At 41.0% G+C, this 72,089-nt stretch overlaps 1 protein-coding gene across 1 annotated transcript; it reads left to right on the forward strand.

Moving 5' to 3' along the window:
• The first annotated feature begins 7,693 nt into the window (after positions 1–7,693).
• Positions 7,694–49,721, forward strand: LOC124803265. The gene is made up of 3 exons (XM_047264449.1): positions 7,694–7,780; positions 45,878–45,938; positions 49,399–49,721. The coding sequence occupies exons 1-3, from the start codon at positions 7,694–7,696 to the stop codon at positions 49,719–49,721; spliced, it is 471 nt and encodes a 156-aa protein (XP_047120405.1).
• Positions 49,722–72,089: the final 22,368 nt, after the last annotated feature.

A 72,089-nucleotide genomic window follows, 5' to 3' on the forward strand; every position in this document is an offset into this window, starting at 1 on the left:
GATGTCTCACTGTTAAAGTCAAAGACACAGTGCAGGGTGACGGACTCGCAGCATGAATGAGAATTACGTTTCTGGGACTGTGGAAGCGTATTTGGGCGACCTGATATCTTGTTGCGAGCTGTAAAGGTACTCAAAGACTGCATGTAGCAGAGCCCGTTGTACGCAATTACAAGGGAAGACAATAGCAGGCCGAAAATTCATGGGCAATACAGCGGAACACAGCGAGTAATATTACACAGCGACATGGTAAACATAGGTTACTGGCATGTTACATAGTAAGACAATACACCGGCTCGTACAAAATGCAGAGAACAGAATTACTGGTGATAATGGTTCCTTGATACAACTGTATTAAAATATATTCACAATGACAGATCGAAGGATGTGTTCTTGGACTTGTAAAATTAATAACGCAAGAAGTACTAATTCCATTTTGATAATCAAGAGATTTCGTAAGATAGATGCTGGTGGAAGCTATCGAATATTCTACTCATAATTTCAATGTGAAACACCAGACTAGAACGAAAGCATTAATAAAATTGCCAGATTTATTACTTTGTAATCAGGTGGTTCGAATAATTTTGTCTAGTGCTTCTGTACGCACGGTTGGACGCTGAGGACTTCTTCTTCTTCTTCTTCGGTTATCAACCCACAGGTTGGTTGGCAGCAGCACGCCATTCCGTTCTTTTGTCAACTTTCTTCTTCATATCTGCATAGGTCTGGCACCCGATGTCATTTATTACTTGTTGAATGTAGCTTAATCTAGGTCGTCCTCGGCGAGTTCTTCCTTCAATGATTCCTTCTAATATTCTCTTAATGAAATTGTTATGCCGTAAAATGTGACCTATGAAGGTTATTCTTCTTTTCTGTATATTTCGCCAAAGAGATCTGTTTTCTTTCACTCTTCTGAGGACATCTTCGTTTGTAGCCTTGTCTCGCCAGCTGATTTTTTCCATTCTCCGGTAGCACCACATTTCGAATGCCTCTAATCTTCTCTTTTCTTCTTTTCCACTAGTCCAAGTTTCACATCCGTAAAGGGCTGTACTCCACACATAGGTTTTCATGACTCTCTTTCTTACGTCTAAACTAACATTTCTACTCGTCAGTAAGTTTCTTTTTCCATTGAATGCTATTTTGGCAAGTTGTATTCTGTTTTTAATGTCACTTTTGCTCCTTCCATCTGCTGTTATTTTGCTACCTAAGTAGTTAAATTCTGTAACCTGCCCTAGTTTCTCTCCCTTTATTGTTATTCGTATGGGTTCATTGTAGTTCAGGGCGCCACTCACCATCACTTTAGTCTTTTTCTTATTTATTTTCATTCCATACTGTTCTTTTAAGGTGTTTTCCATTTCATTGAGTGCGGCTTCTAAATCTTCTTTCCTTTCTGTAATTATGGCGATATCATCTGCATATCGCAACATATCTATTTTCATTCCGTTAAGTTTTATTCCTACTTCAATATTCTCTCTTATTTTGTCTATTGCTTCTTGGATATATGCGTTGAAAATTACTGGAGATAGTGGGCATCCCTGTCTCACTCCTTTCCTTATTTTTGCTGTTTCTTCTTTGTTTTCCTTCTTAACTAAGGCTGTTTCATTTTGGTATATTTTAAAGATTATCCTTCTATCATTATATTTCAGACCAGCCTTCTTCAGAATTCTAAACATTTCTGGCCATACAACATTGTCAAATGCCTTTTCGAGGTCTACGAAGGCTATAAATACTTGTTTGTTTTTGGAAATTTGTTTCTCAATTATTAGTCTTAAAGATAAGATTGCTTCCCTCGTCCCTACACCGCTTCTAAAACCGAATTGGTCTTCACTTAGAGTGCTATTCAATTGGTTTTCAACTCTTTTCAAAATTATTCTTATTAGAATTTTTGATGCGTGTGAAAGAAGACTGAGTGTTCGATGGTTTTCACAGTCCATAGTAGATGCTTTCTTAGGTATGGGGACTATGATGCATTTCTGATAGTCTTCAGGAACTTCACCTGTTTTGTATATTTTCTGTATGAGTTGCAGTAATGTAGCTTTCATTTTGTCTCCTGATTTCTTAATTAGTTCAGAAGGTATATCATCAACACCTGCCGCTTTCTTATCTGGTAGTTCTTTTAGTGCTTTTTCAAATTCATCTTTCAGAATTGTGTCCCCTAGTTCTTCTTTCTCTACTTCTTCGCTTAATTCTATCATATTATCTGTTAGAGGGTCTCCTTGATATAGCTCTTCAATGTATTCTTGCCATCTCTTCAGCGTGTCATATCCAAATAGTACCTTGCCCTCTTTGTTCTTTATAGTTCCTGAAGATTTTACTTTCCGTTTAGCAAAGTTTTGTTTTATTGTTCTGTAGGCCAAGTCAGTTTTTCCTTTAACCATGTTTTCCTCCACCTCTTTACAAATGCTGTTGAGGTAATTTTCTTTTGCTTTCCTAGATTCTCTGTTTATTTGGTTTCTAAGCTTTCTATATTTGTTTTCGCTTTGCTCGTCAGAGGCATTTTTGTATAGTCTTCTTTCTTCCATTAGACAAATTATTTCAGGTGTTATCCACTCTTTCCTGTTTACAGGTTTGGCTTTCCCAATAAATTCTTCTGCTGCTTTATGTATGCCTTCTTTGATTTGTTTCCACTCCTCGTTAGTACTCCCGGGAATAATGTTTGATGCCATCTCATCAGTTTTCCGTGCATAAGGGATCACTAGTTCTTCAGACTTTAGGTTATCTCTGTTCCATACTTTGTTCGTTTTTCTCTCTAATCGCTTGAGTTTGAGTAAGCATTTCATCATTACAAGGTTGTGATCACTATTAATATCCGCAGACGGGTAGCTTCTGCAATCCTTGATTTGGTTTTTAAAACGCGATTTTACTAATATATAGTCGATTTGGTGTCTTCTAGTATCTCCTGGGGCTTTCCACGTGTACCTTCTTCTTTTATGGTGGTTGAAAAGGGAGTTCGCTATGACCAACTTGTTTTTGGCACAAAATTCAATTAGCCGGCTTCCTCTTTCGTTTCTATCTCCTAGACCATATTTCCCTACAATTCCGTCAACTTTCTCTTCTCCAACACTAGCATTCCAATCTCCCATTATAATTAAGTTCTCTTCACCTTTAACATAATTTATAACTTTGTTGATGTCTTCATACACTGTTTCTATTACATCGTCTTCTTCTGCCGATGTCGGCATATAGACTTGTACTATTACCGTGTTCTTTGGTTTGGTTCCAATTTTGACTAGTATTATCCTAGAGTTAAATTGCACATATCCTGTTGACTGAGGACAGTCAACTGATTATCAAACACATATACACAGTTAATAAACACAACTCATTATTTAATAACCACATAGAAGACTTATCTTTCGATAGCAGCGGTGAGTGAAGTAAACAACACAAAGAAGCAGCAGGAAACTCAGGTCAGCGAAAGACAGCAAACTAGTAGTTTTCGAGCTCTGAATTTTCTATGTGCAACTGATACTAAATCTTGTCCACAGGAACCAACCCAACACTCAGTATACTCTAATTTGACACGTGCTCGGGACAGAGAAGACTCGATGACTCCGTTCATACGAGGCAGAAGTGAAGGTAGACTAAACTGCCACTCTTGTCCCATGCCGTCGTATTTCATAACCGCTGCAAGAGGGTGACGCCTCGCAGCTCCAGGGAGCGTGGTTCAAGCCTCTTTTGCATTGGCGCCGCCGGTTATAGTGCGTTGACATGCAGCATATTTGCGGTTGACGACTCCTGGCGTGGTGCTGTCGATGATCAACGACACTGTAACTAACAAACTCTCGACTGCATATAAAGCTAGAAGCACTACAGTCATAATATACTTCAAAGGTGCAATGCATTCGCATTTGTGCAAATCAATGATAGCACTCTGTCTGCAGGCCACAAGTGGCCCATCGGGACCATCCGACCGCCGTGTCATCCTCAGCTGAGGATGTGGGTGGGAGGAGTGTGTGGTCAGCACAGCGCTCTCCCAGTCGTTATGATGGTTTTCTTTGACCGGAGCAGCTACTATTCGGTCGACTAGCCACTCAATTGGTATCACGAGGCTGATTGCATCGCGAAAAATAGCAACAGTGCATGATCTGACAGGAACCGGTGTATGCGCTGCGGTATGACAGTTGTCCGAAATAATGATAAGTAATATAAAATGAAATACGTAAATTTTCCTGTGAGACAACACTGTGCTATTAAATACAGGGTTATTACAAATGATTGAAGCGATTTCACAACTCTACAATAACTTTATTATTTGAGATATTTTCACAACGCTTTGCACACACATACAAAAACTCAAAAAGTTTTTTTAGGCATTCACAAATGTTAGATATGTGCCCCTTTAGTGATTCGGCAGACATCAAGCCGATAATCAAGTTCCTCCCACACTCGGCGCAGCATGTCCCCATGAATGAGTTCGAAAACATTGTTGATACGAGCTCGCAGTTCTGGCACGTTTCTTGGTAGAGGAGGTTTAAACACTGAATCTTTCACATCACTATGCGTGAAACTTGCCCGCACGCGTTCAACCGTTTCTTTGCTCACTGCAGGCCGACCCGTTGATTTCCCCTTACAGAGGCATCCAGAAGCTTTAAACTGCGCATACCATCGCCGAATGGAGTTAGCAGTTGGTGGATGTTTGTTGAACTTCGTCCTGAAGTGTCTTTGCACTGTTATGACTGACTGATGTGAGTGCATTTCAAGCACGATATACGCTTTCTCGGCTCCTGTCGCCATTTTGTCTCACTGCGCTCTCGAGCGTTCTGGCGGCAGAAACCTGAAGTGCGGCTTCAGCCGAACAAAACTTTATGAGTTTTTCTACGTATCTGTAGTGTGTCGTGACCATATGTCAGTGAATGGAGCTACAGTGAATTTATGAAATCGCTTCAATCATTTGTAATAGCCCTGTACATACACTATCGGATCAACTGTATCCGGATACTCTGTAAATTGAAGAAATGGCCCCAACATATTACAAGAGGGGCACCCTTGGAATATGAAGAGGCGGGGGATATGGTGCTCTCAGCAGGGAAGCAATAACAGCAAATTAAGTCGGACAGGATAGCCCAGAGATTTAGAACGAGGCCTGGTAACTGGATGCCATGTGGGTTACAGACCCATCACTGACATCTCAACCATCTTACAGCGGCCTAAGTCGAATATTTGTGATGCGATGGTGAAGCGGAAACGTGAAGGAACAGGTAAAGCAAGACCAGGCAGACACTGTCAAGAACGGTCGAGCATTCCGGAGGATAGATCGTAGAAACTGCAGGAAATCAGCGCAAGGAATCATTCGTGAGTTCCCCATGTCTTACCAGCAGTCTATTTAGGTCTATGAATATGTGTAGTGATTACAAAAATAATGTAGTGCAATGGATGAACAACTGCTCATGTTGTTAATGCGAAGCGATGCTTGATGTTGTGTAAAGGGCGGCACTATTGGACAGTGGATGAGAAAGAAATGATTCTGAATGGCGAATCACGCTATATCCTCTGGACTGCGGTGGAAATTCATCGTGTGTAATGCCAACAGTGATGTGATGCTACGATAGGGGAGAGTTCTTTGAGGTTGGGGTTTGCTCACCTTATTGTGCGTCAAGAAACCGCTAAATGTGAAAAGATATGAACACATTTTAGAGCATTGTACACTGCGTACAGAAGAGGAATAGTTCGGAGGACGACAACACAGCCGCCCAGGGTGGCCGAGCGGTTCTAGGTGCAACAGTCTGGAATCGCGCGACCGCTGCGATCGCAGGTTCGAATCCTGCCTCGGGCATGGATGTGTGTGATGTCCTTAGGTTAGTTAGGTTTAAGTAGTTCTAAGTTCCAGGGGACTGATGACCTCAGATGTTAAATCCCATAGTGCTCGAGCCATTTGAACCATTTTGAATTTGACGACAACACACAGTGTCTCAGAGCAGCATCTGTGACACTCCTCAATTGGCCAGGTCTGCTCAGAGTTCCTACCTGAGCCCAGTCGAATGTCGACTTCGCTTCAGACCCTACCGTTCAATATCTCTGGCTTCTCTGATTTCGGCTCTTTACTAAGACCGGTTTTCCACGGAGCAAGTCCGCATCTCACCACTGACTTCTGATATCAGCCGCAGGCAGTTGATATCAACAACTGTATGGGCCTGAAGATGACGTTGTTACAACGTCAAAACTAGTTGCCAAAATGAAATAGACGCCTTAAATACAGCTGGAGGTATTTCTTCATTTTTTAATATAAATAGATTTGCCATTTATCCATAGGTAATGAGACAGCTTATTCGGTGTCTCCAGCAGATTTCATTGAGCCATAAAGGCAAACGGCAGACACACTCTACATCAATGTCCATTAACTGCTATGAGGAAATGTTTGAGTTGATAGTATGGTTGTCAAAGGATAAACGAATTTCACAAATTCAGTTATCGCACTTAGGAACAGTCAAGCTCATTTACCAGTTAACGTGGAATCTATTCCATGTTTTTATAGTCTTGATAGCGTGCGTGATACGGCGCTTATAACTCTAGCGGCAGATGATTTCTTAAACAGTTTGTATTGCAATGCAGTGTTAAAACACCATCTAACGCACAAAGGTTTCGACTATATTTCACGTGCGAGTTAGCACAATTCGTGAGTTACATCGAGCAGTCATTACCATTTATGAACGATTAAGTTAGTTTGATGATATGGATGAGATCAGAAAACTTGGGACAACTATAAATAAACTGTTGGTGTAATTTTGTTAGGTATCCGTGAATATGTACTTTAGTATTCAGTGGAACAGATCGTTTGTGATTTATCATACGGTTGCTTGTCTCAGCTCAGAACAACTTCTGTTTAGAGCTTACGTCGATCCAGGCGTCGTCTACATAGCTTAAGCTGGTACACATACGTACTGAAATTAATAAACCCATCAGGCAGTCGTTGCTAATTTCAGGAACATATCAATAGACCACAGTAGAATTTATCCATGCCCTCGTCTGACCAATATGAATATAGTGAAGTGATAATTTAGGGAATAATATAGTTAAATACCTACGTCTCTTGCCTCTAAATCTGGTTTTTGAGTCGCAAGCCCGCAGATTCGAACAATCACTTTGGAAGAAACACGGATTCTTGGTGAGACTCTATAATAGCGTACCATCCACAGTACAATTAACATTACTACTCATTTATGTTCACAGGTTTCGAAACCTTTAGGACAACGATGAACTTAACGCATTCATGCCCTTCTTTACCATATCGAAATCAGCCACTTGTGATAGTTGCGTATCATCAAAGAGACAACGTCAAGCCCATTTGCAATAAGAACATTACAGGTAACAGTACGTTCACACACGGCTCAATTTCCATTTAAATCACATTTGAAATTCGAGGATGTATTAATGTCAGTTATTTGTTATCGGACAGGGAATCCGAAAAGTACTTTGCCTGCCTGCGCACTGCGGAGCTAATCCACCGGCGCGAACCGCCTATCATTTCACATCACTGTCGCCCGTAATCTGAACAGAGGGTTAATTTATTCTGCATTGTAACGATGTCACCGGCAGTGATAGCGTGTAATACAAACTTCATGAATATGCGTTTGCACCGCAAACAGATTCGAACGTTTGTTATGTTAATTTATGGATTTCACTGTTGTGAACGATAGGGAGTTGGAAAGATGATAACATGGAGTTCGCGTCACCACGATTCCGTTAGCCGCCCGTAAAGATGCCAATGAGCTGCTGCAAGCTGCTGAAGCTTTACAGGGGAACTAACGAAGAGGCAGTAGCAAAAAGGTACGAGGTGGCCCAGGAAGTAAGTTGCACGTTATTACGCTAAGCGATGCAATTTTGTTGAATGCTGCGCTGCACTCCAAAGTGATAAAAGTACATGATACCGTTCTTGAAGATAGTCACCAAGTTTCTGTCAATAGCCGTCGGAACGTTTTATCAATTCCTCAATTCTTCGACGACGGAAATGCGCTACTTGGATGGGGAGCCGTAGGAGAACCTCTGTGTGGTCATCTTCATCGTTGGAAAATATCTTCCCCTCCCCGCTCACCCCTTCCACGACAGATGTTTTTTCAGGAGTTTTTTCAGGAGTCTGAAAGATAACATCGTAAATGATCTAGACTTCCCCATGGGTATTGCACAGGACTTGTAGTACGTTTCGAGAAAATGCGCCATTTCAGGCGCACATGCTGATGCATCTGATATCCGTACCACACCAGAACTGTCTCTGCAGGAGTTCCGGAACATGTGCTCTCTCCTGTGAATGCACCAGTCCTGTTCCACAATGGTCTCAGTGCGGGACGACAGAGATAACTTGTTTGCACTGAAACCTGCACGCACTAAAGCTCAAGAAACAGTCAGAAGGATCAGAGATTTCAAAGAGAATGGTTTTTCTACCTTATTTTGGTGGCGTGTCCTTTAAGATTGGCAAGTTGTTCAAAGAACATCAAGTAAAATGTGTCTTCCGCCCTCCAGCACGAGTGCAAACTGTAGTGACGTAACAAGACTGTTACGCCACTTGAAGTAGCCGAAAGAAAGGCACGCGTACACACACGCCGACGGGCGTCAAGTCTGGAACAGGATAACTATTGAATGGTAGCAAGAAAAGTACGTAGCTGCTTTATACTTAACTTTAATAATCCTTGTGTTTCTAGATCGTTTAATGTTCTTGCGACCTCATCACGCAATACGTGGGGAACATTGCGCGCTCTGAAAAATTTCGGTTGCGCGTTTACTTTCAGTTCCAAATGTGCTTCATAGTTTTTAGCGCAACCTAAGCCTTGTGCAAAAAGTCTGCAAATTCGTCACATAAGCGAGAAACACTGTCCGTAGGCACAGTTTGATTCACTGATAGCACCTGATTTACAATAGACATGTTAAACAACTGAAATAAATCTAAGCCAAACAAGTTCACTGCAGTAGAAGAACGAAGAACGTAAAATGACACAAGTTTTGTTTGTCCCTTATATGTTGCAAGAAGAGTGCACTGTCCTAACACAGGTAAAGTCTGTCCTGAATAACTATGTAACTTAACATGTGCGGCACGCAACGGAGGTGCGCCCAGTTGTTTGTACGTGTCGTGATTGAGCAATGAAACTGCAGCGCCGGTATCGAGCTGGAATGGTATCACTTTGCCTTCAAAGTCTAAGTCCACAAAAAGTTTATTGTTCTCCCGCCGGAGCCGCCCCAATCTGTAGTGACGTAACAAGACTGTTACGCCACTTGAGGTAGCCGAAAGAAAGGCACGCGTACACACACGCCGACTGGCGTCAAGTCTGGAACAGGATAACTATTGAATGGTAGCAAGAAAAGTACGTAGCTGCTTTATACTTAACTTTACTGATCCTTGTGATACATCTCTCTTGACTATACAAATGCGACTCGTAAGATACATGCACTGTTACAATTGGCGCCTTGCTAGGTCGTAGCCATGGACTTATCAGAAGGCTACTCTAACTGTCTCTCGGCAAATGAGAGGAAGGCTTCGTCCGTATTGTCGCTAGCAATGTCGTCGTACAACTGGGGCGAGTGCTTGTTCGTATCACGAGACCTGCCTTGTGGTGGCGCTTGGTCTGCGATCACACAGTGGCGACACGCGGGTCCGACATGTACTAAATGGACCGCGGCCGATTTAAGCTACCACCTAGCAAGTATGGTGTCTGGCGGTGACACCACACAAACTATGCTGGATTCTGTTAATAACGACCTAGGTCTAAGGAGACCAGGGATATATAAAATACCATGCCAGTGTGGGAAATCATACATTGGCCGGATGTGTCGATCTGTTAAGGATGACGCCGTACTCTCTGATTCGTCTACGATGACCTTTTAGCCTCAACCCTTGGGGCCTGCCCTTTTCCAGTGAGTCAGCGTATATATTGGCGAGCCATTCCAGCAAGCACCTGAAGATAACGAGCAGCTGTGTCGTCGAAATATCGTGCAGTTTCCACAATTTTATCCGACGCGACGCGCGCGAAGCTATGAAACAAGTGTAACTTACTTCCTAAAGTCTCTCCACGCTTTCATACATTTGATTCGAATAGTGACGAGAGAACAGTGTTTCGTATATACATTAAATGACTATCTATAAACTGAGTGTTACGATTTCATCCGATTTGACACGACTACACATTCCATAAGAATGAAGAGAGACTCTAATGATGAATATTAACTTTGACATCAAAAGTAGTCGCTTACGTTGCCGTCAGTTCAGAAGGCTACGAGAGGAGGTATTTTTTTGGCGAGGCCTTGTTGCAGTATGAGTGAAAACAGTAACTGTAGGCATGCTGGCAGAAGTACAGTACGAGAAAGACAGTCGTCAGCAGTGTGCCCTTTGACCAGCACAAAGATCATTTTTGAAAGGTAAACCCCAAGGTTTTAAGTTCATGGATGTAAAAGATATTCATTGTGAATTGTGATGATTCTATTAAAAATGGAAGTTTTGTAGTCCTATGCGTAAGTTAATATTAGTACTTAGTTTCTCGATTCTTCTGAAATACTAATTCGTAAAAAACTTTCTGTAGCCAAGATTGCATATTCACTTCATTACTTATGATAAACGGTTTTCATTATGATTGCGTGGCATGAGGTTTTAACTCACAATGAATAGATTTTGTAAAAGATTTTTTGAAGACCAGAAGATTACACTTAGATCTGTCGAAACACGTTGCCAAAAATAAAGAAGAATTTGTGCGATCTTGGATAAAAGAAGTTATTACCAGGTAAAACACATCGCCCCTTCTAATTTCTAAATATGAGAAAATTCAAATATTGATTCAGATGTTTTTTCGACTACATTTTATACAGGGTGTTACAAAAAGGTATGGCCAAACTTTCAGCAAACATTCCTCACACACAAATAAAGAAAAGATGTTATGTGGACATGAGTCCGGAAACGCTTAATTCCCATGTTAGAGCTCATTTTAGTTTCGTCAGTATGTACTGTACTTCCTCGATTCACCGCCATGATTTCATACGGGATACTCTACCTGTGCTGCTAGAACATGTGCCTTTGCAAGTACGACGCAACATGTGATTCATGCACGATGGAGCTACTGCACATTTCAGTCGAAGTGTTTGTACGCTTCTCAACAACAGATTCGGTGACCGATTGATAGGTAGAGGTGGACCAATTCCATGGCCTCCACGCTCTCCTGACCTCAACCCTCTTGACTTTCATTTATGTGGGCGTTTGAAAGCTCTTGTCTACGCAACCCCGGTACCAAATGTAGAGACTCTTCGTGCTCGTATTGTGGACGGCTGTGATACAATACGCCATCCTCCAGGGCTGCATCAGCGCATCAGGGATTCCATGCGACGGAGGGTGGATGCATGTATCCTCGCTAACGGAGGATATTTTGGACATTTCCTGTAACAAAGTGTTTGAATTCAAGCTGGTATGTTCTGTTGCTGTGTGTTTCCATTCAATGATTAATGTGATTTGAAGAGAAGTAATAAAATGAGCTCTAACATCGAAAGTAAGCGTTTCCGGACACATGTCCACATAACATATTTCCTTTCTTTGTGTGTGAGGAAAGTTTCCTGAAAGTTTGGCCGTACCTTTTTGTAACACCCTGTATAAATATAGATATGTGTTTATCTCAATAACGCCCAGTGCATTTTGTACGAGACAGTACACATGTACGTTAGAACCTGGAGACATTTACCATGTGGGTCAGTCACTAACAAACCATCAATTTAGCGTTGCACAGTGGTGACATGTAGGTGTGACCCCTGGATCTTTATAATGGTGCATTGATAAAATCGCATTGAGCTGGTGTGTGTGTGTGTGTGTGTGTGTGTGTGTGTGTGTGTGTGTGTGCAAAGGGGTTGCATTGTTAATAATTATAAGTGCCTAGAGTCGAATTTATATTTTAGTGACGATCACGATTTAACGTTTAGTCTCAGAGGTAGGGACGACCATAAGAAGAAGGTGACGTGTAAGCGTGGGTTGCATGGAGTAATTTTAGTGAACATTTGTACCCATATGACGCGTTATCTAGGTATGAGAAGGCAAGGCAGGGTATCGCTAAGACACTTTGGCAGCACTAGGTACCGCAAGTCATTCTGTGAAATATCTGATGATCTTCCAACCCTAGGAATGTTCATATACATTTACAGCTGCATCTATACTGCCTGAGCGACCACCAGATGCGGTATGACACATGGCACTCCTATATACCATTGTCCCTTCTCCCTCCTTCCATTCTAGTCGCTAATAGTGAGCGGGATAACTATTGTTACTAGTCCTATATTTAAGCTCACATCCCTCTAATTTTACTTTCATGATCTTTTGCGAAATGTAGGACAAAGAGTGGCCTAAGACAATAATGAAAAATAACTGAAATTAGTGTCAGTTCCACAATTATACAAGTGGGAGCATGAAATGTCAGAAATCTGAAGATGTGGGAAATGTAGAAAATCTGAAAAAAAATGAAAAACCAGATACTAGGTATGATGCGGTCAACGAAGTGGAGTGCAAAAGATGAATATTGGGCAACGTCAACAGCAGCAGAATATGGTATAACTGGAATCTATATGAATAACAAAGTAGGTCAGAGAGTGTGCTACTGTGAACGGTTATGTTGAGCATAACACAGAGCAAAAAAATGGCTCTGAGCACCATGGGACTCAACTTCTAAGGTTATTAGTCCCCTCGAACTTAAAACTAGTTAAACCTAACTAACCTAAGGACATCACAAACATCCATGCCCGAGGCAGGATTCGAACCTGCGACCGTAGCGGTCTCGCGGTTCCAGACTGCAGCGCCTAGAACCGCACGGCCATTTCGGCCGGCTAACACAGAGCACTGGAAGTAAGTTGTAATAGCGGCAGCCATAGACAGCTAAGAGTGTTATGTATTGTCAAGCAAAACACGGCTCACAGGCGTTGTGAAGCAGAGTCATCTGGATGCAGTATAGCAACAGCTGTCACTGCAATAGGCTATCAGATGGGCGGAACCCTTTCCTCACTTGCAACCACGGAAGAATTTAGCGTACACGCCTCAAGCCCTGAGCAAACATAGTCCAGAGTATATAAGCCTTTGACACCTGGAGCAGTATCCTGGAGTGCAGTATAGGGCCTGCTGATCAACCAAAGAATAGGACAGCCGTGAGCTACGAAAGAGCCTCCGCCACAACAGAGAATCACCCACTAGCTGCAGCGAGGTCACGTTGGCCTCTGCAGTATTGTCAGCTGCACTGCCACGCTGTCAGCACTGTCGCAGCCAGAGACGCCACTGACAGTGGCATTCGAGTGACACCACGAGCGACCCCACTCTTTGCACTGCCAGCAATGCTGCAGATCTATTGTTCTGTATGAGAGGCAAACTGGATGCTTCGACCAAGTTCTTTCTGGTGAACTGGATGAGGGCTGGAATAAAGAAGTTAATTAAACCAACTACTATCGACTTAATGTCGGTCTCATTTCACTCTCCTTGGGTGACAATCCGATGGTCATGTAACAATGATGTCACGTCATTGAAGTCGACTTCTTGTGCAACAATATGACCTACAGCCTGCGATATAGTGCGTCCAAAAATTTTGATTATGTTTGGTCATGGAGAAAAGGTTTTACGCTCGTCATTTTGTGAAGTAGATTTAATTGTGAGTAGAGAACCAATGAATTTGTTTAATCTTAGAGCTAATGCAAGTCGCGACTGGTTAGGGCCCGTTAGATGTGCCCAGCGTAACCTTGTGGGTCAGTCAGCGCCATATACAGAATCAGTTCCAGTGAAATGTTATACACGTAATCGTGGGGGGCGTATGGCTAATCAATGCTGGGAGTTTAGATGGACCATGATTAGACGTAAGAATTAAGTTAATCTATTTTGTTCTCTTGCCTTGTGAGTATTAGTTCTCAAAACGAGAGTTGTCAAGGACAAAGCTTCATCAGAACCAGAGACGCAAGGTGTATTTGTTGGAAAATTAAACAATTATCAGTAGATAATACTGAACTGTATGGGTTGATAGAACCGCGATCGTCACAACGGGGTGTAGATTTGTCAGAAGGAAGTTTAATTGCTCCTTTTTCTGCTAAGGCAACCGAGGATGTACGGGCCTTTGTGGGAGACCTTAATAATATCACGGAGATAGAAGGTTGGTCTGACAAGGCGTTACCGAACATTAGAAACTTGAGACTAACAGGGGAAGATAAAGCTTACGCAGTGTATAAAGAAGCTCTTAAGGGAACCACAACATTCGAAGAATTTAAAGAAGGGTTAATTCAAAGATGTACGAAATAAAACAGTGCCAGACACTGTAGGGGAACAATTATGGGTAGTAACTAACAGTAATATGGGAATTGTGGTACAATTTGTGGATAGGATAATGGAGATTAATGGATGTACCTATAAATTAGGACAGGATGCTGCAGTCAACGAAATTATTTTGCAAGAACCTGAGCAGATGGCCCTCATTGCCTTTTTAAGAGGGCTGCATGTGGAAACGTCAAGACGTGTACGCATAGTGGGTCCAACGGATTTGCACAAAGCAGTGTGATTACGTATAATGTGTGAGAAGATCGAATTGTCGACTGGAGTGCAGGATAAACGAACAGTATTTGAAGATAGAATAAAATGTTTAAGGTATGGATGAATGGAGCATGTAAGCAGGCAGCGTCGCCAGCCTTAGGGTGAGTGAATAAAGCAACAGGAATTAATAGTTTTAGAAGTGGAGAACCGGGTAGCGATAAGGTGTTAAACGCCAACGCGAAACGCAGGACCATGTATGGTCATTCTCAGCAAGACTGGATGCTACGGAATCAGAGGTGGACTGCGCGGTTAGAGGAATGGTAGGAAAAATGGTTTGCAGGGTACTACTGAACACAGTGGCGCCTGTGTCGTTCGTCAGTAGTGATCTGGTGAAGCGTAAACAATGAGACCCCATCACTGTGCAGACTGCATGGACTGGGGGAGAAAGATGTCACACCATTAGGATCTGTGGACATAGACTACTGCCTGAATACGGTTTAACTTAAACGATGTGTAAAGATTGTGCCACATCTGAGTGAGGGTTACAACTTGATTCTAGAATTAGGTATCTTATATTAGCATTGTGCCATAATCGATGTTCTGCAACATTGAGTGAAATTTGGCGGAAAAATCTTTCATTTAGGTGAAGCCATTGAAATGTTGCGACGTTACAAGGGGAGTCTGTCATGAAAGATGAACAAGTTAAAACGTGAAAGATCACATTAAGACTTGATTCCCACAATTACGTACCTAAGCATACTTGGAAATCACTGTTTTGAGTTTAGCTTGGAGGTAGGGACTTGTGTGTGGTGGAATAGTTAGAAGACAATGAAGCATTAAATCAGCAGGGTTGCTTAGTTAAAACAGATATTGTACAAGAAATAAAGGGTGAAGAGAAGGTACCTGTTTCTATAGATAATTTTAGCGCAGAGAACATAGGATTAATGAAACGGCTGTTTATCGTTAATATGGATATCCTGGAGAAAGAAGAACGGAACACGAGAGGCGTCACCCATGGACAATCGTCGGACGTAATTGAAACTGATTTACGAGTAAAAGTGAAACACTTAGAGGGCAGCAACTGGGAAAGGATAGGAAGATTACTTTTGAAATTTAAGGATTTATTTTTACCAAAACAACCATTACGAGTACCAAAAGAACCATTACGAGATACACACTGCATACCAAAGGTAAGTGAATCACCAGTCTACAGCAAAATATATAGAATATCTAAGCGTTTGCAGCCAGATTTGGAGGAATTTATCAATCATCAGCTGAAGGGTGAAATTGGTGAAGAAAGTAGTAGTGCATGGAGGGCAGGAATAGTCGTTATGACAAAAACATAAACGGATGGAACACGAAAATGTAGGTCTTGCCGTGATAACACACATCTAAATGATAAAACGACTATGAACGCCTACGCTTTGCCAAACATCATAGACATATTGGATCTTTTGAGGATAAGCAATTATTTTTCCACAATGAGTTTGAAGAATGGTTATCACCAGATAGAGGTTGAACCACAGGAAACAAAACACCCTTTTCGTGACTCTAGGGCAGCATCAATTCAGAAGAATGCCATTTGGATTTAAAAAAATACACCTGTAACGTTTCAGAGATTGTTGGACATAGTACTCAGAAGATTAAAACCACGCCAATGCTTAGTGTACCTCGATGATACAGTGGTCTGTGGCAATGATATAGAACATCATATGCAGCGATTAAGGGAAGTATTCCTAATGTTAAAAGCAGCGAATTTAACATTGAGTGCAGATAAGTGTAATTTGGTGAAGGAGGAGGTAGTATACCTAGATCATATCGCAAGTAAAGGTGGGGCTAAGAAAGACCCAGGATTAATTAGAGCTGTACGTGTATTTCCTGTACCAGTATCTGTAATGGAGCTGCAGTCATTCTTAGGAGTCGCGATCTATTTCGGACGGTTCGTGAAATGATTTGCTGATATTTCCGGAACGTTGACACTACTGTTAAAGAAGGGCACTGAGTTTGCGTTGCCAGGAGAATGCCGGCATGCTTCTGAGAAGCTAAAAGAAGTTTTAACGTCGAGTTTGATAATGGTATTTACTGATTTTAAAAGAAAATTTGGTTTATCATGCGTTTGGCTGTGTGTTGTCACAAGAGATGGAAGGCGTAGGATAGCTTATGTATCAAGAGAACTAAATTCGGCAGAAATAGATTATTCCACTGAGAGGCAAGAGATTTTAAGCCTTATTTATGTAATCATTTATAATGTATCTGTATGGCAAAAAGTATAGAGTAATAACAGATTATGCTGCATTAAAATGGTTGTTGAAATTTAAGGATCCTTTTGTGGGTGGACGCGATGGCCACTAAGATTAAGTGGATTTGATTTCCTAGTCACACATAAACCTGGGAAGAAGCATGGAAATGTGAAGGACTTACATAGGATATTAGCATCTTACATACTGGGGGTAGCGAGCATAAGGAATGGCATATTGCACAGAGAGTGGATGACGAATGTGAACAGTACTGTAATCAGTGACAGTTTTGTGTAAGGGATAGGCTGCTATGCAGGGAAACTAAGGTGGGACGGCGAGTAGTGGTACCAGCAAAGCTAAGTAACAGTGTACTACAAGATCACATATTAGTGTATCATGAAGATTGCATATCTACCAGCAGAAGAGTAGCAGAAAGGTATTGGTAGAGGAATAGGTCGACGAACGTACAGAATTGCATGCCGTACAGAGAGAGCTGATTTGTGTCGAATAAGAGCGCCATTGCAGAGTTTACCTGATGTATTACCACCATTCCAATTTCTGGGGATTGATGTTTTAGGTCCATTCAGTTAAACAGCTGCAGGGAACAAGTGCGTACTCACATTCATAGATCTTTTTTCAAGATACGTAGTAATGGTTGCGATGCCAAACGAGCAGGCACAAGCACTTGTGAAGTTCAGAGTGCCTGAAACAATAGTAACAGACCAGGGAACGAACTTCAAGTCAGATCTCTTCAAGAACTGTGCAAGTTACTGAAAGTGAAGAAGTTAAGGAACGAGTCCTCTCCATCCGCAAACCAATGGAAGATCTGAAACAGTGGATAGGACAATGGAGAAGATGCTTTGATACTACGTTGACTACTGGGATGTCTAATTGAAGTACGTAGTCTCAGCTTACAAATCGAAACAGCATGGTAACACAGGATTATCACCGTATGAAATATTATATGCTGATAAATGCCACCATCGTTCGACATATTGAAAACGAATAGAGGGAAGACTGGGGAGTCTGTTAAAGAATGCGCCAGAGTGATTAGGGAAACTTGGAATGGAGTATGGAAGGCAGATACAAGAGCACTGGAGAAACAGCAAGAAGGAATCTGACATACGGCAAGAATTCCACAGTATAAGGCTGGTCAGTGGGTGATGCTATCAACTTTGTTTACGCCGGAGAGAAGGACAAAGAAATTTTTTGCAAAGTACCAGGGGCCACACCAAGTGGTAGAGACTATGTCGCCATTAACGTCAAGATTCAGGTGCCGACGAGAACTGTGCATGTAGAAAGTTTAATACTTTACAAGGGAGTCCGGATGTTATTCCAGGGATAGGAAGTGCGGACAGGAGAGAGAGAGAGAGTGAGGAGAAAGTATCGGAAGATAAACAAGAGTTTGCGATTGAAACGGTAACGAGGAACACCCGTATGGATTAACGCCTAGGGCATAATCGATTAATATTTTTAGATTAGATATAGATTTAGTGTAATTGGTATAAGAAGCTGCGGAACAGCAATGAATTTAAGAGGGAGGAAAGTAATTGGTATCCGTGCCATAGCTGCTGTGCAGAGAAGGCCGGATGACACGCTTCGTATCGAGGCTACTGATGTTTGTTGGGGTGGAAGCGTTAAGCAACCAGCACCTACAAGGGGGAGAAGTGTTTGCCAAGCAGGAAAACGTAGTGATCACCAGTCATTGCTAGGTGATACAGCTGATATTCAACGCATGGGGCACGCGTAACGAGGTGAGAAGAATGAAAGAAACATTCGACAAATTCCGTCAAGGAACGGAAAGTCACGGTATACTAAATGGAAGTATAAGCTGAAGTGAGAGAGTACATGGATTGTACGAGAAATTAAGGAGTGAGATGATGCAGGAAATGGGGGTTTATTCACGTACGCGAAGGAAGAAGGGTTGGATCGACACTGGAGGTCGGCTTATGAAAACAGTATTTGGCAGTTCTGAGGAAGACATTCGAAGGGAGGACGACACCGTAGCAGAGGATACTGAGTTGCCAAAAGGGAGCAAAGTCATGAGAGCTGCAGAAAAGGCAGTTAACCAGAATGTCAAGGAATTACAAACCGAAATAGAAAGCTTATGTAGGAACGTGGTAATGACAAAATGGTTGCAGTCCGTAGAAGTTAGTGTTTGGGAAGCATGAGGGAAAGCGGCAGAACTACAGGAGGCTGTAAGAGGTTCGCTAGGGAGAAACTTGTCGCCGGAATAGTATTTAAGGCGTTTAAGGAAAGTAGAGAAGGATGGACCGATGGAGATGAGGCTGGTTTTAGAACCGGAGCACAAAAACTTACCTTCTCATTTCAAGGTAGGCACAGATCTGATGGAGCAAGTGTTTGTTACCGTTTATATACTATTAGCAAGGAAAGAAGCACTTTACGAGGGCTATAAAGTTCATACGTTTACTGTCAAGCGGGGGATATGAAAGAAATTTGTAAGAGCAAGAAAGCAGCGACTATTATTAATTGTAAAAGAAAACGGAAGATATGCAGAAATTGGGGGAAGCAAAGATACAAAAATGACAATATGTCCGAATATGGTAATAGGAGAGGGGCAGGAAAATTTAGAAATTTGTGGTAAGATCTTATGGGACCAAACTGCTGAGGTTATCGGTCCCTAAACATATACAATACTAAATATAACTGAAATCAACTTACGCTAAGGACAACACACACACGCATGCTCGAGGGAGGACTCGAACCTCCGACAGGAGGAGCCGAGCGAACCGTGACAGGACGTCTAAGACCACGCGGCTACCCGTCGCGGCAGAGGGGCAGGATTCCTACGGAGTGAAATTGCTGATGGGCCATAAGTAGGTAAGAAAAAGCAATGAGGAACGACAGGAATTGTACTCTCAGCAGGTCGAGGCGCGTTGGTTGCACTCTTAAGTTTGACATGACGGTGACAGTGGCTAGTGGTTTAGAGCAGGGGAAGCTTACATCGGCAAAGACGTTAGAATAAGTCTGGAGTGGTCTGTTACCGATCAGCGTCAGAGATAATGGGGCCTACTTTCCAACTGCCCTCCGCGACATCAGAGATAAGTCATCTGAATATTTCGCAGTCTCGTTTGTACTGGCCAGAGAAGCCCATGGAAGTGCTGCCTGTCACAAATCTAACCAGCTTAAATCAAACTCTTGGGCCAGAATAAATGCAATCTATAAATCCGCTTCTGAATTTACAGAAGATACGAGCCTCCATGAGAACCTTATTGGAGCATGAATATTTATATCGGGAAAATCGGTACCGGAAGGAGACAACATTGACTATTGCCTGAGCCATGGCGGCTCTTTTCACCTTCCCACTGTCGATAACTTTTAACTGGTGTCTCTCTAGGTGCAGCGGGTTACTCCCTTCTGCTGTTCTTGCTGACTCTCTTAGTCTTCAAAAGCGGCCACTGGAGTCGCGTCTGGGGAAAAGCCACCGAAAAGCGCGTCGAAAGCAGTTGGCGGGTAGTCTTCGCTCAGTGTGGAGCTGACCGCAATAGCAGTGCTTGGAGCAGCGGACACGAGGTGCTGATCAGCACGACGTCCTTTCCGGGTCATCGTTCACTCTTCTTCCCCAGGACTGGGAAGGAGATACAGCTCTGGTTTGCTTATGTTGGGCGCAACTACAATGAATAGCAAAAGAAACTGGTACACTCGCCTAATATCGTGCACTTCCGTGAGCATGCAGAAGTGCCGCAACGCGAAGTGGCATGGACTCGACTAATGTCTGAAGTAGTGCTGGAGGGAACTGACACCATGAACCCTGCAGGACTGTCCTGAAATCCGTAAGAGTACGAAGTGTTTGGGATCACTTCTGAACAGCACGTTGCAAGGCTTAACAGAAATGCTCGTTAATGTTTATGGCTGAGGAGTTTGGTGGCTAGTGGAAGTGTTTAAACTCATAAGAGTGTTCGTGGAGCCACTATTTAACAATTCTGGACGTGTGAAGTATCGCATTGTCCTGCTGGAATTGCCCAAGTCCGTCAGAATGGAAAATGTACATGAATTGATGGAGGTGATGAGACAGGATGCTTAGGCACGCGTCACCTGTCAGAGCCATATCTAACGTATCAGGGATCCCATACTGCTCCAACTGCACACACCTCACACCGTATAGATCCTCCACTAGCTTGAATAGTCCGCTGCGACATGAGGGTCCATGCATTCACGAGTTTGACACCATATCCGTACACGTCCATCCACTCGATACAACTCGAAACGGGAGTCGTCCGACCAGACAAAACGTTTCCAGTAATAGACAGTCGAATGTCGGTGTTGACGGGGCCATGCGAGGCGTAAAGCTTTGTGTAGTGCAGTCATCACGGTTACACCAGTGGACCTTTGGCTGCGAAAGCCCATATCGATGATGTTTCGTTGAATGGTTCGCAAACTGACAAATGGTTCAAATGGCTCTGAGCACTATGGGACTTAACTGCTTTGGTCATCAGTCCCCTAGAACTTAGAACTACTTAAACCTAACTAACCTAAGGACATCACACACATCCATGCCCGAGTCAGTATTCGAACCTGCGACGGTAGCGGTCGCGCGGTTCCAGACTGTAGCGCCTTTAACCGCTCGGCCACTGCGGCCGGCTCGCAAGCTGACACTTGTTGATGGCCCTGCAGTGAAATCTACAGCAATTTGCGGAAGAGTTGCACTTCTGTCACGTTGAACGAGTCTCATCAGTCGTTGCTGGTCCCATTATTGCAGGATCTATTTCCGTCCGCAGCGATGTCGGTGATTTCATATTTTACCGAATTCCAAATATTCACCGTAACTCGTGAAATGGTCATACTGGAAAATCCCCACTTCATCGCTGCCTCGGAGATTCTGTGTCACATCACTCGTGCGTCGATATATTAAATCGTGATAATATGCCATTGTAGCAGCAGTAACCGATATGACAACTGCGGCAGACACTTGTTGCCTTATATAGGTGTTGCTGACCGCTGCGCCGTATTCTGCTTGTTTACATATGTCTGTATTTGAATACGCATGCCTAGACCAGTTTCCTTGGCGCTTCAGTGTAGGTGCTCAGGTCTGTGTAATGATTTCCCGCTCCGCAAGCTATTTGAACGGATGTTCGTGTTTATGTTCACTGAGTTGTTATGCACGCCTTATTAGTGGCTCTTTGATTCTATGACTAGTGACTGCCCTTTCTGCTCTGCATTATTTTGAAGTAACATGCATTAATCTGCTAGCCAGCGTTCTCTCTCAAATGTTTGAACAGCGTATTAGAAGTTATTGCGCAAGAAGCCTAGTACTGAAGTACGTTCCATTGGACTTGAGTTAAGGATCAGAGCAAGGGGCCCTGTAGAAATGTGTAAGATTAAGTGATGGGGTTAGGGAATTGAATTATTAGAATAATTCTTAAGAGGCGAATCAGGCCAGAAGGGCCAGTCGCCAGGAACTCTAGTGTAAGGAATAATTAATTCTGGTAGATCTGAGGGACCGGATCTTGATAAAAAGACCGACACTGTAGCTTAATGACCATATTGTGACAAACTGCACGCCAGAGCGGAGGTGAATTGCAACAGAGGCAGCCGCTCACAGCCTAGAGTGCTATGCATTGCGAGGCTAATATGGCTAACAGATATTGGAAGCAGAGCCATCTGGATGCTGTACAGCAATAGCTGACGGTGCAGTATGCCAGTGGAAGAACAGAAGCCTTTCCTCATTTGCCACCATGGAAATGTTTTGAGTACGTGCCTTAAGTCGTAAACGAATATAGTCTGGAGTGCAAAAGTACTCAGCCGTTCGTGTAGTAACATATTAGCATCTCCGTATCACAGCCTACATCACGAGGTAGTGACACCTGGAGTAACATCCTGGAGTGCAGGATGGCGTCCGCTGATCCTCCATGGGGCAGGGCACGCTGGCCTGAGTCACGAGAGAGCCTTCGCCAGAGTATACAGCCATACAGCCGCTGGAATGAGGTAACAGCCACCTCCACAATATTATCAGTTTCGCTGCTGTGCTGTCATTACGGTTGCAGCTAGAGACGTCCCTGACAGCAGCACTCGAGTGATGCCACGCTCGGCCCCGCTCCTTCCTCAGTCAGGGATGCTGCGAGAGGCAACTGGACGTTTCCAACAAGCTGTTCCTGATGTAATACGGTGGAGGTACGGAATAAAGAAGTCAATTAAACAATTCTACTGCCGTCCGTATGTCTCATTTCACTCTCCACTGGTGAAAATCCAAATGTCATTTAGTACTGTGATTGGGTTATTCCTATGTTACTTTGGACAGACGAGACACAGTGATATTCGACTGTTGTATGGACTGTGTTGTGAGTGGAGGCTGATAAATGTTAGTTTAATCAATATACGGCCAAAAATTCACAATTTTTTAAAGTTTTTTCACATAATCGATGGTGATCCCCAATTACAGCTGCCCAGCAACACAGATAAGACCATCATATTGCTGCACTGCAGAACCACAGACTGTATACAGGCCATCATGTAGAGCGTACTTGCCACAAGATAGACTTGTTGTTTGTTTTTCAGCAAAGTGACTGGCTGAAATATGACTGTCTGTTTACGTGTAACACTCCAACAGCTGCCACATCAAACATGTGGCACCAACTTCGCCATCCTTGGTTCACACATCGCCAATAGGGGTGGCACACCCATGGGCACTTCTACATGTCTGTTGATTATCTGACCCTCAAGTTCGGAATAAGTATCCAATTGGCAGCAGTGTACTTCCGACATCACCTGCCACTAGCCAATCAGTTCAGTTCTCTGAATGTACTTGTGAAAACGGTATTTTAACTAACTTGAGCCCTCACACTTGCACCCATTCATAGCCCAACAAAAGTCAGAGTACCAGGCACACTATATCTCAGCTGCCCACTATCTTGTTTATAAACAACGGCTAACATAGCAACAGGTGCACCACTAGATGCCTCCTCGTTTATCTTCAATCTCTCACTTAGTTTTCTGATGATTCAGTGAGGAGATAAACCAACGACTCCCACAATCCCATCTGGCACTTCCCAATAATCGCCACCATTCGTCGTAGGGCTGATTGTTGTAAGTGCGGTGGCTCATTGCAGTTACACACTACTTAATTCATATTCTCACACAAAAATTTCTGGATGGACTTATTGCTGCGGGGTGGGGTTGGTACGTACTTCGTACTGCTCTTATTAAATGTCCACCTACCTCAGTACAGCTTCTGTTCGACGTCCCTTCACTCTGCAATTGTAGGTGCTTACTAGGCAGCAAAAAAGCAGGGTTGACGTCATTCCAAATGCAAATACTAATACATTGTTTAATACAAATGACGGAAATGAAAAATAATTTTGAAATTAATTTAGAAACTTATTACACTTTAGACTGCTATTCTGCCTGCGCTCTTACAAAAGCGTGCACACCTCGAGATACGTCATCATTATCGTGGTTACCATACAGCTTTCCCACGCTCCACTTTCGTAATGTTTTACAGAAAATGATATTAAATTGTACGTATGTCTCACATACAATCTCTCAATCATTCTCATTTATACACAAAACAAAATAATAAACGAATAATAATTTTGAATGGTTTTTACACTACGAAAAGCACAGTAATTGAAGTTTTGATAAGAAAAGTTCTAATTAAATTAATTTTATACATTGAGAACTCTGGATTACTTTAAATGATAACAAAGACAAATTGATATTGTTCCTAACTGAGTTTTTAGACCTAAGTGTCGGTTTTCTGACTTTTAGTAATTTTCTCAATCTCCAAAACTATAATAGGTACAAGTTTGAAATTTTCGAAAAGTCCTTTACTGAATAACTAAAGATGGTGTACCAAGTGTGAACAAATCGGTTAATAATTACTATAGTTTATTTAGATTCGTAGAGGACATGAATTTTCTTTCCTACTAGGCGTTACTTGCGATTATTCCCACGGACGCTATCGTGAGCTGCGCATGACTCATAGCTAAGGCTTCTTCCTGCAGCCTCCGTGACACATGTCTGCTTGTTATACTGTTCTGAATGTTATCTGGTAATAACTTCCTACGTTACACACCCCCTAAAAACCTAAAACTACTCTTGGGTACATTTTACGGTTCTTCCCACAGCAGTGTTATTACTGATCTCATTAACTACACCGACACATTTAACTATGGAATGTTTAACCAAAGCTCTTCTTAATTACAACAAAAAATTTTTTTCAGATAAACAAAATTCCACACTACATTACAATATCATACACTGTTACATCAAATGGCAAAGACTTGGAATTGATAGCGAACAACTAAACTAATTTTACAAAACTTTTCTTTAGTTAAAAAATCATATCTTTCTCACAAAATTACGCATTTTAAGATTCTTTTCACAAAATTTGAGTTAATAAGCCATTTACGTGAATCAATATTTAAATTTTCATTGAAACTAAATTTTTTATGAAAAGAATTTAATTTTCAGTTTTCAAATTTGAATTTAAACATTTTCCTATTTTTTACAATTCGATTTGCTAGCATATAAGAAATTTACTAAACTATTTTAACCGCTGTGGGGAGTGTCCTATTTATTTCCTAACTATTTTACAAAGAAATACATTTTTTCACATCCGTATGGTGAGTGTTCATGAAATCTACCAAATTATTTCAAATTTCTTTGGTGAGCGTTCATGAAATTTACCAAATTATTTAAATCGCTATGGGGAGCGTCCTGTTATATTTACACACTACAATCGCTTTGGTGTGTGTACGTTTAGTAGACGATGACATAGCGGCTTGCACTTTTTTTTTACACAAAACTGATTACTGACTTTTTAACACTCACTCATGGGTTGTATTCTATACACATCGTTGGGATACAGCGTCCAGCCCTCAGTCACAGATCGGGTTCCTTACATTTTCTCGTACCTGCAAAATACAGTATGTCTAACTTTCTATTCTTAATATATTTGTCCTAACTTAATGCATATATTCATCATAGCTCCTAACAAGAAACACAAAAACTTACTCAGAACATTCCCAATTTTTACTGTCCTTGTAAATTTACTTCTCATTTATACAAATCTTTTTCCCCAGGCAAATTCATATTCATTGAAATCCAACATCTTCTATTATAGTCTGATATGGCACTAGTTATTTCAGTAAAAATGAATTAACTTTTATTAAAAAATAACAGTAGTACCCAAAATTGGCACCACTACTTAATTCTATTTCCAACAAATCATTTTTGGCCTTAAGCAAGTTCCTGTTCAAAGCATTGCTCATTCAAAAAATTTACACACATATTCTTTCACTACTTTCTTTCCTGTCAGAAGAAAATATTTCAAGACCTTAAATAATATAAGCTATTATACACAAACAAACAACAAAATTATTAAACATGCTGAAAATGATACAGGCCAACTTTTGTGGCTCTCAAAACACATCATATACAATTTATATACAGAAAATACAAGCTTGTTGAAAATACTAAAATTCATTGTGTCTCTTTCTGAGGCTCTGAAATACACCTTATACACAAAATTAAAAGAGAATACAAATTATCGAAATAGAAAAAAATTATCTACGTCACCCTCTACTGCTCTCCATCATACATCATATACAAAATTCCTTTTCACATTTAGTAGACAACTTTCGCTTGCCTTTAACATAAACATCTCACAAAACACTTTCACCTGTTGCAAAAATGGCTATGTCACCACATATTATCGAGGCACTTTCTTTTTTGCTTTTCATCTTCACTTTCATTCCTCTTTCATTCTGGTTATTCTCGTTTTAGTCATGTTGCTTACACCAGTTACTACTTTCAAACTTCATTCTCTACTAGTCTCACTCTACAAGCTCTATTCTAACAGGGAAGAAGGATAGATGATAGCAACAGTTCTTAATGATTAAGAGTTAGGTTGACAACAACTTGTGATGCCTGGTGTTCGTGAAACACCTGATAACGCAAGGAATGCGCGTCCCCTGGGGCCTCCTAATTACCACTGTCTCCGTCTTCCTTCAGTATGTTTTTCATGAAAATTTGTGCATTATGTCACCCCCCTTTTTCAGAAGGATGTACTTCCTTACTTTCACCATATTCATTCTCCTTCTCAATGTATTCAGTTGTTCGGCAATATCTTACCGGAATGTTATTTTTCTCCCGGGATACATAATGTCTTTTTCCAATGAAATTAATAGCTGTTAACCTTTTATTTACTCTAATAACTGCTTCATTAATTCCAAAATTTACTTATGTTCCGTATTTTTGCAAGAAATTTGCACCCAACTGCATATCTACACTTAGCCCATTAATTATCAAAAGGTTCTGTGCTATATGCACCCCACCTATAGTGACTGGTGTTTCTGTCTTGGTCATTAAACCGGTCTCCAACCGAACCCCCTCGCCCTCGGTTTCTGCCTCTGTAATTATGAGTTCTTTGACCTTCAATTCTGTTCACGTTGCCTTCGATTCTGGTTTCAGTCTGCCTAATAGGTGGCCTAAAATCCCTTCTTACACTTTCCTCCTCTTTCAAAATATTCGCCACCTTCTCAAGATAATGAATAAACCAGTCAATATCATCCTAAGGAGCTGATATTATCTTATTCCTCCAATATAAAGGTAAGTTATTCTCACTTCCCAAAATAATTTGCTCTGCTTCCACCTTAGAATTTAAATACGACAAAGTTGTAACCCATTTTTGCATGAATCTTTTAATATATCCCTTCTTGGGATCATACTTTTCCCCTGACCAGAATTTATTCAGGACTTCCGTTTGGTTTCTTTTTCCCCAATACTCTTCGAGAAACGCATGCTTGAACTCCACTAACTTGTCGTATTTATCAGAAGCAAAATTACCCCGAAATCGAGACTCTCCCATTAAATTTGATGTAATAAATCCTATCTTCTGTTTGTCATCCCACGATTTAGGCAAAAAGTTCTTTAGAATGAACATTTTTGCTAGGATCTAATCACAGAAATTGTCAGTGAGTTACATAAACAATTTCTGATGAACCTACTACACCATTGGATACAACATAACCACTGCTGGTATTAACAAATTGTTCTACTTTTGTTAATCTACCTTCATGGTTATACAATTGCCTGTCTACATTTGCACTAAACTGCTGGATGATAGTTTGCATGTTAGTAATTTTGTTAGCCACTTGCACTCCAAACTTAGCACATACATCTTTCCCTTCTTTAATTTGATTTTCCAACACAAGGTGACTATCTTCACAGTGTTTTTCTTCATTATGGACTTTTACATGAATTTTATTTAATTCCGAATTCACTTCTTCATCTAATTGTTTGCTATCCTCAGCAACGTGCTTAATTTGTGAAAATAATTCCCCTTTCACTGTTACAACTGCTTAGTTACATTCTACTTTTACCTGATTCACTTCACTTTTAATACTGTCACTAAACAGTCATATCATTTTTTCCAAGAATCCCTTATTTTAGAAATTCTATCTTTTATCTTAGATCCCATTTCTACTGACAAATTTGTAAACCCTTGATTAACTTCAGACATCAATCAATCAATTTCCTTATGGAACCCACTTATATCAGAACCCAATTTACTCATTTTGTTGTCCATATCCGAACCCAGTTTATTCATTTTAACTTCAATATCAGAACTTAATGAAGTTTTTATATCTGAACCCATTTCCTTCATGATGAAGAGTCCCATACTCCTTTACAGAGTGTAAGGGAGCGACGCGGGAGACCTGCACTGCCTTACTAGGCAAGGTCCTAGTGGAGGTGGTTTGCCATTGTCTTCCTACGACTGTAATGGTGATGAATGATAATGATGAAGACGACACAGCAACACCCAGTCATCTCGAGGCGGGAAAAAACCCTGACCCCGCCGGGAATCGAACCCGGGACCCCGTGCTCGGGAAGCAAGAACGCTACCGCGAGACCATATGTTTGAGAATATTCGCGAACATATCGGAAACACTATCTTTTGCTTCACAAGCAACTGACCTTGGTTCCTGTTTCATCTTCGTAACAGTTACAGGTACATATCTAACATCGTCTTCCATCGTGTTTTTTTTAATTTTTTACCCCATAAGCAGAAGTTATTGACTCAGGTAAACAACTATCACTAGCTTGCGATGCATCAAAACTAAAATTACCAATTATGGAATCCTGTTCATAAGATTCTTTGCCGGCCGTTGTGGCCAAGCGGTTCTAGACGCTTCAGCCCGGAGCCGCGCGACTGCTACAGTCGCAGTTTCGAATCCTGCCCCGGGCATGGATGTGTGTGTTGTCCTTAGGCTAGTTAGGTTTAGGTAGTTCTAAGTTCTATGGGACTGATGACCTCAGATGTTAAGTCCCATAGTGCTCAGACCCATTTGAACCAGAGCCAAGTTTCTTTACCTACATCCACCTTCACTTTCACATCTACTATCTCCAGATAATTTTCTACCATATTACAATGTTTCCTTGCTTATACAAATAAAATTTGGACTAAAACACTACTTACCTTTTCTTTTACATTGTCTGCACAGCGAGATGGAACAGCATGTCCGTTCACCAGGCTCTGCCCCCGCAGGTGAAATTTATGGGTCCCCACTCATGACACAGCTGCCACCTACTACCAACTCCTGACTGCTGCTGTTGCGCGCCGCCTCTCGATGTTCAGCTGTCGCCGACGTCGTCTGCCACCTCGCTCCACCAGTCGTACTCGCTGCTGTTTTCCGACTAAAGTTCATTCACACGCAACTTTTTTAAATTTCTTACACACCCGAACTTTCCGATTGCTTTTCCCAGACGCCGAAGCACCAATTTTGGCAGGGCGGGGTCGGTTCGTATCTCATACTGCTCTTATTAAATGTCCACCTACCTCAGTACAGCTTCCGTTCGAGGTCCCTTCACTCTGAAATCGTACGTACTTACTAGGCAGCGAGAAAGCAGTGTTGAAGAAAAATCCCACCTAAACCTACCCAGATGATAACGCGTAACTGTAGTAGTGAAAAACAATGCCTGCGAGCCCATATTTATCATATTTCGAGCCGTAACATGGTGTATTTTTGACTTTAACAAGTAGCCGAAAATTCCAAGACCAGGCTTTTTGTTGCTTAGGCAACAATTGGAAACTGCTATCAAGTCCACATTTAGTGAGATACTACTCTATCGTTCTCAATTCACACTTAAAACAACAACAAATTATCACATGCAAAAGCAGCCAGAAATCGATTTCCAGTCTGACCAGATGGAATATTCAAACTAGTAATCACTGATCCACTACTATAAGTGAGTTTCACATTCAGTCTCATAAGTGGTCTTCTATAGTAGAAGTGCTCGCCATGTATTCCATAGTGAACACAGAATATGCCACACGGATTTTTCACTAAAGGCCGAAAACTCACACGATCATAACTTTCCAAAATAACGATCCAGAAATGTCCCAATTTTATCAAAATTTGCGTAATTGCAACAGCTTTGGTCATGACTCTTACTAAACACGAGGAATTCAATATTCCTTCATTTTACACATTATGCACACCGTGACATCTAACGTGACCTTATACGTCCGATAGCTAGTGAGCGACTATTTCGATGTTACTCCACTCTCTACATATCTAACTTTTTGTGCACGAGAACATCCTAAATCTGATTGGCTGATAAGTCTGACTGACCAGTCAGAATGATCCTTCTAGATCACTCTCGCGGCAAAATTTGCCTCAGCCAATCACTAAACAGAAAGTCATTGACCTCATTCCAAATGCAAATACTAATATAGTGTTTAACATAAATGACCAAAATGAAAAACGATTTAGAAATTAATTTAGAAACTTGTTACACTTTAGACTGCTATTATGGCTGCTCTCTTACAGAAGCATGCATACATCGACATACGTCACCAGTATCATTGTTACCATACAGCTTTCCTATGGTCCAGTTTCGTAATGTTTTACAGAAAATAATATTAAATTTTACGTGTGTCTTACATACACTCTGTCACTCATTGCCTTTTATACACACAACAAAATAATAAACGAATAATAATTTTGAATGCTTTTTACACGACAAAAAGCAGAGTAATTATAGTTTTGAAAAGAAAAATTCCAATTAAATTATTTTTATACATTTAGAACTCTGGATGACTTTAAATGATAACAAAAGACAAAGTGTTATTGTTCCTAACTGATTTTTAGACCTAAGTGTCGGTTTTCTGAATTTTAATTAATTTTCTCAATCTCCGAAACTGTAATAGGAACAATTTTGAAATTTTTAGAAGATCATTTACTGAATAACAAAAGATGGGTACCAAGTTTCAACATAATCGGTTAATAATTACTGAAGTTTATTTAGATTCGTAGAGAGCATGAATTTTCGTTCCTACTAGGCGTTTCTTCCGATCGTTCCCAGCGTCAGCTGCGCGTGACTCATGGCTGAAGCTTCTTCCTGCAGCCTCCGTGATACGCGTCTGGTTGTTATACTGTACTGAATGTTATCTGGCAATAACTTGCTACGTTACATTGCAACAAACGAACAGAAAAAGCTAGTAAAACAAACTTGCTAAGTAATACTATTAAAATCTTCTAAATAAATTTGATTTCATTTAGTCTCTTCTGCGGTAACATTTTCTTAACCAAATGGAATCTCTAGTCCCCTATTTTTCATCTGACTCGAAATTGGTTAGTTTGTAAACATTTTCCATTGGTTTTCTGAATACTATAAATGATCCTTTAATGAAGTCGAAAATATTTTCGGTCTCTCCGGCTTCCTCTCTGGTTATTTGCTGATTCTGAACCAGAATGCAGTCTACAGTTGGAAGTTATGTAAGTCTGTTTTCTCATCTAGCCATCTTCTCTTTCATGTTGTCCCCCACTCATGTCGTTTCTCTGATGGCTTCTCCCAGACTTTCAGTTCGAGTTCTTCTCTGGGAAAATCATACTGTAATTAAATCAGGTGACCGTTTTCCCTTCAGGATCTAGTATGGTGGCTGACTAGTACATTCACGACCAGCGCAGTTGATGACATATTCAAACAATTGAACACATATTCCGCCTGTGATGTATCTATTTCTACAGTAGATTTACGCTAGTATGATATCTCAGTTTTCAAGTGGTTGGTATGGTTAGTATGGTGTTGTATACAATATTTTGACGCAAAGAGCTGCTAAATTTTGTGGCATTCTTTTGATATGAATTGTGGATTATTGTCAGACATCATAGCTGTAGGTATGTCGATTTCTTCTACGTATCAGTCAATTTTTGCAGCTACACCGCTAACTGTATTGGTTTTATAAATTTTATAAGCTTGATGAATATGTGTAACACAACAAAAATGTACTCGCTGATTGCAGTGTTTTAGGGAAGGAAAATTCTCTACCTTTCCTCCAATGGTTTTATTCAGGCTAATCGGAATACACTTACTTCTACGACCTTAAGAAGTCCTCCAATCCTTACCTTGATTGGTGATAGTGATTACAACACTGTTTATTCATTAGAATCCATGTATTAGACTACAGTCCTTGCCTCTCTCTACGAAGTCCACTCCAACATTTGCTTCTCTTACCAGAATTTATCCTATCAACCAATCTCTTCTTTTAATCGGGCTGTGCCTTATGTTTCTTCCTTTCCTCATTCAGTTAAATATAATTTCGGTATTAGAATGCAGCAGGCTGACATTTATTGTCAGATGAAATAGCATGGAAGGTATAATATTAGGCAAGTGCGATTTATTGGCTTCCACACTGTCAATTCGAACGGCAATGGCATCTATATTAATATCAAAACTGCTCACTGCTGATTGAACACTACGTTTAACCTCTGTTTTCAGCTTCAGTTAAAATCATGAGTTAACCTTCACCACTTCATCACGAAGATTTTGCTGAGTGGACTTAACTTTCTTCGCTCCACTGTTAACTTTATTCTTTTCCACACCCTTCCTCAAATTTCTAACAAATATTTCCAGTTTGGAAGCAAATGTCGTCTCTACTTCATGAAATCTAATTTCCAGCCCCTCCAGTCTATATTCATGGTGATCTCAATTCTTTCGAATATATCATTTAACTTACAAACGTATTTTCTGTTTTTTGTCTATAGCCCCAATTTAATTTTCAAATTTTGAGTCTACATCTTCTGTCTTACTCTAAATTAGATGCCATGGATTAATTTTTACTCCCCCTCCTGATCTAGAGCTTATTGGTTAACTAACTCCTTTTTCTGACAAACAGTTACTTGGAGTTTTTAATTTATTCCACCTTGGCTAACAGCACACTTCCAGACACTCAAAACTACAGCAGTCCAACTGGTAATTACCTAAAAAAGCCTTTTTAAGTCAATGAATTTTTGAAGTCACTTGAAGCTTGTATGTGCCAGTACAACGTTGCTAACAGTACTGGTCACGATAGCGAAAGCTCTAGGGTGCGTAGTCCCCGACCGATGTGTGGGCTGCAGCATAGTGAATTCCCGGATCAGTGATCTTATAAATGCAGTACAGTAAATAAAACAATAAATGTTTAAAAAATAACAAATAAAGCTGTTATCAGAATTCATGGAACGTAACACACACTACAACTGAAATTTTTACCGGTATTCTCCAAACATGTCAAATAAGATACAGCATTGGCTCTAGAATACTGAAGATTAACGAGTTCTGTGACTTACAAGTCCGATTTAAAGTTTTCTCGCGGTCTATACGTTTCACCATTGTGAATCCACCCACTGTGATTGGTAAAATCGAACTGATGTAATAGCAGATCCTATACTACTTTCATATTTTACCAACAGATAGCTCAAAGTATCACTGACATTGACACGAATTTTGCCTAAGTGTACAAGTAAAGGAGCAGCACTCTCAGACAACGGAAAACACACATTCACATTTCGTAGAAGACGAAGAAATCAGGAATATATAAAATTGTACTGATTATACTAGTTTCGCTATCTGCAAGGACCTGAGAGAATACTAAGAAATTTATTTAAAGGATCTGGAAACAAAATTACACTGCACTGTTTACAATATTATTTACGAATACTGAGCCTAATTTTTCTACATTTTTATTTCGATCTGTCTTCTTACAGATTGCAAGAGGAGAGCTTGTTATCAGTCAGAATGTCCATTTGGAAACCCTCACCGGTCGGTAATGACGCGTCGTAATCGCATGCTGGTGGCCTACAAACAATATTTCAGTATCAGAAATCGTACTGGGTACGAAAACCATAACTGTGCTCTTGAAACAGTCACTTCTGCACATAGCAAACTTGTTGGATAATTTAACTGTAGGTGACCATGTAGAACGAAAGTAGGCCTACTGTGGTGTTACATATCCCTGCGGTAGACTGTAGATCCCTCCCACCGGAGGTTCGAGTCCTCCGTCGGGCATGGGTGTGTGTGTTGTTCTTAGCATACGTTAGTTTAAGTTATTTTAAGTAGTGTGTAAGTCTAGGGACCGATGACCTCTGCAGTTTGGTCCCTTAAGAACTCACGCACATTGGAATATTTGTAGACTGTTGTGTCCTGCGTCTACCTAATCGAAGAATGATGGCTGCGACAGTTAAACCATAATATTTAATGGTTAAAATTAGGAAAGTGGATGTGAGTTATTCCTCCCCATTTTGCATGTGAAGCTTCTACGGATGAGCGCCGTGCCTCTGCAATGTAGGAAGGCAATCGCAGTATTACCAAGGTTGCAATTCTTGGGTGCGCTCTTTGTAACATTCACGAATCGGCTACCCGCGTTTGGAGTAGCGTGATGCACAGCCGAGTAAAAGCACACACCTTAACAGTACTACATGACTTGATGACAGAAGGAATCGACTAACATGATTACTTCATTCTGATGGCAGGCTCTACATATGAGCTCGTTGTCCGTAGAACCTGTGTTCCCAATTCTGTAATGTTTTAGATAAGTGTTGTACATGGTCAAACAATATAAGACGATAATTACAAGATGGGTTCTTCTAATTCATTAATAAAAAGTTGAAAATTCGTCAAGTGTATTCGATTCCAGCAGAGCTGCATCAGAAGCGACGTTCGTCAAAGCTGCAGTGGCATGGTTTGATGAGAGTTTTATTTTTAGGTACAGACACTCATAAGGAAGAGAAGACAACGAATTCGAATCTGAAAATGCAAATATGTAAACGGTAACATTGCAGTACCTTCCTTAGAGAATATACTGTCCACCAACTGCACTATACGTAATGAAAATATCTCTCCGGTGTTCAAATATTGTAGCTTCTACATCTTTTTCTGAAATATCCGTATATGGCCAGAGGCATTTCGATCTATTTGTGCTTACAAATTACATCATGTGCCGAGTGTTTGAAACGGGTCACACAAGAAACAGTTCACTCTACTCTCCGAACATCACAGCGTTCAGTTTGTCTCGTGAGACATTGGTCTACAACAATAAGAAATTAAATACAGATATACATTTACTTAATAGACTTAATAGACAACGCTATGCATAGAAACAGCAAACGCTGCAAAACATTCGAATGTTCCAATGTCGCAGCTTTTATTGGGTGAGATGCTAATTTACTACGAGAGGCACTATGTAACACACACACACACACACACACACACATATATATATATATATATATATATATATATATATATATATATATATATATATATAAAATTCTCAACCAGTACTATATATATGTGTGGGGGGAGGGGGGGGGGGAAGCAACTGAAAGCACCAAACTTAGTAAAGAACTAGTTGGCTTTATCCTGTGTTCAGATAGCTTACGGGAATTCAGCCCGGTGGGGTCTTCGACTACTGCCGGTATTTCGAGAAGTGGACACCCCGTCATTTTCAACGCACAAATGGAACGAGAGATCGCAGAGAAGGAAAGGATGGCTACGCCAACCGAACGGTATTTTTTTTTTTTTTCAGAAAGAAGTTATTGTCCAGACAGAGAGTAATGTATTTCTTTTCTGTGCTATCAGCTAATTACTCCCTGTGGTCATATTCATGCAAATATGATAATGAAAGCTTCACATCACAAAACAGCCGGTACATATTTAAAAGCACACATCGTTTTCCTGTGCCGTACATACGTACTGGCTGTTTTATAACGTGAAGCTTGAGACTTTTGGTACGTGCTTGAAAATGACCGGCGGTCAATGTTAGCTAACAGCATGGGCAATAAATGTGTTAGAGCCTGTTGGAACGACGTTTTCTCTCTTAACACGTGTTAAAACTGAAGAGCCCCACAAGAACAAAATTCTACAAACGGCATATGCATAAAGACTGCACGGTTAACAGCTTCCACCACCACACAATCTAAAATGGCCAACGTGACAAGTGATCGATAGTACTAATTACCAATGGATTAAGATGTAGCATTCAGTCTCTCTTACTTTTGTGTTACGAGACAGAGAACAAAATCACAAGAATAATTTGGACAAAAGCTTCTATCTGCGTTCATTTTTAAGCCGAACAGTGCCAGCAGCGGATTTTCTCGGTTGTCGTAAGCGTATGTGGCGTTTTTACATCGGTCCTCTACGGCCCTCGTAACCTGACAATTCTATGACACGGGGGATACAGCAGTCAACCACATTACGCTAATGAGCTTATAAACAGAGAGAGAGAATTTTTATAAAGCTCTGTTTGGAATTCTCCTCTGTGTCTGCTTAAACATCAGAGGAGTGGCGTTAAAGTCAACTGTTTATCATTTGGTCATCAAACTTTCGACGTTGGTCATGTTTGCTGGCGTGTGGCGCAAGTTGTGTACGATGTGTGTTGCCTTTCTGCATATGACGCAATACGAGTCTTTTTCGGCGTGACCCCACCAGCCGAGAATGTAAATTACCCTGAATGGTTCTCTCTTTCTGGACTTAAGCCTTGAAAATTACGGAGTGTTCACCTGTTGATGTATCGGCGGTTGTCGAAGAAATCGCTCGGCAGCATTCCCGTACACTGTTTGCATGTTGATAATTTTTGTATTTCAGTTCAAATTTTGTTGACTGTACGCTGACTATAGAAGTGATTGCTGTATCTGAATCAGAGGTGCCACTTAAGAATGGTACACGTTCCAGTCGCAGGAATGTGGCCCCCGCCCATGTTCGACATCAGCTTGCCATAACCACCCACAGACTGCTGGTGGCAGCACTAGCAGTGAAGGACATAGAAAAAAAGTCGGGGAACGCGGGAACCAGTGCAGTCTACGTAATAACGTCGACAGGGAGCGATTTATGTACCGTCCAAAAGGTATTTTGAACCAGGGGTGGAAGCATATCCAAAACGACTAAGTTTGTAAGCTTTTCGCGTGCCGCAGTGGTTAATGTATCATATACCGTACATTTCAGAATGGTGCTACCCAAAAAGCCCTAAACGACAGGGCTGAAAGGCGACTGCGGAGATGTGTACGGCCCGACAGATGCCCAACTGTAGAGCAACTGACACCGAGACGATATATATATCATGAGTCTTCTCTGAGTCTTCTCGCTGGTTCGATGCGGCCCGTCAAGAGTTCCTCTCCTGTACCAAGCTCTTCACCTCACAGCAGCACTTGCAGACTACGCCCTCAGTTATTTGCAGCTGTATTCCAGTGTCTGTCTTCCTCTACAGTGTTTACTCTCCGAAGCTCTCGCTAGTACCATGAAAATTATTCTGTGATGACTTAACAGGTGTACTAAAATCCTGTCTCATCGCCTTGTCTGTATTTTCCGTATATTCCTTCCCTCACCGATTCTTCTCTGAACTGGCTCTTTCTTTACCGAATAAGTCCACCTAATTTTCAATAGTCTTGTGCAGCACCACATCTCAAATGCTTCGATTCTCTTCTTTTCCGGTTTTCTCACAGCCCGTTTTTCACTACCAAACAACACCGTGCTCCAAACATACATTTCTTTCTTAAATGAAAGCCTATGTTCGATACTAGTAGGTTCTCTAGGCTAAGAATGCCCATTCGGCCAGTGCTGGTCTGCTTTTGGTCATTCCTGCTTCGTCCGCCATGGATTATTTTGCTGCCTAGATAGAAGAATTTCGTAACCTCATCTACTTCGAGATCATCAATTCTGATGTTAAGTTTGTCGCTATTCTCATTTCTGCTGCTTCTCATTACTTTCATCTTTCTTCGCTTTACTCCCGATCCATATTCTCCATTCAACAGATCCTGTAATTCTTGTTCACTATAACTGAATACAGTAATGACATCACCGTATCCTATGATTAACATCCTTACACCTTGAATCTTAACTCCATTGTTGAATTTACAGTGTCACGCACACCATGTCCTTCAGATCTTACGTAAATTATCTCATCATGTAACCATGTGTTCTTACACTAAAAGGCATAGCAGCATTAAAACAAGATGTACCTACATCTCAATTAAACACTTAAAAATAATTCAAAGTACGATATATAATTACATCATGATCACTGAAGCTTCCAGGAGCACCAAAGTCACTAATACTTCCACGCCGTACAACACCAACAGTCAACTAACAGCTACCGTGTGAATAAGTATCAGCTGTGTTAATACGGTACTGAAAATCAGTACTGCTACAACGAAAACACAAGGTCCATCCTCAGCAGCTAAAGATTCAGTACCTTTCACTTGCTCTTTATTTTTCGTAGTACTAGTTCCAGTCGCAAGAAACATTATCAATAGCTTTATGAGCAGTAGCTCGTGGGCGCCGGCTCCTCCTAGAACGACGCATTTCTTTGAATTTTAATTCCAAGATGGAATATTTCTTTTATTTCCCCCATTCCTTCTTCAACGTATGGATTCAACAGCAGGGGCGAAAGATTATATCCGTGTCTTACATCCTTTTTAATGCGATCACCTCGTTCTTGGTCTTGCACTCTCATTATTATCACTTGGCTCCTTTACAATTGTATATTACCCGTCTTCCTCTATATCTTACCCATATTTTCATGAGAATATGGACCATTTTGCCCCATTTGACATTATTGAACGCTTTTTATAGGTAGAAAAATCCTACGAAGGTGTCTTGACTTTTGTTTGTATTGTACTGTATGGGGATCTAGAAACGACGGAGAGGTTTCGTCCCCGCCATAGCTCGCAGTGGTTCACACAACCCCACAACACGCTACGGCATTCCACTCACCCCACCGCCGCCCCACACCGAATCCAGGGTTCGGCCCGCACTCTCGCACCAGACGCGTGTAACCCCAATTTTGGCGTGGTAGAGTAATTATGGTGTACGCGTACGTGGAGTAAGTGTTTTCGCTGCAATCGCCGACACAGCGTAACTGAGGCGGAATAAGGGGAACCAGCCCACGTTCGCCGAGGCAGATGGAAAATCGTCTAAAAACCATCCACAAACTGGCCGGCTCACCGGACCACGACACAAATCAGCCGGGCGGATTCATGCCGGGGTCGACACGCCTTTCCGCCCGGAAAGCACTGCGTCAGACCGCACGGCTAACCGGGTGGGCTGATTTTTGTTTAGTCTTGTCTGCATTACCAAATGCCACCTCAGAATTGCCTGTCTTTTTCCTCTGGCTTTCCTAAAGGCAAACTTATCGTCATCTAACATATACTCAATTTTATTTTCCGTTCTTCTGTTCTTATTCTTCTCCACAATTTGGATGCATGAGCTGTTAAGTTGATTGCCCCATATTTTCACACTTGTCGTTTCTTGCTCCCTGCCCCGACCTGCGCCCTTCCGACAATTGTTGCATGATGTTTGGTTTCAGCTGCTTCACGTCGAACATACTTACGGTCATCTATCCGATGGAGCATAAACCGTGATTCATCTGAAAAGGCGTTGGCCACAAAGTGGACGTCCCCAGTTGCAATATAGGCGTGCAAATGTAGCATTGGTAGCCGATGAATAGCAGTCGCCACGCTTGAGTGAAACAGACTCCTTTTGCGGAGTTCGCCTAACGGCCGTTGAGGAGGCACTATTCGTAGCCCCTTGGTTCAACTGGGCGGTCAGTTGCTCAACAGTTATTGGTCTATATTCTAGTAAACATTTCCACAGCCGTACTTTACGCCCATCATGTATAGCCAATGTTGCACCACAGCTGCTTCGCCGCCGGTTTTGGTTAGTGCCATTTGGCCTTGCACGTTGTACTTTAACCACGATGGAACGGGAACAAATTACAATCCTAGAAGTTTTTAAAATGCTCCCAGAAAGCAAATAGTCTGGCTCTCTGGGAGTTAGCTAAATCTTTCAGTTGCCGCAATACGACAACCACTGCACTGATTTCCGCATCCCTCCGACGAGCCACTTCTGCCACTTGTTGGTCTGTGTGTGGTTATTGCACACGCGGCGGTAAGATTAATGTTACTGGGCCGTGTATCTTGCTTTTACTAGATCACGTCACTTACGTTTGTAATACTCCACTGGCCATTAAAATTGTTACACAAAGAAGAAATGCAGATGATAAACGGGTATTCATTTGACAAATATATGATATTAGAACTGACATGTGATTACATTTTCACGCAATTTGGGTGCATAGACCTTAGAAATCAGTACCCAGAACAATCACCTCTGGCCGTAATAACGCCCATGCAGCTTCAACACGATACCTCAGTTCACCAAGAATAGTTCAAATGGCTCTGAGCACCATGGGACTTAACATCTGTGGTCATCAGTCCCCTAGAACTCAGAACTACTTAAACCTAACTAACCTCGCGACATCACACACATCCATGCCCGAGGCAGGATTCGAACCTGCGACCATAGCAGTCGCGCGGTTCAAAACTGAGCGCCTAGAACCGCTAGACCACCGCGGCCGGCACCAAGAATAGTGACTGAGGTATTGTGACGTGGAAGTTGCTCGGCCACTGTTGACCAGACGTTTTCAATTGATGAGAGATCTAAAGAATGTGCTCGCCAGGGTAGCAGTCGAAAATTTTCTGTATCCAGAAAGACCCGTACACGACCTGCAACATGCGATCGTGCATTATCCTGCTGAAATGTAGGGTTTCGCATGCATCTAATGAAGGGTAGAGCCACGGCTCGTAACACATCTGAAATGTAACGTCCACTGTTCAAATTGCCGTCAATGAGAACAAGAGGTGAACGAGACGTGTAACCAATGGCACCCCATACCATCACACCGGGTGATACGCCAGTATGGCGATGACGAATACACGCTGCGTGTTCACCGCGATGTCGCCAAACACGGATGCGACCATCATGATGCTGTAAACAGAACCAGGATTCATCCGAAAAAATGACGTTTTGACATTCGTGCACCCAGGTTCGTCGTTGAGTACACCATTATCAGGCGCTCCTGTCTGTGATGCAGCGTCAAGGGTAACAGCGGCTATGGTCTCCGAGCTGATAGTCCGTGCTGTTGTAAACGTCGTCTATCTGATCGTGCAGATGGTTGTTGTCTTGGTCGTGCAGATGTCCCAATCTGTTGATTCAGGGATCGAGACGTGTCTACACGATCCGTTACAGCCATGCAGATAAGATTCCTGTCGTCTCGACTGCTAGTGATAACGAGGCTTTTGGGAACCAGCACGGCGTTCCGTATTATCCTCCTGAACCCGCCGATTCCATATTATGCTAACACTCATTGGATCTCGACCAACGCGAGCAGCAATGTCGCGATACGATAAACCGCAATCGCGATAGGCTACAATCTGACCTTTATCAAAGTCGGAAACGCGATGGTACGCATCTGTCCTCCTTACACGAGGCATCACAACAACGTTTCAACAGGCAACGCCGGTAAAGTGCTGTTTGTGTATGAGAAATCGGTTGGAAACTTTCCTCATGACAGCACGTTGTAGGTGTCACCACCGGCGCCAACCTTGTGTGAATACTCTGAAAAGCTAATCATTTGCATATAAAAGCATCTTCTTCCTGTCGGTTAAATTTCGCGTCTGTAGCACGTCATCTTCGTGGTGTAGCAGTTTTAATGGGCCATAGTGTGCCTTACGGAGATCAGGTATTCTCACCATAGAAGATGTAAGACGAAGGGTTAACGAAGGAGGTAGTAATCAAAAACTTATATTATTTATTCGGGGAAATACTATATCTGGTGCTCCAATCATCTGGTGATCTTAATCGGTATAAACACGGTGAGCAACATCTTTGCGTGCTCGCTGTGCATGACACCACACTTTTGGCGCGCCACGTCGTTTCAACGACTGGGAAGCAATTTTCGGTTGAGAGTCACGAAGCTGGCTAATTTGATACCAGTTTCCGCATTCTAGTGCTTCTTATAGTTTCTGGACCCATGTTTGGAGAGATCTTGTTTTGTGTTCTAACTTTCGAAGAAGGCTGGGTTTGTCCGTTGGGGATCCGTGCCAGTTTGGAGATTGTATAACAATGAGAGAATTAAGTGAGAACATTTTAATTAATTGTGGTAGTGAAGCTTGGGTAAAGTGGTTGGGCTATTCGACACTGCTTGCTCACGATTACTCCGTGGTAGGATAGCAATAGTGCGCTCGCGCATTGTAAAATGGAATCTTTGCGGTTGCTCAAAACCGATTGAATGGAAGCTGATTATAAGCCGATATATTATCATTACAATTCGCGCCGCTGTAAATTCGAAAGAGTGGACTGGGAACGTGATGTTCCGATTACTTGCCGTGTATACTGTATTGTTTCTCCAGGGTGGATTTGGGTTTTAGAAAATGTAACTTAACAATTACGATAAATTTTATAAATAATCGACAAGTACGCCAAAGAAGAGGAGATAGAACAACAATGGACATGTTATTCCATGGACTCTTGCGCTTATATGCCTTAACTATCTTTCGTTTCTCTTTCACTTATCTTATCTGTTTGGATTCAGACCTAAGAGGACGTTCTTGTGTAAAGCTCATCTTGCTGTACCACCTGATAATGTAAGTTGTACTTAAAACCCGAAAAATGTAATGGTTATTTTGTCAAAAGAATTTGTGTATGTGGTCAATCAACTGGTAGTCTGATACCTGGATTGTCTTAAGTAGATATGGGCCTTAGCAAAGGATTTTCATTGTTAGGCGCCATCTTAGAAAAATCTTTAACGTTTTTCTTTTAGCTCATCTACGAGACGTGCCGTCGGTTAGGACAATTAACTTTATTTCAGATCCCACGAGACAGGAGGCTGCTACTAATAATTTAACAATTTTACTTACAGATTTTCTTTATATAACGAGATAACATCCAAGGCAGAAAAGGTCTCGTCACAGGATTCCAGTTCCATTACAGCACTTCATTTGTAGATGCTACTCTTGTTATCTTATGTTGGGGAATCGAGACGAAACGACGATGTTAAGTTTCGTATTGCAGTAGTGTACATCGAACAGACTTGGCAAATATTCTCTGGTGCAATAAGCACACGACTTCTCACGAGCCTGGAATAATATCTGTAGTGTTGGGTAAATAAGAAAAGGACAATTAATTCTTGACGATTACTTGACTATCCTGAAAACTGAGCTAGTGTTCTGAGTGCTTATACACGTCGAGCTAAATTAAACAACATATTACACTGTTAATAATATTCCTACATTAGTTATTTCTCTTTTATGCTGAGACATTACATTAATGTGTGTTCTTTTTTATATAAGTCTCGGCTCATATTCATTCTATTACATTACACTGATAGCAAAGGATAAGAGTCATAAATAATTATTTTATTACATTACAATATGAATGTTGTCTATTCTGGTTTTTAGGACCCATGTTGTCTTGCAAATGACTTAACTGTGTTTTTTAGTAATACATACGCTTATCAAGCTACTTCTTCCAGAATTATTTCGTTCTAAGTCACTTGTTACTGATGCAAAATATAGTACCACGCTTCATCGCCTCCATCTTCTTGTATATCTGGATTCGCCTCACAGCCGATGAATATTCCGGCATATGGAAAACACAAACTGAGAGGGAATCACCAAACGTTCGTAATAAGTAACCTTCCTTTCAATGCCATCAGGTTTCAGGTGCCAACATCGCAAGTCGGCGGATACTGTTTCGAAGACAGTTGCTTGCTAATAGTGTGCTGAAAGATCTACTCTATTACTATGGAGTTAAGTGAAAATGATATGCACTGGTTATATGCTGGTGCTTATGGTTTAATTACTTTTATTAATGATTACAAAACTGAGAAAACATCCTCATTCGCACAGGTAGACGTTTTTAACACCTGTTAAATTTTTTCATCATTGCCTTAATGCATCGTTACTCCCTCTGTAGTTTTCAAATATTACCTAGGCAAGATCTCTCTTTATAATAGCACCGAACTATGAAAGTGTGTATGTTTGTGGCTGTTCACATTACACTCATATAGCTTTTCCAAATCGTTTTCTGAAGCATAAGGACTATATGTTCTGCGTAGCTTGAATGTTGCACGGCTGTTTATATTACACTCATATATCGTTTCCAAAAGCGTTTTCTGAAGCATAAGTACTATATGTTTTGCGTAGCTTGAATATTTCAGGGCTTAACGGTAACTAATTATGTGAGGTTGCGGGACTTACCGATATCTACTGCGGGACTAATCGCTTTATATCACAACACTGGTCTCTCAGACACTGTAATTTTTATCCCCATACTTCATTACAATCGCTAACTTTCGGAACTCAATTTGTTTGCAGGCAGTATGGCAGGCCATTTCAATGTTCAGAGAAATAAATGCTTCGGCTGAAAAGCGTTATCAGACAGGGAAGCATTTGTGACATGTGCTGTGGATGTGTTTCGTTCCTGAGGGTTCAGTAGTTTATACGGAATTTAATAAAGACTGATGCAATAATCTCGGGCAATCAGTCGAATAACACGTTCATTTCGCCAAGATTTTTATAAGTCACCTTGTGGCGACGTCACAGAACTCCGACTGATGCTGTTGATTTTTCGTTCACTGTGGTGTCTATTATCTAGAGAATGAATGCTCGGCTTAGAGACTCCTCGTCTAATGGGAGAGAGATGGTGGGAGGATGATTCGCGCGTCGTGTTCGGCGTTTCTGGGATTATGCAACCAATAAAGCGATACAAATAACAGAGCGAGAAAATCTAGAGGACAGCAGATTCCATCTCAACCCCACTTCAGAAAACGTGGTATCAAAAATTCGCCGGGGTCGTTCCCTGATCAGACTGGCGGGCTTCTATAGGACAATACGTCAGTCCCATGGCCCGGAGCGAATAAATAACAGCATTCGACAACTCGCACATTCTGAAGGTTAAAAAATTTGTCGAAAAGGCATCCCTAATCGGAAATATGTCATACTTTTTATTTTCAGAAGAAGGGAACTGTATACTAACAACTTCGCAGAAAGCTTCCTTACCTGTCTGTCACTTAATGACACATGAGAAGTATTTTTATACAGAGTGCGCCTCACAGTTAGGTACGTCACCAACAATTTTGTTCGTACACTTTGAACAGAAAATGCACACGTAAAATGTGCTGTGTACGGCGATGCCATCTATGACAGCAGTTGTAAACAGTTGTTGTCATGGACAACGCGGCTGTATACAGCACATTTTACCTTAAGATATGAAATAAGAATTTTATGGACGACACAACGTTGTACACTGAGAGTCCATATATATTACTACATGTGATCTGAAGATGGAAGTTAAGTCATTGAAACTGGTCATCACTATATAATAAAAAGATTGTGTTAAATGAGACTGGGACAATATATAGAAATTTTTGAAAGACATAAAAAGGTTTATAAAGTTTTAAATTTTTTTTTTAAATTTTGCATTGATTATCTGCTTACGATCGCTTTCCTACATTCCGACAAGGTCATACATATTCACCAAACTGTTACAGTTACTGTGTTGTATGCATTCAAACCACAGAAAATGTAGCATACAACTGATTCAATAGTAGAGAACCAGGGCAACAGAGCTACACATTTTGCACCACACCGTCTCCACGCCGCTGAACGTCTCTGGGCGCAGTCTATAGGATACATGGAGGAGAGAAAGAAAACGTTTGTATTTCGAAACCTGCAGAAACTGATGGGGAATAACTCAAGAAGACTGTAAGAAGATCTTGAAGCACGTACAAAATGAGATCAAAAACTCGAGAGGGAGTAAGGCAATGAACTGTACATACAGTAGTCGATGTACCATAGAGTGAGGACACCAGCGAAGAAAAAAGTCATACCGGTATGGTTTTTATAATTGATTTTCAGTCACATCCAGATAGTCTTGGTGATTCTCTTCTCCCGCAACAAAATAAGTGAATTAAGGCTTGCCATGCGTTGTTATGGATGTTCTAAACAACTAATTCAAGAAATTTCAATTGAGGTCGTTGTGAAGGCCTTAGGCGGTGTTACGTGGCACAGAGTTTTTCAAATATATGATCCCACTCATATGGTAAATCATAATTTTAATTCTTCTTTTGTTACAGACTAGAGACGGGCCATCCGACTCTGGAAGAGAGAAGGAAGGTAGCAACTTGATGAATCTGCGTAGGTTACCATCAATACTAACAAAAAACTCTGAGCAATTGTTTCTAGTTTACTATCTGTGGACAGCTTGAGAAATTTGTAGACACCTGTTCTGTAACCATTGTCTGTAAAGGAAACAGTCGACGTCCAAGAAGTATTCGTATGGAAGATAACATCATAAATGTTCATGACACAGTGATTAGGAGTGCAGGAAAGTCAAGAACGAGATTAGCATTGGAAACCGGGATGGCGCAGACATGTTTCTTAAGAATGCTTCAATTCAATCTGGGAATGAAGCCGTCCCATGTTCAAATGATACAGGTCCTATCTGATGCTCATAAAATTGCTCGTATATAAGCTGCAGAACTGTTATTCGAAATGACGGACATAGATCCCAATGTTGTGTTCCTGCAGCCACATGTCGTGTCAGTCGCAGCGTGAATAAGCACAGTTGCGTCATTTGGAGCACAGAAATCCTCATGAACTAAGAAAGCACACTCTATCCTCTCGGAAACTTAATATTTAATGAGGTAGTTCTAAATTTGGAATAGTTGAAAATTTTTTAATGCTCAGTTTGTAACGGACGAGTCTTAGCTAGATACGGGGTGTAATGTGTTTAGGAGCAGATACTTTTATTGGTGGCTGGGTACAATGTAATGAATAACCTTACATCAGTATTTACTTCATTTGCGGACTAATAATTATAGCTATAACAGGAATATGGTTTTAGGATGGCTAGAACCTCCAAGTACATGTGGCAACAGCAAGGAAATAATCCTTATTTCCACCTCGGCTGCACATCAGGTGTTGAGATGTGGACGCATGAATGCTAAATGGTTTATCTATAGTTCAGTCATAGTCAACTTTGTGGTGCAGTTACGACCGTGCAAAAACAGTGGGTAGTAAATTATATTGTGTGTTTGGGGCAACACTGTTTGACGCAGAGGAAAAACAACCACGAAATTTATGTGCGTACATATTATCTGCACATACATCTGTTACATTCTATATGTTACTAATTTTGTTGTTAATAATATTCCCCTCAGTACCGTAACATCTGCTTACTTCTATCAATATGGTGCACCAACACATTATTCGTCAAAAGTTCGGCATTACCTGACTGAAACATTGGGCTGACGCTGGTTTGGAAGAGGTGGACCTTGGCATGGCAACTACAGTCACCCGATTTGATTCGATGTGATTTCTGGCTATGGGAAATAGTGAAAGAACGCCTTTATGTTAGAAGAGAAACAGACATAAATGACCTTAAAGAACGTATAACGTAAGTTGTTCGCTCTTTACCAACAGAGAGGTGAGAACGAGCGTATATACTGAAAACTCTTCCCATTTGCATTGGGAACCAAGACGGACGGGTCGAAGAAGTGCACTAGCTCCATGTGGACCCGTGCACATTGTGTGGGTTTTTGCATTAAAATAAATGTAATGGAATAAAATAAGCATAAATATGTAAATACCAAAAGTAAATAATAAAAATAGTAAATTAAATAAAATGAAATCAATCTGATATACACACACACAGGGAAAGAATCATAACACCAAGAAGAGTTATGTGACATAAACGAAAGTTTATGGGTGAGTTTCTAGATCTGAACAACTGACAGACGATGTCTATTCAAATCCGCACCAGTCGCATAAGGGTTGCGCAAGTATTGCCACTATGAGGATGCAAATCAGATTTGCTGTAAATACATGCTTTAACGGTCGTTAACATTTGTTGGACGCGGTGAGTTGATCATAGTAAGAATGCGTTTAAAGTGACAAAGGCACCATAATGAACATCTCATGAGTTTGGATGGGGTCGTGTAATAATGCTACGAGTAGCTGGATGTTTCTTCTGCGATACAACAGAAAGACTTGGCAGGAATGTAGCCGCTGTGCATGATTTCTAGCAGCAAGGAGACCGGTGTCTGGACTACCACGTGGCACTATGAAGACGGACGACCGTCGTGTTCTGCGGAAGGCTATGGCGCATCGCACCGCACACCCATCAGCAGTCTGAGCAGCAGTTGGCACCACAGAGACACAACCAACTGTTGCAGATCGGTTGCTTCATGGGAAGTTCCGATACACACCCGCAGAAGCGTGCATTCCACTGACATAAGACCATCGCCATTAGCGTCTACTGTAGTGTCAAGTGAGAGCTCATTGCAGCGCAGGTGAAGGTTTATCGTGATTGCGGATGAAAACTGGTGCTGCCTTGGTATCAGTGATGACCGTGTGTTAAAGGAGAAGACCTGCCATCAACCTGCCTTGATTGCTAGAGACGCTGGACCTACACCTGGAGTTATGGTTTGGGATGCGATGTCGTATGGCACCAGGAACACTCTCGTGGTTCTCCCATGGACCCTCACTGCAAATTTGTAGGTCCATCTGGTGATTCGACCTGTCGTGCTGCCGTTCATCAACAGCATTCCCTGTGGTGTTCTCCAGCAGGATAACGCTGGTCCACGCACCGCTATTGTCAACCAACATGCTTCCAGGGTGTCGACACGTTGACTTGGCCTGCTCGATCACTAGATCTGTCTCCAATAGAGCACATATTGGGCATCTTCGGACGACAACTCCAAAGTCATCTATATTCTGCATTAACTAACCCTGTATTGACCGACTAAGTGCGACTGGCATGGAAAACGATCCCACAAACTGACGTCCACCAATTGTACAACACTATGCATGCACGTTTGCATGCTTGCTGGCAGTTACACCCATTAATAATGTATTGGCATTTCTCATTACATTGATCTCTGATCTTGTAATGTTAATCAGTCTGCAACTGCTCACCTGAAGATGACTGGGAGATGCCCAGTTGAAACGACGACCTGCTGCAATTCCGAAATTTGTTTGAACAGTTAAAAATGTTACCTGGACATTTCAATTAAGGAAAATTTCGTTCTTCTTCTTTCGCTTGCGCCTTTGTCCCGCAGTTTGCGCGGGGTCGGCGTGGTTAAATCGGTTTTGGCATGTTAATTTGAAGGGGTGGCCGGATGCCCTTCCTGTCGCCACCCCGTACCCCCTCCCCCCCCCCCCCCCCCCCAGGGCAGAATCAGTGTACCCCAACTGTCTTCGCCTAGTGTAACTCGTGAAATAGTGCGAACGGGTTTCAAATGTCTGCGACGCGTGTAACTGAGGCGGAACGTGGGGACCAGCCCGGTATTCACCTAGCGGGATGTGGAAAATCGCCTAAAAACCACATCCAGGCTGGACGGCACACCGGCCCTCGTCGTTAATCCAGCGGGCGGATTCGATCCGGGGCCGACGCGGCTACCCGAGTCCAGGAAGCATCGCTTCAGCGCTCTCGTCTAACCTGCCGGGTCTATTAACGAAATTTCATTACTCTAGATAAATAATTTTTTGGTGATGTGATTTTGACAATCTTGTGTCATTCTGATAATGGGCACTGGGTACGCTGAGAGGTTCGATGTGATTATGTGACGGACGGTAAAAGCTTTTTCGTAAGCAGGAGTCCTTCCGTGTAGTGTGGCCCTACCAGTAACTCAGACAGGGGCGCCGCACGCCTCTGGGCAGGCAGCGAGCTACTCCGGGAACCTCGGCGTCCAGTGCCCAGAACGCGGCGCCGCTCTGCGCCTGCGCGGGCGACCACGCCGCACCACTCGGCGGCACAGCGGGCAGCGGCCCGCCGACTCCGAAGGCGCTCAGTCGGTGCCCGCGCCGCGCCCCGCCACAACCGGTCACTCCGCGCCGCTGCCGACGCCACCCCCGACGCCGACGCCGCCGCCGACGCCTGCTGTGGCCGCCGTCATGGACGCGTGCGTCGTCAAGTGAGCGCCCGTGCAGAGCCACAGCCGCCGCCGGAGCCCCGGCGTCCCTCGTGCTCGGACCGCTGCTTGCAGGCCCCGCCTGGACTATGGTCGCCACCGGCGCGAGCGCGCTCGTCTTCGCCGTTCTGCACGCCCTCTGTTCCGCTTACCAGGGTGAGTACCCAACCACGTGGAGTGCGGCCTCCTGTGTAGCTGACGCCGACGGAAACACTGCGACGTTGCTCTGTCTCACCACACAAAGCTGGCTCAACTACGATTACAGCAGGAAGATGTAATGTACCTTACCACCTGAAGTCGTTTCCACGGCAATTGGCTTTAGCTCAGGTCACCAACAGGAGCTGGAAAACACGAATTACCGCAGAGAAGGAGGTATTGATCATAAATAATTAAGTGACAAGTGCTGGTAACTACAGTGTGAGGTTCATAACGATTACATTCTCTTGTCTCTCTAAAGTCAGTTGTGAAACGGTTATTGAGAACATGGATATTGTCTTGTTACTTTTCTGCCTTTATCACTTGTATATTGTTTTAAGTCATTTTCGGTTGCTGACGTAGCACCTACAGCTTCCCATTTAGGCATTTTAATATTGTTACCGATGCGACGTACCACCCCAAGTAGCTCGTGTTAACATACCCCAGCATCTTCTAATGTGCTAACTGTTACGTTGATCTAAAATGTCATGTTGCTGGGATACATTAACAGGGTACACTCTGGTGGTATACCACATTGATAACACTGCCAATGTGCCTAATAGGGAGCACTGGTTACTTCTAAACACACTGAAAATAAACAATAAACACAAGTCAGTGGAAAACTAGTAAGAGAACAGCATTTGTTTACTTGTACAAAATACTGCACTTCGAGAAAAAACTCGTAGGTTATTCTCAGATCTGTGTAACTCGTGAGACAGCACTTTCAGAAAGTTAAGTTCAGAGGCATCACATGTGATACTGGACAGTAGCAGACCATGTACCTGCACGTATTTCCATGCTCTAGCTCCCGTCTCTCGTCATGAATGTTGTCATCATCATCACCATCGTTATTGTCATCATCTACATGATCACCATCGTCGTCGTTATTATCATCGAGGCCATCGTCACCATTGTCGTCGTCTTAAACGTGTTCGTCAACAACAACAACCTCCAAAATTATGTTAAATTCTCCATTAACTCTTCAAAGTGACATGCAATACGCTAAAGGTATCACAAAATAGTCGCACTCAACAAAGCTAGCAATATACGAAAAGGAAACGTTTTTCCAGCTGGGATTTGTTACACACCACACGGTGTTTCCCAGGCAACAACCGCCTCTAATAACATCGACGTCGAAGCCAATAGAACAGAACTTCAGTTATCTTGTGACATTAAACACATTTACAACTTTTTATCAGCAATTGAAGCTCATACAATGTGAAACTTCAGCTTTTCCTGCCGTGTATAATTTTGAAACAATTTACAGAAATGTAGCTGGATGGCGTCTTCGACACCCGCCAATTACAATAAGAGAACGTTGTTTAACTAAACAGGATACGTAGAGCATATGACGGAAGACAACAGAGAGCATTACTGTTAAAAAGCGACACATACAGCCAGAGATGACCTAAGTCAGAAGTTATCGATAGTAAACATTAACAACTAATGGATGAGGTAGCATTAACTCTGAATTGTGCTTCAACATGGACAGAGGTAGATTCCAAGTAGGCATCCCTTCCCAATTTTGGCTCTACTGTTTAGTTAAAAACACTATCCCAGTGCCTGGAAATACATGGCACAATAACCGTGTTGTTATGTTCCGTATGACGACCGTGGCTAAAGCAATGTTCTTCAGTAGTACGTTTGCTCAGCTGTTGTGAGTGTATGTGAGGCTTATGTTCAACGCTCCGGTCCTCAACGATGCCGACGGCCTGACCAAAGTGTGACAAGCCTGGATGGGGTACACACTTGCCCTGCGCGAAACAGTATCATCTCTTACATATTCTAAAGGTTATCCTAATCATTCCACTTCATGAATTTGCAGAATACGACCAATTTTGCTGCAAGTATGCTGATACAAATCATGGCTTTCTTTTTGGTGAACGTTCGTGGGTTTGACCAATACCCAATAATTCTGTTGCCAGCAAAAGTTTTACAAATTTGGCTTTTCTTTTATCATGTGATGTAAATGAAGAGAATGCTGACTGAACTGTGGCATAAGCAAAAATGTAATTAAAAATATTTTTGTTCTAAGTCGATTCTGTAAAATAGACAGGATCAGTAAACAGAGTGCGTGCGTGTTTACTCGGGCAGTAAAACGTTGCAATATTTCTGGTTCTGTCAAGGAAACTACCATCTCCACTGTTTCATCATCCTCTGCGTCTCGTCATGTTCTAGGTTCAAGTACCACTCATCTTGTTATGCTGATTTCATGAACTTAACTTCGATATCATTACCAAATCATAAGTTTTCAAAACTCTCGACATTATACCTTTCCATAACATAGTTTCTTTAGGCCACTGGCGATGTTATTACCGATGTAAACAGTACACGTATAGAGTGATACGGATATATAGTACATGCATTGGTACGAACTAAACCAATATTTATTTTGAGCATAGCGACTCTAGAATTTCTTTATCTGCGTCTTCAGAAGAAAAAGGGGTGCCACAGTGATTGACAAAACCATCAATGTGCTATAGTCTTACTATTTACTGAGTTAAGGTACTTCGCATCATTTCATAACAAACTAACAGTTTGAAGACGTAAATTTTTCGAGCCACTTGAGATGTTACTGACTAAAGTGGGAATAGTATGATACACTTGTTATTAGACGCTTTGGTAGCAACTGAATTCTGGTTATAGCGTTTTTAGTGTTTCACACTCAACAGTGTCAGCGTGATGTGAGACGTATGTGATTAACACACCAGATGCGTTCTAAGAATGTCAAGATCCAAATCTTTCAGTACTGCTACAACGTTTCCACGGTTCCTTAAACGACGCCAGGCTAGAACGGTTCACTAATGCCGCGACCTATTACGTCTTCCTTCCTTGCCCAGTTCAATAAGTGTACCATCTCTAATAACTTATTTTCGCTGAACCTTAAGAACGGATACTGATATCAAACTTTAGCGTTATGTTGCACTGTATATACATGTTATATATGTACGTCATTTTTTCCCATGGGCGATCAGTAAAATACTTAACGTACTTATTCAGTCGGAAGGTTGTTCATTAGAATAAGTACGTGCCATGTGTATGTGGAGAAGGAAGGATACAACATAAAACTACGCCGTGTTCGTCACAACCAATATACCGTGACGCAGCGTGAACGCTGGAAAGTGGGTTGCGCTTTATAATAGACGGTTGTCTAAGCCGAGCCACAGTTCTGGAAATGGCAGGAAAGGCGCCAAGCAGTGGCAGAGAAAGCTCTTTCCACTGAGTTCTCCCCAACAGCAATCTTCTGAGTGCCAGCGGGGGTGGCGTCGTAGTGTGGCAGTAAAATGATTTCTAAAAGCCGGCGACCACTTCTGCGCGCCGTTTCCCGTTTTCCTTGATTTACCAATAATCTCTGAATGCTTTTGCAAAGACAAATGTAATTATGGCTCCAATGTCTCGTTCTAGTTAATATCGCTTCCTCGTACTGCGTGAATATAGTGTCTGAAGTGTTTCCAGGGAAGTATACAAGTACAGCGGCTTTGTAGTCAGCGTTTCATAGCTAATTTCACTCCCTTTCTTTCCCCCATCCTACACTTGCTAGTCGCGACTGTTTCCCCTCAGACTTGCAGGCTTTCTCTGCCTTTTGTCCTAAGGAATGAAATGGCTCAGTGGATGAAACACAAGGCTCGTACTACAAAGGAGGGGGCCTCTAAACCTTGTCCGGGTGGCAATGATTTAAGTTTCCCATTGGGTACCTGTCTTGGCATTCGGTTTTCGTTGTACGACACCATATTCATCCTCTCTGAAAAGCATGAGCATGTCATTACTCCTGCACGAATGAAAATACTGAATCGTCAATGAAACGTACACATTAGATAATTATGTCGCGATTATTTTTTAATAAGGTCTTCAACATTATTGACTTACTTATGATATATTGGAACGTGCGGGCTTGTCAGTCAGTTTCCGAAATATTATCGCACAACAACCACAATTAAGTCCAAATCTGAAATCAGAATCGTCAGTGAAACACAACTCTGAAAGCTCTGAAAGCACGTTTATTGCGGACACCAACTCCACACCCATAACAAAACTGACGTCATGAGAGTACAGACCTGGAATATTCCAGAGTATAATAACATTTCATATTTCAACAACCGTTTATAAAAGATAAATATCAAATAAAAGAAACTCTGGTATGTGGGTTATAAATGCCGACTCGCAGCCCGCCATCCAGTCACCATAACCATTACGCCATACAGTATGGACTGCAGTTCGCGCCAGCATTTCGTTGTCACCAGTTGATGGTGGGGGTATTAACTCAGTTTTGAGGTTCTAACTCCACCGACGCCTACTTCACTAGAGAACAGCGTTACACAATTGTTCAAGGATAAAGTAGGAGATAGATAAAACTTATAAGCTATTGACGAAATGAGAGAATACCCTATCAGGATAACGGGACGGCAATTTGCAACTGATCCCCCAAACTACCATTTAGAAAACTCTGTTATGTGCTTTTATGTGTCGAACTTAAGAGTAATAGCAAATCGACTCATATTTATGTTCAGTTGTAGATTTTCCATCTAATCCTCACGGATTTCTGATTTTTCCATTCCGGTTGAAGCTCGTTATCATGTGGTAATCAGTTTGTTATTAGACCTGGCAATGTGGACATATCCACAAAATTTTTGAATAAAATTCTGTGATTTGCAGATGACCTACCGGTAAAAAGAAAGAAAGGAACATATCTAAACGTTTACGGATTAACATATTACAATTAAGCGTAGGCTTCCGCGGCCGTTGTCTTCTTCAATAAAATTCTTCAGGGTATCAGACCGCATCGTCATAATTTTAAAATGCGCCAACGTTTCGGCCAGCGTTGCAGCTAGCCTTCATCAGGGCCTTACGTTAACGTAAGGCCCTGAAGAAGGCTAGCTGCAACGCTGGCCGAAACGTTGGCGCATTTTAAAATTATGACGATGCGGTCTGATACCCTGAAGAATTTTATTGAAGGATATTACAATTAATATGATTGCTGGTATGACAGACCATATTAAAGGGCGTTGTTCGTAAATTACCGTAGATGATACACGTAAAACGACTGAAGTAAGGAAAAATCATATTATGATAAATTCCTTAAAATCTTTCCCTGCGAAAGTAACAACTCTCTCCTAAAATTAATGTGCAAGTGTGAATTGATATCAACTGTATCTCCGTCTATACACTTCTGACATCGTCAACGTGGCGGTGATTTTTAATGTTATCAATAGTGGATAAATTTTCAACTGCCACGATCCCTAAAATCATCTGTGTTTACATATATCCGAAGATGTCAACAGAGAACTGCAAACATCGGATATCAGTATGAATAAATGATTTTGGCGATATTGGTAACTGAAAATTTATTCAGTGGTGGTATTCCTTTACTGGACACAAACACACACACACACACACACACACACACACACACACACACACACACACTGTCTCTCTCTCTCTCTCTCTCTCTCTCTCTCTTTCTCTCTATGAATAAATGATTTTGGAGATCTTGGCCAATGAAAATTTATTCAGTGTTCGTATTCCTTTACTGGTCACACACACACACACACACACACACACACACACACACACACACACACACTAGTTACTGCCCGCCATCCATGTGGAGCACGTGTTGGTCTCACCATGAACCTCTAGTACTCAGCCACACACAATTGATATCATCAAAGTGTACGAGCTTGAAGATGACGTTGACGCAACGTCGAAACTAGTACCCAAATAAATATGAAATCTTAAATACAGCTGGATGAGTTTCAATTTCAATAAAAAAAATTGTACTAGCTGATGTCCCACCATCATCCAGTTTAAATTTGGATGTACGAGGATTACTTTTTTCCCTCTCGTCGTCCATAAAAAGAACAGTAGAGGATTTCAGCTATTCCCTGAATACCAAGAAGATTCCTTACAAACAATTTTACCTTGCTTTTGGAGCGCACGGGTAATGTAGAGTACACACATTGTACGTTGGGAATTTACTCGCTTATTGAAGCCTTTATACACTTTTTTCTGTAGCTGTTAGATGTGCAGTCTCTGTGAAGGGAGTCTTCATTCACGTGGGGTAGTTGTAATCGGAGTAGCGTTGACCCCATCTGGCATCGAAGTTCGTGGGCAGTCCAAAGACATTACGCAATATGGAATCCAACATGTCTGTCTATAAACGATAATGTGCAGCACATCGTACAATTTTTATACCAAACGTGATATACGGGGCGTATCACACTGAGACAAATAAAAGTATATAACTCTAGAGGGCAAATTTTCAAATAAACATGGGTTTCCTAACATGCCGTTTGACTGATAATTGCGAAAGTGTCGTTATCTGAGGGCCACTCCAGTATTTCAAATGTACACTTTTCAGTTATGTCTCTATCCAACTGGACTCGCAATCGCATGGTGGAGAGCAACGGGTGCACATTACTCACTGCATCCAGTTCTATACTCCGAATAGAGTCATACCGACAATTGACGTAGCATATGAACAGGGCTCAGTTAAGTGGGTAGATTTCTCCAAATTTTTTGGTGTTCACATTGATGAAAACTTGAACAGGAAGAAGCTTATTACTGAGCTTCTCAAACAATTAAGTTCAGCTTCTTTCGCTCTTCGTTTAATCGCTAGTCTTGCTAATAAACAGATCAGCCTCCTAACGTACTCTGCTCATTTCCACTCGATAATGTCTTATGGAATAGTTTTCTGGGGTAGCTCACCACTTAGACATAACGTATTGATTGCACAAAAGAGAGCGGTGAAATAATATTAGTGGTGTTCACCCAAGGACGTCATGTAGGCACCTATTCAAGGAGTTAGGTAATTGAATGCACCGTCAGAGTGCATATATTCGCTAATAAAATGCGTTAAAAGTAATCCATATCAACTGCGAAGAACAGTGATGTTCATACGTACAACACTAGAGGAAAAAATGACCTTTCCTATCCCTTATTGAAGCTGTTAGTTGTTCAAAATGGAGTACATTTTTCAGCAACAAAAATCTTTGATAATTTGCCCAACAACATAAAGTGTCTGGTAGGTAGTAGACAAAGTTTCAAATCTAGCTTAAAATCATTTCTTTTGGACAATTCCTTCTATTACATGGACGAGTTTCTATTTCAGAACTGGTAAAAAATTAAGTACATCTAAATGTAGTTGCATGTGTAGAAGTAAAAATTTCTGTGATATTAATATTAACACTATTCATTTCTATATACATATATAAATGTATCTTGTAATCTGACTTGTTCCACATCATATCGTTAAAATAATCTTGAAAATGATCTACGGAACATGACATAACTAAACTAAACTAAACGAGAAATCAGGTCCAAGAGAGATGGGTCACGCGAGGCCTGTACCTCAGACCTCGGAATCATCAGACATTAATATTCTGCATTTTTCTATGTAGACGTTGACGTTATACAGTTCAGCTTTCGTCTTACCGATTTTCCGCCATCCTTTTCGTAGCTGCATGTAATGCGTTGACTTTGATGTTGCCACTTAGCTGGTATCATTTTATTCCTCTGGTACTCTTCACATTCACCTTTTCTTGTAATGCTTTATGTTTTATCCAAAGTTTTAGGCAAAAAAGTTTCCTCCTCTTAACACTTGAATTTCTGAATAAATCTCTGCCTGAAAGCAAAAAAAAAATCATATTTTGTAACCAGGAATGAAGTGTTATAGAGTACATAAGATTAAAATCTAAGTTATGTTATTCAAGTTACAATCTAAGATATGTTCTAAGATATGTTATGTTATTAATCAAAGGTACATTACGTTATAAGTGGGTGTGCGACATATTTGCAACAGTAGATGTTTGACTAACTCAACACATACGGCAGTTCATTTATTAAAGGACTCTTATTTAACATTTTGGTGATACACTGACAGGATTCACATGATTAAAAATGAAAACTACGTTGGGACATATATTTTAAATAATTTTATATGGTTTAACATAGCCCTATTCACGAATTTCTCTTAAACAGCTAACTCTCTTGTTTGGACACAGATGAACGTTACACTCACTACACATCCATACTGTCTGTGCCTTACAATTCGATCCTTTATAGATTTATCTTGTGTGTGTGACTTGAGGCCAACGATGTACTGCATCACTTCGGGTAGGATTATCTAGAACCGGTTTCGTGGATCCTGATGCGTCTTGCGTAGTAGTTCTACCTTCATACTGCCTGAAGGCGTACTTCTATTTTTTTGTCATGTCTTTTCCAATTTCGCAGGATGTGTCTGCTCTCATAGATTGTAATTCTAGTAGATTATTTTGTTTATTATGGGATATTATTAAACTGTCACAGTACACGCCCTTTGAGAGTATCAGGAGTTGTTTAGAATTTGTGACCAGTCAAAACAGTGTTGACGTCGGGTGTTCATGTGAGTTACTGGAAACGTGTAACATATTTAGATATAAATACGTAAATAATGAGCATATTTGGTTTAAGGTTGAATAAGAAGCAAACTGTTTAGTTCTGCTGATTTTTATTTATTTTTAAGTAGTTTTCTTCTCACTGGGCCATCTTTAGGAAACAACTGACAAGCGACCGCCAGAAACACTAGTTCTTAGGAAACCAAACCTTACAAGCAAAGAATCAATCCACTTGCACAAAATCTTATGCACCAAATTTATGTTTTAACGTTGTGATTACGCTTTACGCAATAGACACCATTAAACACAGTAAATAATAAAATACATAGTATTACAGTATTACACCTCATGTGGTTATAATGCTAAAATCTCTGAGGTCTCGACACTGGTGGCGAAACTGTCAACTGAGCACATTTATGTTGTGAACCAAACACGTTTTTTTTTAATTGTTAATTTCACCTTATGCAACAAAAAGTATTAAACACAGTAAATAATAAAACATTCGACATTATAGTATTACAGTTGTATGGTAATGATGCTATATATATTTTGAGGTCGTGACATCGGTTGAGAAATGTCTGAGTACTATTCATTCATCTGGACACTGAAGTACTCGGTCCAACAAATCAACGGGAATATTTGCTTTCATTTCACTTTATTTCATCTCCTATATTTCCCACAAATGTACACAAACAACTAATGATGTTACTTTTTCACATACTGTATTTCCGAATTCACTTGCCTGCACTTGCAACTAGTTCATTACATCAAAATATGATTTACGTCAATTCACAAATGCTATATAGCAACTAAATAATTTACCTCAGCATATAGTTGCAACTGTCCAAACGTTAACTTCTAGTGAGTATGTCGTGAACAAGGGCGCAAACAGCAGATCGCTCTAAAAGTACCCGAAACGCTCTGGAACTGCCACTACATTCTAGAAGCGTTGGCAGCTTCCCGTATAATCTACACCTACCGTCACTGCCGCTAAAACTCAATTAATAGCGTTGCTTTACAGTGATGGACGTTCGCAACACACAGCATTGAGGGGTTAATTGTTTCCAGTATTTGTCTTTGCTCAATCAACCTGTGTAACACAGCCTCATTCCTCATTTTTACCTGTTCCTCTCACAACTTTCATTCTTCCCTACATCTACAACACTGCCTTATTTAATCCACCGTTTAGGGTAATACTTCGTAAAAAAACACTTCACTGGTATTTTCCTTAACTGTTGATTTAATGAAACACAGAAGATACTGCTCCTCTTGTAAAATATTTCTGTTTCAATTTCTATCTCTTTTCCATCTGTGGTCATCTCAAAAGCGAATTGCAGGGCACTGACGTTGCTAAAGTTGCAGAAACAGAGCAGAAAATTGCACTGTCCTGTCACGATTCACGAGAGGACAGGGTATTTGGAATACAACGCATAAACTAGAGGAATATTGCATCAAAACCCGAGGACAGTGGTCTAACACCCCCCTTAACAGCTACGACTCAATAAGTAATGGTAACATACAACATACATAATTAGTATTGTTTTCGGGGTAAAGCAGGCCATGGGTGAAACTTTGGCTCACTTACATGAGGAGTTCGCTAAAGACTTTACATCTCAGATTCATTTATAAGCAACATTTAAAATTGGTTTCACTCCATTTTTGCTGTCTGAAGCAGCAACCTGTTATGAAATTTCTTGAAAAAAAAACAGTTTCGGTTGCGAAATAGTATTAATTAATAACGATTACACATTTCACCCTCGTAAGGCCTCATCAGTTTATGTAAATATGTAGTGGGATAAGCTTCATCTATCAGTAGCTTCTGAAGAACGTTAAATAAGATACGAAGCGACTGGATATAACATACGGTAGTCAAATGTCTTACCATATACGTAATGGAGCTTACGTGTGCTAAAGTGGGCTCAGAATGGTATACACGCACCGACCCATGCGTACAACATATGAATGTGGAGCAGACAACGATCGTCTAAGTAGGTCCAACTGCCACAAGAACAAAGCGTTCTTTCATTATCGCGTTAATTCCCTCTAAAAATTATGAGACCATAGAAATTCTTCCAATCCATACGTGGCATACAGCAAACCAGTGCTTTACAGCATTGGTTAAAAACAGTCTTGGTTGCAATTTTAGTTTTTTATTTTTTAACTACGCATTTCGCCTTTTTTAGGCATCTTAAGGTTATCTACATAGAAAACACAGAAGAAATACATCTATTTAAGAATCGCAATCGGGTGTGCAAACTTGCATAATCTAAAAGCATGTATAAACAGATCAAATACTGAAAGAGCAAATACTTTAATTTGGTATTTCTTAGAAGAATTCTTTATTCAATGTAGCCAAAGGGCATCGTCGAATATATCAGGCCAACATCGCCTTCGTTAAACTCAGTAAAAACTAGAAATATAAAATAGTAAAATCAGATAAAATTCACCAGTCATCGGACACTCAGAAATGCAATCGTATTGCCGAAGCCTTATGATAAGGCCTTACCCTTTTGTAGATGGACGCGAGTAACACCAAGATCTGCATAACGCCTTCCCGTTCACAGGAGCGAGTAACAGAATAAGATGGGGGCTCAGGTAGTAAGCATAATGCACCACAGCGCTGTGTGCTAGTACTGAAGCCTAATACAGAATCACCTCAATAGGTGGCTCTGCCACGCAACAATAATAAGAATGATAGATACATACCCACTAAAACTTTATAAATGTAATGCATATAAAACATTGATATGATGGAATTACTAGGGGCAACACCTGTGCAATAACTTATCCTAAAATTTTGACGAGGTAAAATATAAATGAAGGCGGTAAATTTAAAATGAGATAACAAGGTCTATAATACAACACACAGATGCAGTATTTTAGGATAAGTTATTGCACTGGTGTTGCTCCTAGTAATTCCATCTTATTAATGTTTTATGTGCATTACATTTATAAAGTCTTAGTGGGTGTGTATATCCAGTTTACGATCTCCCATTGTTACCAGCAGCTGCGTGGCAGCGCCACCTACTGAGGTGATTCTGTATTAGGCTCAAGTACCCCAACTTATTCGGTTAGTCGCTCATGTGAACGGGAACGCGTTATGCAGATCTTGATGTCACTCGCGTCCATCTAGAAAAGGTAAGGCCTTATCATAAGGCTTCGGCAATACGATTGCATTTCTGAGTGTCCGACCACTAGCGAATTTTTATCGGATTTTACTATTTTATATTTCTAGTTATTACTGAGTATAACGAAGGCGATGTTGGCCTGATATATTCGACGATGCCCTTTGGCTACACTGACTAAAGGATTCTACTAAGAAATACCAAATTAAGGTATCTGCTTTTTCAATATTTGATCTGTTTATACAAGTTTTTAGGTTAACCAAGTCTGCACAACGCGATCGTGGTTCTTAAATAGATGTATTCTCTTCTCTGTTTTCTATCAGATAACCTGAAGATGACTAAAAAAGGCGAAACGCGTAGTTAAAAAACTAAAATTGCAACCAAGACTGTTTTTAGCCAATGCAGTTATGAGACTCCCTGTGTCAACAATTGATGTTTGTTCCGATAACGTCAGACATTAGACTACTGAAGTGATTGGCCGTATATTGATGCATTTCATAATAAATGTATGTATGATTCACTATGTAAATTTTAGTTCCTATTAAAATTTGATCTAAAAATATAAATTATCAGAATGTAACCACATTTTCATTAATGTACTGTATCATACTTGTAAACTGAATGATACGTTATTATAAGAAAATTTCGCAGGTATAATCCATATAGCACACAAAAAGCAACCAACAGCATCTGGAATTTTTTTCGCCGTTTCTAGTTTATAAAGACTGTTTTCAGCGAGAACCGTGTATTGATGTGTCACCAATGAGCTAGCAGTACTTCGGCTAGAACTTGTAATACAGTTCTCTGTATCTGTGAACAGCGAGGTCACTGTCGGTGACTGTTTGTGATATTCATGTACTGGAGTAAAATCGCGGGCATGACAACATGCCTTCCCGTTAACCTGCACAACGAACACGTGCGGTAACCGACGCGGCTAATCGAAATGTCGTTACCCGTGGCTTGATTTTTGAAGCCGATATGAAATGCGTATAGTGCACGCGGTGGCCGTATTGACAGACGATGTAATGACAAACTCCTCGCATGGACGCCGGGAGACGGCTGCCGAACTGCCTGAGGCGTCACAGGCTGATGCATACACAATACCGCTGCGTCTGACAGGAAAATAAGGCCTCAGTTTCGTGGTAACTCGTTAACGGGGTTGAGCGGGTGCAACAGTATCATGGGAGACCACGAGGGACGTTACCCTACATGAGTCCTCAGAGAAAGGAAAATAAAAAAAGAAGAAAGTTTGCTTGTTACACATTCTACGAGGCATATACTTAACACAATACGCAGTAATCAGTGTCAATTTTACATTGAAATTTGATTACAGTCAGTTCAGGATGGCAAGCATTATCTAATTTCAAATAGCATTGAAGCGAACACTTCTCTGTGATGAAGTCTATCTCTTAATGTGTTGTTTGACTCATCCTCTGATTTGGTGCGAGCCGCCACGAATTACTCTAATGTACCTACCTCAATTTGTACCTACCTACAATTCGTATAGAAAGCAGATGGCAGTTATAAGAGTCGAGGGGTATGAAAGGGAAGCAGTGGTTGGGAAGGGAGTGAGACAGGGTTGTAGCCTATCCCAAATTTTTTCAATCTGTATATTGAGCAAGCAATAAAGGAAACAAAAGAAAAGTTTGGAGTAGCTACTAAAATCCATGGAGAAGAAATAAAAACTTTGAGGTTCGCTGATGACACTGTAATTCTGTCGGAGACAGCAAGGGACTTGGAAGAGCAGTTGAACGGAGTGGACAGTGTCTTGAAAGGAGGGTATAAGATGAAAATCAAGAAAAGCAAAACGAGGATAATGGAATGTAGTCTAATTAAGTCGGGTGATGCTGCGGGAAGTAGATTAGGAAATGAGGCACTTAAAGTAGTAAAGGAGTTTTGCTATTTGGGTAGCAAAATAACTGATGATGGTCGAAGTAGAGAGGATATAAAATGTAGACTGGCAATGGCAAGGAAAGCGTTTCTGAAGAAGAAATATCTGTTAACATCAAGTATAGATTTAAATGTCAGGAAGTCGTTTCTTAAAGTATTTGTATGGAGTGTAGCCATGTATGGAAGTGAAACATGGACGATATATAGTTTAGACAAGTAGAGAATAGAAGCTTTCGAAATGTGGTGCTACAGAAGAATGCTGAAGATTAGATGGGTAGATCACATAACTAATGAGGAAGTATTGAATAGAATTGGGGAGAAGAGGAGCTTGTGGCACAACTTGACTAGAAGAAGGGATCGGTTGGTAGGACATGTTCTGAGACATCGAGGGATCACCAATTTAGTATTAGAGGGCAGCGTGGAGGGTAAAAATCGTAGAGGGAGACCAAGAGATGAATACACTAAACAGATTCAGAAGGATGTAGGCTGCAGTAGGTACTGGGAGATGAAGAAGCATGCACAGGATAGAGTAGCATGGAGAGCTGCATCAAACTAGTCTGAGGACTGAAGACCAAAACAACAAGAACCTACCTCTTTATACCAGTGTAGCACTTGACGTAATCCCTCAATTAAGCCCCAATCCCTGTCTTTCTCTACAGTTTTTATCCTCTACAGCTCCTACTTGTACAATGGAACCTATTCCCTAATGTCTTAAGAGATGCCCCATCATTCTGTCCCTTATTCTTGTCAGTGTTTTCCATATATTCCTTTCGTCACAATTCTGCTGGAGCCTCCTGTCAATCCACGCGATTTTCAACATTCTTGTGTATCACCACACCTCAAAAGTTTCGATTCTACACCGTTTCGGTTGTTCCACAGTCCATGTTCCATTACTATAAAATGTTGTGGTTCAGATGTGCATTTTCAGAATTATTTTCCTGAAATTAAGGCCTATGTTTTGTATTAGTTGACTTCTCTTCGCTAGGAATGCATTATTTGCCAGCGCCGGTCTGCTTTTGATATCCTCCTTCCTCTGTCCATTATGGGCTATTTTCCTACCTGGATAGCAGAACACCTTAGTTTCGTCTGCTTCTTGATTATCAATTAATTTTGATTTTAAGTTTCTCGCTATTCTCATTTCTGCTACTGCTCGTTTCCTTTATTTTTGCAGTTTAGTCTCAGTCCACATTCTGTATTCATTAATTAATCCATTCCATTCAATGGGTCCTGTAATTCTTCACCTCCAATGAGGATAGCACCGTAATTGTGAATCGCATCACTGTTAGCCTTTCGCGCTGAATTTTAAGTCCCCTCTTCAAACTTCCTTTTATTTTTGCCATTGCTTCTTCGATTAATAGATTGAACAGTAAGGCGAGAGACTACATCACAGTGTAACACTCCTTCTAGTCCGAGTACTTCGTTCTTTATCTTCCAGTCTTGGTGTTACCTCTCGGTATCTCTACGTTTTATGTATTACCAGCCTTTTCCTACACTTTACTCTTCTTTTTCCCTGAATTTCGAACAACTTGCATCATTTTACGTTTCTAACGGTCTTATTTTACATTGACGGCTACTTTGAATGCGTCTTGATTTTTCTTCAGTCTCGCTTACATTATCAAGCACAACGTTAGAACTGCCTCTCTAGTAACTTCAGCTATCTTAAAACCAAGTTTATCGTCATCTTTACTATACACATTCGCATTCTGGGACTATACTGTAAGTGGCACATGCAGATTTATGACGAACTGGAACTCGAGGCCAGATTTCAGGGATACAGCGAGCGTTCGCCTTAACGACTTTGCCTGTAGCACACCGCCGGGGCCGATCTAAATTTCCACATGGCACATAGCACAACATTTATGCCAGCACAGTTCGTGGTTCCCACACAGGGAGACAATTATTATATCGTAGTTTTAGCCCGTCGAGGCACGGCTGCATCATTGATGCTTACAGGGTGTGTGTTTATAAAGTGTCTGTAGCTTTTGTAACACCTCGGTTCAGTTTACAGTGATAAAAGCTATAGAAAGAATAATTTAAAATTAAGAATAGAATTTTTAGAAGCGAAAATAGTGTAGAATCAGAGTTCAGTAATTGCAGATCAAAATTATAGTATATCAGTAAGTAGTTTAACGTCTAAGTACAGCAAAGCCATGGAAGCTCCGTCATGGAGAAGGCAGTGACGTTAAACTCTTGTGATGAAAAACCTGCCTTTTTTCCTTGACTGTTTCGTTAAATGGCGGGAAACCCGTGTCAGTCAGCGAGACAATAATTAAATTGGACTTTATCGTGTTAAGATTCACGATAAACTGTTAGAATATTACGGAGATTAAAAGTGATGTAGGGTACGATCTCTGACTGTTGGTAGCAACGGAGTATTAAGGGGATTTTAGGACTTTAGTGCTAGATTGGAACTTTACGGACATACAGACTGCTGAAACTCAAATTATCTGCCGATAAGAGTGAATTCAGAGGTGCCGGTATTCAGATATTAACGTGTGGACTTTTGAAAGTGTCCTGTGCCGTTAGTTGCGAATCTGGACGTAGAGCGCGTGCATATCGGCATTTGCGGACTATTTAGATTCCTCCAGGCTAGGAACTTGTTAAATAGACCATCATCCATCACCATCTTAATCCTTGAATAAAGGGTGAAAGTGTGTTGTACAAGAGTGTTGTACTTATTTCATTTACCTAGTACTAATCACCGAAGGTTTTACGGAACCAAAGCTATTCAGCAGTAAGTCAGCACCATCTAGCGGAAAGCGTAGGCATTAACTAACAAGCTAACTAAAGTGAACGTTTACGTGTTTTATGGACTGCTTAATATGAACTTTTGTGACTCTTTGACGTCCTCACTCCCTCCGAAAGGTGGCGCAGGCTGTCTTAATCACAAAAGGGGAGAGTCTTATCGGGGCAAATTACTAAATAAAAGCGATATTTACAAGACTCGCAGTGATAGCAAAACACAAGGACCGCACCTCATCGGAGAGTCGTCGCTGTCACGTCGGGAAGTAAAGCCGGAAAACTTATTGACGATACGTATCTACGAGCAGACGTGGACGTGGAGTACCTAAAAAGGGAACAACAAGAGAGTTGGGGATGCTTCACTTTACAATACAATGTTCTTCATACATGCATGAATGTCTGAAGAACATTGACTGTGTAGCTACAGACACTTCTTTCTATATAGACATCGTAATCATTAGAGATGATCGTCATTTAACGTCCTAAATTTTCTCATCCAGTCCATCTTAATACGCATGAATGTTCTTCAAACAATTATCAGGCTTATGACAAAGGGTACTTCACATAGTACTATATATAAGGATTTATTCCTTTTCCATTCGGTGTGGAACGTGGGAAGAACTAGTACTAAATGGTTCTGTGCATGCTGTACTTTACTAATCTTGTCTTCGCGATCTGTACTGGAACAGTGTTCCGCAAACATTTATTACCGGACAGTACATCCAGACGGACGTTGACTCAACACAGCACACTAAAATGTCTGTCCCCTAAATATTGTGTGAATCTTACTGTAATGAAAAATTATTGTATTGTTGTGTAATCCATTATTATTACTATTATTATTATTATTATGAAATAGGGATAGAGTCATACATCAGTTAACAACTTATTAACTGTATTCGCTGTAGAAAATAGCTAGTATGGATTCTGAAGTAAATAAATTTACTCATACCACCACTGTGATACTTGAGCCTGCTCAGCTGCTCACAGATGGCTGACTCGTGGCGGAATAGTTGTATAAGCAAGGCTCATTTCTTCATCCACTCACTGAAGTTTTAATATCAGTAAATGTCAAGAAGCCCAGTTCATACAAATATGTATTTGAAAATGGTAACAGCACATTAACTGCCATGTTAAAGACAGCCGGATATTCACTCCTTATCGACAACAGAAAGTATCGAAATGCACTTTGAAAAAATTTTGCTTTCAATTTCTTGCCTGATTTAAAATCTGCCAGTTTCTCTTGTAAGCCTAAAACTAAATTATTCAGAAGATTTTTCGAATGGATCACCAACTCAATCAACATTTTCAACACTGTCTCCAATACATAATTTTTGTATTTCTGTTGTAGGAGTACTAGATATTCTGTAATTAAAAACATTAACACCTTGTTATCGTCAGCTAAGGGCCGTACAGTTGGGAACACCTCACATGATCCATTTCAAATTGTCTGTATCCACAAACTTAACTTGTTAGTAAACTTTGAATATTATCCTTGTGTTCAGAATATTTTCATCTTTTGTTCTTCTACATAGTTCGTTCAATAGCACAAAAATACTTTTTAATTATCCTGTAAATACAACCAATAAAAATAGCTCCCACCTTTACTTAACAGAGTCTAATGTTTTGTTGATAAATGTTGCAGTTTGATGGGAACCGTAGCAGTCTTACTGAGGTTTTCACCACACTCGACATATTCGGAGATTAGGCATGCTTTGACACTACACCACATACAATAACAATAATAAAGAAATGTAAGATAAGTAATTATCACTATATTGCCTCTGGGTCACATTCTGTTTCAATTTTTAATCTCAATGGTGTCATTATTTGCTTTCAATGACGGACCACTCCGTACAATGAACTTATCCATTTAGGAAAATATAGTTTAATAACACCGTAACAGAAAATACTGGTGTAACAATCACAATATTCGCACTGCTGCAGAGCAGAGCTGCAATAAAACTTAACGGAACACCGGAACTATGGAAAGTCCAGAATGGAGTAACAACGATATTCTTGAATATAAATTTTGTGTTGTTGTCTGACAATATCTAGGTCCTTTGATGGCGAATAAAAAAAGCAATAAATTTTAAGAAGCAGCAACAAATTGGGCAAAAATCAAAATAAGTAAATAAAAATAATGAGATAGGAACATGTTTGTTAATCTCCGGAATTTCAGGGAAAAACACGTGCGCCCAGACGTACACAAAAGATATGGAGTTATGAAGTAGGTAAATCACCCCAGCGGTATAGCTGATACAGTGGTGTAGGCGAGTATACTATCAAATTAATATAAGCAAATAAGATATCGAGTGGTCGGTTTCGATCACTTATAGGTCATCATGAGACCATTTTACTCAGTGAAACAGAGTAAACACAGTTCTTTAGAGGTCAAAGGACACCGCCCACGCCTTCAGCATAACGTCACTAATAGCCAATGTTTGTGAGGCATGACTACATTCCACAGAGTGCAATTACAGAAGTGGATGATTATTAGAAGTTTAGTTATTGAATGAACAGCTAAGGATGTTGTAGGTATTATGTAAAAGAGCTGCGTTATAAAAAGCTCAACAGCTGAAAGAAAAGGCACTATCCCATACCACTACCTTATTTAAACATAAGCTATTCTCTACAGGCTCTTATGGTAGACGTAAGGGTAGCAAGTATATTTGGTAGGTCACCAGCTGGTAACCGAGGAAACGATATAGCAATCGATGAGACTGTGATAAGTCACTGATGAAGCTGAGTTACCGGAAGCTACGATTCTGACATGCATCTATTACGCATATGTACGCGTACAGTTAGCTGCCTGTTATATTTTTAAGGCCGAGTTGACCTGATTTATTTGTTTAAAAAGTCAAGCCACGATTTACAAGTAATGTAGATAATAAAAAATTACAATTTTGCGCACAGTTTACAAATGTACAGCAAACTTTATGCAAGTGCGTTGTACATACGAGTGTATAGTTTTTGAGAAAATTTTTCGTAGAGACTAGCGGTTTATGTTCATTTTAAAACACGAGGTATGTACCTCAAGAATACAGTGACTTCAGACCATACATGTATCTTATTACAGAAAGAACGGCAGAACTGATGATAGTAATGTCGTATATCAGCTAAGAGGCAGTGTGTAATATTTAGGTACTGTGTTTACCCTGCATACAATGCACCGGCGAAAATGGAAGGCTAAAATTTTGTTAACGGACTTATAAAATAAAATAATAGGCCTATTTGCAAGCTTTCGCTACCAAACCACTAGTGACTGAACCGTTTTCAGCAGTTTTCTTCGAGACCCTACATAGTGGCCTGCTACACACCACCGTCTCCTGCTGGCCCCAAGGGTATACCAACCATACTTTCATATTATTTCATGCTTATTATAGTGATCAAGACCTTTGACAAACCAGCAACTCCGTATTTAAAATCCAAGAAATAAATTAGATTTAATTTCATTAAAAACAAATCATTTAATTTCTTTAAAAGCAAGTAACAGAATTTCGCGATATGTGTGAAGTTAAAATCCCTCAGCTTCTTACCGTAATATGTCGACGTCCCTGTGACACCCTTCACCTTGTGGCGCCACACCAGTGTGCCGCGATACACCAGTTGTGTAACACTATACTAGAATGATATTTTCTGCTTAATGTTTCTAGATTCTTCAATTAATAATGGTTCTTGGAAGTTGGTAAGTAGAATACCGCGGGATTGTAGATTGTCTGCGTCTGTTGTCGAACGTCTACCACTTCAGGTTCTTCAGGAACTTCTTCAGAGTCTTCCAAGAAATAAATTAGATTTAATTTCTTTAAAAACAAAACTAGGACCATACATGTTGCTGTTCTTTATATACGTTCAGTAACCTCTGCTACACTAAACTGGCACGGTGCCATACTCCTGAGCAATATTCTAGGGTGGTCACTCGAATGTTTTGTATGTTTGAACATTACCTGCTTTTTTACCATTATCCTAGCAGTGAACAGAAGTCCACTGTCTGCTTTACCTACGACCGAACCAATGTGATCATTCTTTTTCTGTACCTTTTTTTTTTTTTAGTCATTGATTTTGTGGATAGTGTTTTGCGGCTCGCCACGAATTTCTCTCCTTCACTTCCGAGTAGTACCTCAATTATTTGTTGGATATCTTCAAATCGATGCTACAATTTTTTCCTCTTTTCCCCTACAGGATACTCTCAGATGTCGTAAAACATGTCCTATCATACTGTCCCTTTTTCTTGTCGGTGTTTTCCACATGTCCCTCTCTTCGCCTATTCCGGGGGAAACCTTCACTTTATATATCAGTTCACCTAATTTTCAACATTTTTCTGCAGCACAACAACTCAACTCCCTTCTGTTCCGCTAGTTCCCACTGTCCATGATTCGTGACCATAAAAAGCTGTGCTGCAGACGTACGTAATTTCTCTGAGATTCGTACCTCTGTTTGAAGCTAGTGGACTTAAGTTGGGCAGGAATGGCCTCTTTTCCAGTGCTAGTTTGCTTTTTACATCCTTCTTGCATAGTCTGTCATGGGTTATTTATTCACCAGGAGAACGAAGTTCCTTAACTTCACCTACTTCATCATCACCAATTTTCATGTTAAGTTTCTCGCAGTTCTCATTTCTGTTACATTTCATGCACTCTGTCTTTACCCAGTTTATTCTCAATCCATAGTCTCTACTCAGTAGACCGTTCAATTAAGTCAAGAGTTCCTGTAATCCTCCTTCACATTCAGTCAAGATAGCAATGTCAGTAGCGAAACTTATCCCTTCACCGTGAATAATTCCAATTTTGAAGCTTTCTTTTATTTTCGCCGTTGATTTTTGGGTGAATGGAGTGAACAGTAGGGACGAAAGACTGCATCCCTGTCTTACACCCTTTTCGTGCATTTCGTTCTTGGTTTTCCAATCTCATTGTTTCCTCTTGCTCCTTATCTTGTACGTATTGTATATTCCCACTTCCATTATGAAGTGGAACCTGAGAAGTGCCTCTCTGTTGACTTAACCTTTTCCAGAGCGAAACATCGTGAGTTAACTAATCTTCAATATTCTTCTCTGGGTTAATCTGATTGGGCGATAGTTTTCGCACTTATTAGCAGTTGCTGCCTTCGGACATGTGTGAATGATACTTCCCCGAAAATCTGATGGTACGTCGCTAACCTCATAGATTTCATACACTGACTTGGACAGTCGACTGGTTGCCAAATGATTCTAGAACTTCCGATGTTACGTTACGTATTCTTTCCGCTTTATTGAATCTAAAGGCTATCAGAGCTCTTTGAAACTTTGAATCTAATACTGTGTCCCCTATGCCATCCATATCGACTCCATTTTCATCCTCTATCACGTCGCCACATAGAAGCCTCCAATGTACTTTTTCCGCTTACCTGCTGTCTCACCTGCCTTTGACTGTGGAATTTCCGTTGCACTATCAATGTTACCACCCTTGATTTTAATTTCACCGAAGGTTATTTGACTCTCCCATATGCTGAATCACGTCTCCCGACCATCACTTTTTATTCGCCGCCTAAAACTTTTCCAATTCATTCTTGGTTTGGTACAGCTACCAGTGTTGCAGTGTTAGTATTTTTATTATTTCCGAGTAGCGCGTTTCACCTCTATCTAGGCGTCTTCGGATTGGCTGATAATTGGTAGCGATGGGTACATGGGAGACCGCGCAAATATTCCAGCAGGTAAATGCTCCTTCGCAACGCTGTAAAAACATATCGCGGTGTCCTTACTGCGGTATGTGGCGCAGTCCAGCGCAAACGAAGCGGGATCAGGCCTACAGTAAATCTTTACATCATAAACATACCGGAGGTGTAGCGCACATACTAGCTGCAGACGTCTTTACAGGTGCGTTTTGAAGACTGCCCAACTGAAGCTGCACTGAAAGCGCCTGATCCTAATAATGAACATCAAACTGGCAACACACGCTTTATAAAATGTTTGCAGAATGAATGTCACAATCTAAACGTTCATCTTAGCAGTTCAATTTTTATTTCCTAAGAGGCACGTTTCGATTGTGATATTCATTCTGCAAACATTTTGATGTTCAT

The sequence above is a fragment of the Schistocerca piceifrons genome, chromosome 6, assembly GCF_021461385.2.
Source record: "Schistocerca piceifrons isolate TAMUIC-IGC-003096 chromosome 6, iqSchPice1.1, whole genome shotgun sequence".
In the NCBI taxonomy this organism is placed as follows: Eukaryota; Metazoa; Arthropoda; class Insecta; order Orthoptera; family Acrididae; genus Schistocerca; species Schistocerca piceifrons.

Coding starts and splice junctions, on each gene's coding strand:
- LOC124803265 (XM_047264449.1), top strand. CDS start 7,694: ATGCCAATGAGCTGCTGCAAGCTGCTGAAGCTTTACAGGGGAACTAAC. Junction 7,781..45,877: donor GGTACGAGGTGGCCCAGGAA/GTAAGTTGCACG, acceptor CTTTTGTTACAG/ACTAGAGACGGGCCATCCGA. Junction 45,939..49,398: donor TAGCAACTTGATGAATCTGC/GTAGGTTACCAT, acceptor TTTCGTAAGCAG/GAGTCCTTCCGTGTAGTGTG.